Source organism: Gastrolobium bilobum, unplaced genomic scaffold (genome assembly GCF_033153095.1).
Source record: "Gastrolobium bilobum isolate Gb01-03AN ecotype WA unplaced genomic scaffold, APGP_CSIRO_Gbil_v1 utg33132, whole genome shotgun sequence".
NCBI classification, from domain to species: domain Eukaryota; kingdom Viridiplantae; phylum Streptophyta; class Magnoliopsida; order Fabales; family Fabaceae; genus Gastrolobium; species Gastrolobium bilobum.
In genome coordinates, this window is record NW_026897088.1 from 222,085 (window position 1) to 288,310 (window position 66,226).

Here is a 66,226-nt window from a genome sequence, read left to right on the forward strand (position 1 = left end):
TTTAAAGGTACCACTTCATCCTTGATTCATTAATCTCACATTCTCACAACTTTTTATTTTATTTTATTTTATCAAAGCACAAAGAAAGAAGTGAAAGAACAAAGGAACAAAGGAACAAAATCAGATGGAAGTCGAGTATAGTTTGCAGTTTGCACACCCCCATTTATAATATTTTTAATCCAAGTCAACTTAATCCAATTCGAACATGATCTTATTTCATTTTCAGGATTCGAATTGAGACGTCTAATTTAAAGAAAACAAGTTTATCATCCCTTGAATTAACAATTATTAATTCCTTTCTTTTTAAGATAAGCACCAAATGAATCACTCTTTCCCAATAAAATTCTCAAACCAATGAGGGTTAGCATACAGCTAGAATCTTCCGCCCTATATTATTTGGTTTTGCTTTTTGATTGGTGATATATATTATATAATTTTACTATGGACCCTCACTGAGATTGATGGTTTTTTCATGGAGTGGGTATACAGCTTCTCTAATCTAAACTTTTTTTTTTTTTTTGTAAATATCTAAACTTTTTTATTACCAAAGCAAAAGCGAAAAAGCTCTCGATTTCCAGGATTATGAACCCATATTTACGATCATTAGTCATCTTGCGTTTCAACACACAAATTGCTTCACTACATTGCACTAAGTTCAGCAAGCAAATTTGTCTCATGTCTAATGCACCCTAAGAACCTAATGATCCGAACACCATTAGTAACATCCCTACACCAATTAGACGTATCATGGTTACCGAAAAAGTGTATCATTAATGTGCTTTTTTTTTTTACAAAGACTTGATGAGGAGAGAACACACTCATGATCTTGACCAAAACCCAGTCTTTCCCAATGCAAAAATGCTTTCGTTGGAATTGTTGCAAGATACATCTTGAATGACAAAAATATCTTGGATACTACGAGAGTAATAAAGACTCAATGCATCTTTTATTAATTATGAAAAAAAATAATTATTTTTCTCATTTTATCCATTCTTATATGGTTTTTTTTTTTAAATCTTCACACTTTTCTATTTTTAGTAAAGAAGAACACACTCCTGAAGCATCAGTCTAATTATTTTTTCTGGATTTTGTAATTCAAATAACGTTACTTCTATGTGTCATTTTCTAGATCCATATTATATATGGAGATAGGGGTGTTCGCGGTTTGGATTGGATCGATTTTGAAAGCAAAAATCATCCGATCCAATTCTTTCGGTTTGATCTTGTAAGCTAGATATCAACAAAGCAGGCTCTGAACCTGAACTTCCTCTCAATTTACAAGCAATATCCCTATTGTCGTTTAAGCTATCAATCTACAGACTTCTCACCCAAAATTAATACCATCAGTGTAAACTCATTTACCTCTTTACAAACATATACTTTAGTTTACATTAGATTTTAATTTGAGCCATGTGCTTCCTCCCTTTTAAGTGAGAGGCCATGTCAAGCTCACTAGTGCAATTGACATTACAAACTTCACATCTTAATTTGGAATGATTCATCCTTACAGGTTCACCCACATTCTTTTGCTGTTCTTGCACCTTCCAATGATGCATGACTACTTTCCCTTTAAAACCGTTGTTAACTATTATAGCATAGTACTAAGAGATCCACTATTAAGAATAAAACAATTATAATCACAGTAGAATAAATTAAAAGAATGAAAAGTAGAAGAAAGAACAAAAGAGCACACAACTACTTCGAGTCTGGTCCACTATTAGAGATTGGAGTCTCTTTCCCAAGAGAAACATCTCCCTTAATGGCACAATTGATAAGCTCAAACGGTGTGGAGCAGCATCTGGAATCGTCGGCAAGCAGAGATGCCTTGCATTGGCAGCCACGGTTTATTGCATTTGGCTTGCTAGGAACAATGTACTTTTTGATCATGGGACTTATGTTGTAAATGATGTTATTAACAAGATTCAATTCCTTGTTTATAGGCAGTCACACCTTTCCCATTTGTATTAGGCACATGCACCTAGTGGTTTAGCTCTTGCTTAGCTTTTGTATAGCTTTAGCACTAGGGTCATTTGTTTGACATTATATTTTTTGATCATGCGGGGTATGCCCCAGCTATATTGTATCTCTTGGGTTTAATATATATTTACATTTTTCCCAAAAAAAAAAAGAAATACTCTCAAATCAATGGCCACACTGGTTTTTTACTATGTAATGAGTGTCAATCATAGCAAGAGGTGGCAAGCTGTCATTTAAATATAAAGAGACCATGACAATATTTCTTTTAGAGGAAAATACATAAATACCTCTAATAAAAATAAAAAGTAATAATGAAATTTGTCTCCACCAACAACAACAATCACAACAAATATGATGCCAAGATTCTGAATCATGACCACATCTACACAATTCTATGTACTTATAAGCTAAGCCTTTCACAATTGTACTTATTTATAAGCTACACCTTGCTTGCCTGTAGGAATTTCCTTTTTCTCAATCACCTCCAAATCTTTTATGTCTTTGTGCTCTGTTTGGAGCCTTTTCCCATTTGTCTACACAAGATGCTATTTCAATAAGCACTCCAAATGTCACAAGGAGATTTGAATAGATAGAACTAAATCATACTAGAACTTATGGCAAAATTTGTATTAATGTCACAACTGCACTAGAAACATCAAAGCTTTACCTGTTGCATTTCTTTCATATCAGTAGCTCTAATTACATTTGTTTCCTCCACATCCATTTTATTCGTTGTGTTATCTTTGATGTCTTTGTGCTCTGTTTGGAGCCTTTTCCCATTTGTCTGCACAAGATGCTCTTTTAATAAGTACTCTAAATGTCACAAGGAGACTTGGATAGATTTAACTAACTCAAATAATAACCTATAAAAGGAATAATATTAATTTCATAACTATGTAAAATCATGGGTTCGAATTTGGCAAATAGTTTCTTCTCCATCCGGTTAATACATTGTGTTCTTCAATAGAAGAAGAGGAGAATGAGCTAAAATTTTCAACTCCCAATGCCAGACATTTTCTTATAGACATACGCAAACTTGCTTCCATAAATTAATTTTCTTGAATTATAACAATAGAGGACTTTTGCAATAAAACTGCTTTTTTATAACCGGAAAATCATGAATTTGAGTTTTAAAAACAGCTTCTTTGTAAAAAAGTAAAAATAAACTTGTGTACAACCAAGCTTCACCCCTACCCGGTAAAGTCGAGGACACTTGTGCGCTGGGGATAGCATTAGGAGACTTTTAGCCTTTGTAGGAGCATATTTTGAAGGGAATTACTTTTCTCATGTTACATAAACAAAATATTATCTCTTACACTCACATTTCTCAAATGGGTCTTACAAATTTTTTTTCTCTCACCTTTAACTTTTTTCTCTCTCCTACTTTTTGTTTGAGCATGAGATAGTACTTCTCTTATACAACATAAGAGAAGTATTACCCTGTCTTGAATAATACTAGAATAGGTACACATTCACTAAAAGTAGGAAAAGTTTGGGCTCAAGTGCTATTAACCAAAATGAAGTGGGTAGAATAATAGGTAGGTTAATTTTTATCAACTTCAGAAAATGATGTGACAGGTCTTCAGTTACGAGAGGTACTGAATGAAGAGGGTTTGTACTTCAACCCATTTATACAACATACTGTCACGTAGCTGTTTACCTTGTCAGCAATGAGTTTCTCTAAAGTAGTGTTTGGTAGAAGAGGACGGTGACCAAAATGTCACGTTTTGACAAAAAATTATCAGAATGCCACGCGAATAGAAAAATTTTACAAACTGCCACGCGGTATAATTCGTTACACAGTGTAGCGAATTATGCATGCAATTAATTCGCTACACAGTGTAGCGAATTTCAACAATTTTGATATATGGCACTTTTAGGGTAGCGAATTTCAACAATTTTGACACATGACACTTTTTGGTTCTGACGTGGCATATTTCGCTACACTGTGTAGCGAATTAATTGCATGCATAATTCGCTACACTATGTAGAGAATTATACCGTGTGGCAGTTTGGCAAAATTTACTGTTGGCGTGGCAGTCTGGTAATTTTTTTGTCCAAACGTGACAAAATGGTCACTGTTCCTAGTAGAAGCTTTATTTTGAGATTGATGGGAAAATGTAAGTGAATATTGAAAAATAATACGTTTGGTTCAGGTTTTTTAAAAAAATACTAAGCAAATAGGATAGATGGGGAAATGACTTTTGTGTTGATTTTTGGATGAAATTCACTGTTACAGAATACCACTTGAGATGTGGTATTTTGAGATAACTGGGGAAGTGAAAAAATAGGTGCGAAGTTTCTCCTGAACATAAATTTTGCAAATTTAAATAAATTTCCCTGGTTCGGTCAACCAAACAACTTTTTTTACATTTTCCTACCAAACTCACTTTCTAATCATTTTCTTAATAATTACATTTCCCTAATATTCAAAAAAATTCTCCTCGACCAAACGCTCTGTGCGTGTTGTAAAAAGTTTTCTTTCTAGACAAAAAACTTCCTCCACATATTTAACCTGCATATGAATGCTTGTGGTTTCATGGAGATACATGAGCGAATAAGGTTATTATAGACATAAGAAGCTCGTCCAAAGTCAGGTATGTTGAGCCAGAAGATGATCATTAGCTTAAGGTAAGGCCAGAACTGGAACCTGATGTAGAACATGGGATAAAGAAGTTAATCAAATCCACATATTGATTAAAATGAAAATGAAAAAGAGCAATCATTTGCTACAACTAACTTTAGTTAATAATAATCACATTTAATAAATTTTAAACTTTAAGGAGCCAATAAATAATACAAGAAGTAAAAATTTGGTTAAGAAACTTAAGTGAAATAATTATATCTACATGCTAATTTTGTTTCTGTTACTAGGTTTATTTCAAAAGTCAAAGGACATAAATCACTTTCCCAGGCAAAGAAAATGAAGTTATAGAATTCTTATTATTGTAATAACAATGCTATTTTTACAGGGTAAATGATTTACCATTGAAGAAGCCTCCCAAAAGCATACTCGAATAGAAATATTAATGAGAGAAGTATCCAATATGAGATCATCCATGGTTTCTGTTGGGCAAGTGATTTCTTACACAGGACACTTACGGAACATCTAGAGGGCGGGTGAATAGGTGTTCTAAACTTTTTTCAAAAACTTTTTGAATTCAGTAAACAATTACACAATTTTTTTTCAGTCTCTATATGCCCAAAATAATTTTTCACAATGCTATGAACAATGTAATAACAGAAAGCGTACCTTAGCAATTTATAAAGTATAAACGCAGCAATGTAATTTTCTTAAACAAAACAAAAAAAATATTAATTACCAAATACAAAAAAAAAAACAGTTCAAGTGCTACAACAATTATATCAGAACCTATAAGGTGCTACAGCACTTTCAAACCAGAATCAGTGTAATTATTAGTCTCTAAACAAAATATTCAGAAATTAAATCAGAGAGACACGATATATCATGGTTCACACCCACTAAGCCTAAGTAGGGTGCTACTTCCAGACTGAAGTCGTTGCAGATATTTTATTTATCACAAGTGTACCTGTTTTACAAACACGCATCACACAAGCAATCAAACAAGATATCAAAAATCTTCCTACTGCTTACACTGCTCCAAGCTCTGAGAATACTCTCAAGTCGAACCTACGGAGTTCACCAACTCCTTTCACACAAGACCTCCACTCTTCCTAGTGGATTCTTGAGGCTTCAGGCCTTGAGACACACTCTCAAGCCAAGCACAAGGTCGTCAACCCACACGGTTGCACCCACACACCTAGGACAGATTTACAGCACACAACTACTCCACTTTAACAACCAATACAGAATTTTTCAGAACTCTAACAAGTGAAATAACCCAAAAATACAGTGTCCTATCACTACCTATCTAATCACCATTGGATCAACATTTTCTCTTTTTTCAAAAACTTTTTAGCATTCTCTCTCTTTGATTCAATGGTGATTAGATACGTAGTAAGTTGGTAGTAAAAAATTTTGGTAGTAAGAATATCCCTCCTCTATATTAAAACCCAAAGTTCCATATATATATATATATATATATATATATATATATATATATATATATATCAACCAACATATAAGAACCGAGACTTAGTTTCTTTATATTACTTTTACTTTTTATTTTTTATTAAAACAAATTTTTAAAATGAAATTAAATGCATGAAATGCAATGATATGCATTGGAGCTTAGGTAGATACTATATGATATAATATTGTGTGAAACAAAATATCTAAAAATACCTAATCACTTGTATCTTCAAACTCTATCTTCAATTTGAGACTTTTTGTAAACTCTTTGTCATCATCAAAATATATACTCCATGATGCATAGGAGGTCTTCAGTTTCTGCATAGGAATCAGTTTCGATTGCTTGTACAGAAGAAGATCTGCCACAATTGTCTAATACACAATTTCCATTTGAGCTCTCTAACTACATCAATCACACAATTTAGCTCTAGGTTTTCAAAATTTAGATTCATGAATCAAGCCATAAAAAGTGTTGAAATATACTCACAAGCTTGGCCTATGACCCCTCCAAGTGATCCCCAAGCAATGGCTTGAACAAACAACTTCAAAAACCTCCAATTTCCTCCAATTTTCGTGGCTGGTTTTGGCCTTTTTCTCTCAAATGAGAGGGTTTCAAGGAAAAATAATCGGTGGGATGTGTTCAGATGATGATTTCCAACAACTCTGCTCACAAATTTTTCTTGATTTGAGGTTGTATGGAGGGAGTTATAAGAGAAAGAAGATTTTGAATCAAATCTTCCCCTTCCATGTAAGCAACTCAGTTTTGGTGAGGGAGGAGGAGAGAGAAGGAGCTGATTTTGCGGTGTTGTCCAAGTGGCAAGGTCCACTTAAGTGAGTGGGCCCACCGCCACCTCAGGCGATTTCAAACTAATTCAAATCTCCTGCCTATTTCGCTAAACGTCCATAATTTCATAAACTATTTAGAAACTCTAATTTTTAACATTAACCATTTTCCTTTAATTTCCCTTGATCAGATAAATCCGGAGTTTTTCGGTTATTGGGAGAAATTGCAATTTTAAGCTGTTATACGCGCTGTGGGCACGCTTCCCCAAACTCGCTAATTTCCGTCAATTTTCATCAAAAATCATCTCTCCTAGTCCTATATACCATTTATAACTTATATCCAAACCTAGAGCTCAAAATTCAATTGGAACGCTTTATGGTGCAACTGTACCGCGGTATTTTTACTCGGTAAAAACACTATTCACAATTTACAAAAAAAAAAAAAAACACTATTTACCAAATTTTCCGAAACTGGCCTAACCACTCAATTTTTCGTTCTGAACCTATTTCCAGGATTAGTTTTCCCATTTGAGACCTCCTACTCAATTTTACCTTCCTAGGGTTACGTGTTTGGCTAATTACCGTTTTACCCTTCCTTTTTATTTTGACTCTAATTTTAGGATTTTCACTAATTCTACCCTTTAATCCACATTTAATATATTAATATATGTTTTAGAAATGTGAGGTGTTATACAAATGATAAACACTCTCATCATCAAGCATTTCAAAAGTTTCATATTCTCTAGTTAGAGATTTTATTTAGACCTCTTGACTTCATTAGTACCCTTATGTGTGAGTTCTAAGACTTTCCACATCTCTTTAGCGATTTTACAAAATAAAATCCTAAAGTACTCATCTCTACCTGTAGCATTAGTTATGAGATTTTTGGCTTTAGCATTCCATTGGGCTTCCTTAAGTTCTTGCTCACTAAAGTCTTTAATCTTTTTAGGAACCTTATTACCATCATCAACCAAATTAGTAGGAAAATCATAGCCTTCCTCAACATTTGTCCAAACCCTAAGATCAACCAACTCTAAAAAGATTTGCACTATTGATTTCCGATAAGGATAATCGATTCCATTGAAATAAGGTGACCTATTGGTTGAACTACCCTCTTGAGGCAAATCATTATTAAAACTAGCCATTATTTATGGATCTTTATCTCTAGGTGGTTAAACCTAAAATATATAACCTAAGCTCTGAGGCCAATTGTAAAAAAAAAGAATAGCTAAATAACAACACAAGAGGGGGTGAATTGTGTTTTCAACTTTTTCGCAAATAACAAAGAAAATCAAAAATTCCTTTTTCAAGAAAGCATGCATGTAATACCCTATATTTTTATTAATAACATAATAATAATAATAATAATAATAATAATAATAATAATAAACTATAAATTAGTAGTAATAATATATATATATATATATATATATATATATAAATTTTATGGTGATAGATAACAAAGTATAATATTAATTTTACCTTTGATAAAATTATTTTGTGCAATATATGTGCGATATGAGTGCTATTGGAAAAATAATTTTGATACTTTGTAATACTCTAGGTTATTAATAATAAAATAATATTAATATATATATATATGTATATATACATATATATTAGATGATAAATTATGATTAATTGATTTATTAATTGATTGATGATTTATGTATTAATGTTTGATTAGTAATTTGATTAGATATGATGAGTCAATCATGAGTCAGCGTTAAGTTAGGAAATAAGTTAGCTGTATTCTGAGTCATAAAGAAATTAAGAACAAAAGAGTGTATAAAGCCAAAATCTGAGCCAGATACATCAATGAAGAATAAGGAAATAAATGCACGAAACCCATATCTGAGCCCAAAACTTCAACTATAAATAGAGGCCTAGCCTAACCAAACCAATTCACTCTTCAATATTTCTCTACTAATCTCTTTTCTCACTCAAAAAGTTTATTTTAATTATTTTCAATTTTTGTATTTTCTGATTATCAACCGGTTCTCTGCTCCAAATTATTCTCTTCTAGAAGTTAGCGAAAAGGGAGACCAGGTAATCTTAATCCCTAGATGTTCTTAGTATTTTTGTATGAATATTTTTTATATATATAGATATTTTTTAAAAAAATTTAAATTACTATATGTGATAATTAGAATATTTTTGAAAAATTTTATTATTTTAGAAATTATAATTATGTGCAATATATGATATAAAATTCATGTTGAATATATGGATCTTATTGAATAATTATGAAATTATAATACTCTTTAAGAAAAACTTTCTAAATATGTGTTTTATGATTGAATTTGAATATTTATTATTAATAACTATGATAATTGGTATGATGAGTGGATTTGGACTTTCTGTGATAGATGTTGGATTTTCAGTTATGTTATTGTTGAATAAATTGGAAAAACTGTGATGAAGGATAATTGATATGATAGATTTTGGAAAATTATGATGATGTATCATTGATATGATTTGGACCTTAATTTTGATAGATGTTGGAAAATTATAGATATTTGAAAAATTATGATGCTCTTGAGCAACAATGAGAATACTTAAAGAATAAATATTCCAAATATGGTAATTTAGACAAGATTGAATTTTTCCTGATTGTGTGTGATTGTAATAAATTAATGGTGGGAGGATAGCTTTGGGATGGTACCTTCCAAAGTGATGAACACAACTTTTGGGCTTTATGCCTCCGATGTAAAATTGATGTGAAAAAGATTGTATCCGTTCTTCCCAAAGTGGTATCTGGCAACAATGGTTATTTTCCGGGGTACTAGTAGCAACTTTGGAAAGAGGTGTGCACACTAGGAAGATGTGAATTGATTATGGCCAATGTGATTTGTTTGTGACTGGCAGGGTTTCCCGGGTCACAGGGTAGACTGGCAGGGTTCCCCGGGTCTACCATGGTTCTCTTCTACTAATTTTTTTAATAAAGATAATTTATAATAATAGATTTAATTCTATATATATGATGATTATTGAATTGTTATTTGAGTCTGTTGTGATTTGATTTTATATTTTATATTAAGTTATATATTTGTTTTTGATTAAGATTACTAGCTCCGCTGACTTTTGTATTTGTTTGACTGCAATGATCCTTCACGGGGGAGCAAACTTTCAGTGAAACAAGTTCTAAAGGATTGGGCTAGCAGTGGGCAGTGAGGATCCCGACTCGGATATTTCTAGCTAGTTTTTAAGTTTAGAAATTTTATGAGATTTAAATAAATGCATAAGACATATTTCCTTTATTTAAACTTTAGTCTTTGGTTTATTTTAATGTAATAAATTTAGCCTTGCACCTGTCCATAGTACAAGTGCGGCTGTAACACTTCCCAAATTTGATTATTTTGAACTTATAAAATTATTGAATTTAATTATGTTATTATAAATTGTTAGAATTTGAGGTGTAACAATGCAAGAGAGATTTTAAACTATTAATAAAAATTTCCAAACCCTAAAAACAAATTCATATCATCAAGAATACTGAATCAAAGAAAGTTAAATGCAGCGAAAAGTAAAAAGGTAAGGAAAGAAAAGATAACACCGAGATTTATCCTGTTTCACTCTCTACCACTTGAGAGCAACATCTAGACTGCCATCGATTGTTCCACTATCATCAAGCTTTCAGCCGGTGCTTGAAGAAACCGTTTTATAAGAGAAATTTTACAAGACAGTGATCAACCCATTGATCACCCTTAACCTAAACTGTAGGATTACTCCACTTGTACCATAAACTTAATCACAATTGGAATTTTATAAGAATGTAACCAACTTTTTGATCACTTTTAACCTAAACCCTATAATCACTCCAATTGAATACAAACCAACCACTCAATCTGTACTAGAACCTGTAGAGTACCTCTCTACGTCTAGACTTACACAGAAAATCAAAAGAAGAAAAATAGAAGAAGAAGATTAATGAGCATTCTTTCTCTAGAAATCAAATTTAAGCATAATCCTTGATATTGGGTAATTCTGAATCTAATGCATGTAATAATACGCTATCTTATGCTTTTGAACCCTAAAGCATGATTTTATAACAACCCAAGTCGGTTTAGAAAAAATATAAAAAGATTTGATTTTGATTTAAAAAATAATTAAGTAATTTTCGACAAATATCCAGATATGTGTGTCTCCGTATCCGGATATTCTGGGTTTTGATATTCGGATATTCCATATCCGCATACACAAAATTCATATCCGGATATTTGATGACAACAACCCAAAAAAAATCTGAATTTGATCCAAATTATTTCTAATTGATTCTCTCACGCTTTTCACACATGAATGCATGTTTCTAGCATCAATATAATAGTGTTCCATGTGTGTGAGACTTGTATGTAAGAGTTTATGCTTATAAATGCAATCTAGAGAGATAAAGACTCAATAAACTCAACTTCATACAACCTAAGACTCTAAAAGTACATGACACATAATCAAAATACAAGTTTTCAATTATCTTCAAGTGTCTTCATCCTTTGAGTCTTCTAGGTTCTTTCTTATCTTGAAACTTTGACTTTGGTGTTGACTTTGCACATTTGGATTACTTCTTCACTTTTGCATGTTGCCTTGGTCTTCTAGTGCCAATGGAAACTTGCTGCACTGCCTTCTAACTTATACATCTATATTGAGCTTGTTGGTGCTTTGTAATCATCAAAACTTCAAATATGTAAGCTTGGGAACTTATGGTTCAACAGGAAGATCAAGTTGCGAGTATAGGCTAGTAGTATTTCAAATTTATTTTCAAGGAAAGCTTTTGGTCAGGTAAGCTTTTAGTAGTTTTCTCAGTCTTTGTTGTTCCACCACGGTCCATTAGATTATGGTTTTGATATATATAATCTATGATGAATGTGAGAACTTAATATAGTTGCATTCATTTAGGACAAGTACATGTTGTGATTTGATGTGTTTATTTCAAGTATACAAGTACATGTTGTGATGTGATGTGTTTTATTCAAGTAGACAAGTATACAAAATGTTTTGATGTGAATTGTCTGTTTCAAGTTACATGATTGGTTTGTTTCAAGGTTCATGGCCATAGAAAAATCACAAGTTGGTATTTTATAGAAGGGATCAAGCTTCGAAAGTATCCAAGTTACAAGTTTAGAAGTTGCATGCCAAGTTACAAGTTTACAACATTACAAGTTAGTGTAATGGTTACAAGATTACAAGTTGTGTGATGAGTTGCAGGAATACATGTTGTTATCTATATTTTTGTATCTGACTTTCATGCAAGAAGTGAACTCATGGGTGAAGACTGCTCCATAAACCCATAGTTTATTGAGATTCATTCTCACCCCGCGTTATGGGGATATATTTCAGGTACTCTAGTAGCAGGGAAATCCTCTCAGGGTAAGAGGCATGTGTAGGGTGGTTAGAGGATCCAGTTGGAGCATTTATTTAGTTTAGTATTTTGAGAATAACTATATATCGTATTTTGTGAGCATGAGATGTTATGATTATGCATATTTACCGTCATTATCTATTTTGAGAGGCATGTGTTTGCCTATGTTTATTTGTATATTTTAGAGACATGAAATCTGCATTTATGTATTGTACATGTCATATGTTATTTGAAGGGTATAGAGCCATACTTTAGTTTAGGTATATTAAATATGATTTTTTATATATCAAGTATCAAGTTTAATTATGGGATTTTACCCCTAGTTGTCCAGATTACAACTGTTATGCTATCAGTGAGACTCTATATGGAGTGGTGCTAGTTATCACATTCGGATAGTCATTGACCATTAGTACTAGAAAAAACTTGTATAGCGAGGGAATTGCTATGAAAATTCCGTCGCTAATTCCATCCTCGTTACTACTTTTCATCACAAATTCACTCGCAAAATCATTTGCGAGGGAATTTGCGACGGAAAGTAGTAGCGATAAAGAAATTAGCGACAGAATTTTCATAACAATTCCCTCGCTATACATGTTTTTTCTAGTAGTGTTATGGTCACATGGATTCAAGTAAGATTTCTGTACATGTATGAGACTGTATAATTTATAAAATTTGATAAAATAAGTTAAGTTATCTTGTTACGTGGCGTAATAGTGATACTTTATTTAAGTTTTCCGCTATTTTATTTAAGTATGGAGTACTTTATATATCATTTAGAATGTTTATTGTTAACAAACCAATTTTAAATTGGGGCGTTATAGGTGCCATTACATGATAAAGTTTCTTTTTTCACAGTTAAATGCTTCTCTTTGCTAGTGTAGAAAAAAAAAAATGCTTCACCTACTTGTCGTGGGAATAGGACTATATAGTTATGATCGTTTGTTGGACATTGAATATATTTTATTGTTTTCTCAAGAATATACCTGGCTTGCAAGGTAACATGTCCCTCTCTATGTACGATGCAAGTCAATTAGAGGGGCCACATTACGTGAGGAAGTTTATTTCTCCACTGTTAACTGCTGCACCTACTTGTCATACGAATATTAGTTCGACATTGAATATTGATTTTTTTATTTTTTTATGGGAAAAGATATATATATTTTTTTTTTTGGTAAGCGAAAAAAATATATTTATGATTAAAAAAGTTTATAACATTTACAATTAACTTAATTATCATTGATTTCTGTCAATCTAATGGTTATAATTTATTGAAAATTATTAGGTCGTATTTATTAATTAATTATTATTTTTAATAAATTATAACCGTTATATTAAAAGAAATCAACGATAATTAAGTTGATTATTTTTTTGGTGATAAGTATATCATGTTTTTTTTTTTTTTTTTTTTTAAGTTTCGTGGCTTACGATGTAACATGGCCCTTTCGGCACCGTATAAATCAAATTCAATTATAGGAGCCACAGATGCTATCGTATATTGCTATGGTCTAAGTTGCACTAATATTTTAAAATATCTGATGTGTTGTTTTTGATATTATGATATTTTCTCACACTTTAACATGCGTTGTAGAAATTTAAAAAATAATTTGAAGATTACGTTGTGTTGTATTTTTAGTTTCAACTACTAAATTCGTTAGATTACGATTACCATTCTATTAAGTTTAATATAAATATACGATATATCTTATGTTTATTTACAAAATTAATGAATATTATAAGTTTAGCTTCATTTTTTTTGTTAAATTATTAAATATTAAATATTATATATACCACATAAATTAAAAATATTATATAATATCAAAACGTATTTTAACATGTCAAAATCTAATATATTTTTAATATTAACGTGTCAAAGTATCATATCATATGTACATGGTGACTATCACTGCAACATAAATTATGGTACTTAGTTTAAATGAGTGCAAGATATATGATGTAATATTTACTTATGCGACCCATATATCTAATTTTACACAATTAGTAATAGGAAAAAATATGTATCATTTTAAAGAATGGAAAGATGTGTCATTTTAAGTGAGAGAAAGAGATAGATAAATGAGGAAAGAGAGTAGACAAAAAAAAATGTGAATCTCACCTCTTTGTGAGAGTGAAATGACATAATTAATTATGTCATTTAAAAGAACAAATATTTTTCCCTTGAAAAATTTAAAGTCCCAATTAATCAAAAATAGAAAGTATTATCTAAAGCTTATACCATGATTGGTTGGTTGAGATATACATGTAAACAATAGAAAGTATTACGAAACACTTGCATTAGAATCAAAAATATTTTTCTTCGATTACGCCGTATACAAGAAGGAAAATATTTTTCTTATGTTGATGTAGATAAGTTACTTTATATTAATGAAACAAAGTAATAAGAGGGACCCACAAATGATTGGAAAGAGAAAAAAAAAATGAGACCCACATTTGTTATGTGTGTGTAGGAAAATGAGTTATCTCATATTAAATGAGATAAATATAACCCATACAAGAATTGCCCAACCTGTCATAATAAAATTATTGAGTCAAAGCAGTGATATAATCGAATGTGGATGACAAGTTTTTTATTCTATGGTACTGTTTCTAAAAGAAATAATTATTTATAATTTTGTATTTAGGAAGAGTTTTTGGGGAGAATATATATATATAACAAAACTTATTTTTATATCAATTTAATTCTTAAAAAAAAGAGCAAAAAAAAAAAATTCTTAATCATATCAATGTAATTTCACAGACAACTAATTTATTATCTGAAACAGAAAAATAAATCGCTCTTATCAAATGATCTTTTGGACTATTTTCCTCAAACAAAAAAAATTCTATAAACATTGTTATGCACATCCAATAATTCTCCGGTATACTTACACCTTGAATAACTATATAGAAAATGCAAATTTAGCCAATTTAAAAAATAAACATAAAAAAGAAGAAGAAAAAAAATACTACAAGTTTTTCTCTCTTTCTTTTTTGGATAATGAATACGGCAAGTTTTTAATACATGGAAATATCCGCCTGTTACCCAGTGGATATTATTATAGACAAAATTTCAAAAACGAGTGTATGGTAAAGTTTGGAAAACAGCCATAGACAATAAAACGAAAAATAAAACAAAAAAGAGAGAATACAAAATGGAATGTAGTCTTTGCAATTGATAATAGGAATTGCCATCTTTCAGGCTAAATTACGGGTACCTTAAACATGAGATATTACATTACTGACTAATGCAATTAAACGTCTAAGTCAAATTTTCATTTACTTGGAAAATGTAATGCAACTCAAATTTTACGAGGCTAGTTAGTACTAACCACATCCTTAAGATTCCGAAATTACTTCCAACAAAGTCTTGAAATCCTGTGCTGCTTGCTCTTCTGGCCTTGCTGCATCTTGCACAATGCTCTTCACCTTAACCGCATTGTCTCTAATCTTCTTCCCCTCATCCTGCACCAGAATCAGATTCAAGCTTTTAAGCAATCCACTTTTGCTGAAGACCCTACCTTCTATTATGACCCCAATCTCCCAAACATCCTCTATCATTCTTGCACTTGTCCCTTGATCTCCAAAGAATGGCCTGCAAATCATAGGCACCCCATTGCAAATACTCTCAGTCACAGAATTACACCCACAATGAGTCACAAAAACTCCTACCGATTCATGAGCTAAAACTTGAGTTTGAGGAGCCCAAGACACTATTTTCCCACGCATGCTGGTCCTCTCAAGGAACCCATTTGGCAAAAGACCCATTTGATTTTCCTTGAGAGACCACAGAAATGAAAAGCCACTTTCTTCCAATGCCTCTGCCACTGCCACAAGCTCATGTGGAGTTGGTGCCACCACTGTTCCAAAGCAAACATATGCCACGGATCTAGCATTCTGCTTGTCCAACCATGACAAGCATCCATTTGCATCTGTGTCGGATGGTGGCAATAGTTGGGAAGGAAGTGGAACAACATAAAGCATAGAATTCAACTTGGATTTCATGTCCTTAACGAACAAGGGTGGGTCTAATTCCATAAAGAAATTGATAACTACTGCCTTAGCTTGAGGTAACACTTTACCAAGTGAAGCTAGTGTCCTTGAAAATAGTGTCACCTCCTCACCAACGTAGAGTATATCCAGTGGCATATCTTCAGCACGCATCTTAGACAAACCAGGAAGGAAATCAAAGGTTCTATCTCCAGCACTATTTGCACACTGCTCGCGTAACAAGTCAATGTAAAAATAGAGAGAAAGTGAGCATGACATGGGAAGCCAAACTGGAACCCAAGGAACATTTAGGGTCTGAGCAACAACGAGAGAAGAGGTTACAAAAGCATCAGAAATAATACAAGTGACTCTCTGCTTTGTCTCTGCAACTGCCAATTCAATACCCTTGTGCAAGTTCTCAGGACCAGTCTTAAGAAAAAGGTTCAACTTTTCTGTGGGACGACTACCCAGCACGTGGCCATCTGGGATTCCATCACTTACACTATAGGCCTTGATGTTGTTTGGGATGTAAGGTTTTGGGAAAAGGATTGCATTGGATTTTCCAGTGCCAATGAAAGAGAATGAACAGTTAGGAGCAGCACGAGCGAGTTTGAGGACAAGGTTTAAGAGAGGCATAAGGTGACTGCCAAAGGGGAAAGCAATGATTGCAACATGTTTGTTTTCCGATGAGTTTGACATAGTTGGCAAGCCGAGAATGAGACTGGAGAAAGAACAACGAAAGCAGTGGACGGGAAGCAAATGTGGGTTGGGGTGGTGTTGGGAATGGCCGAACGAATGACCTTATAATTTGGTACTTTTTCTTTTTCTTTTTCACATGTCACTAATTAATTGTGAGAGTACATATCTAGCTGCAGTTTTAATGTGTCTCATTATTAATCTCCAAGGATTAGGAGGATAGGGTAGTCCTTTATCAAAAGCAGAAAAAACGGTGGAATTTAGGAGATATTTAGTAGAGAAAAAAATCTTTTTATGTCTGAAAATTATGATTAATAGGAATATTTTGGAAAAATAATTTTTTTGATAATAATAATTAAAACTATTTAATAAGCTAAAATATAATCAAAAATACTATTAAAAAAGTAATATAAATTTTTTCTATATTATGAAAATCCAAAAATATTACCTTGGATAACATTTTGATTCATAAAGCTTCAAAACATATTTTCGTGAGAATCTGATTTTTCTGAAAAATATTTGTAACAATTCTTTTATTAAATATAAATAAATAGAATTATCAATGTCAGTTTCGCGAATCAAATTTTTCCAAACGCCCCATGAAGGTACAAGAGTAGGTAGAGCTGGATGATGCTCTCTATCTTGAGTAGCATCTCACTTGTCCGGACGGTACGATTGTTTGTGGCACGAGGAATATTGCTGCTTTATTTTATTTTATTTTTCAGGAAGATACGAGGCTTACAAAGCATAAACCTGGCCTTCTGTGTACCACATATCAAATTCAATCACACGAGCCACAGATGTAAACGGAACAGTGATTACAGTGTCACTGGTTGACAAATTTTTTACCAAAATATCATACAAATAATACTTTTTATCAGACTACCACGTGATGTAATTCGTTACGACTGATAACGAATTATATTCACCAATTATTTCACGACACGTGGTCATATTGCATACCAAATTCGCTACCACTAGTAGCGAATTACGTCCAGTCATATTTTTCTACAAAAATATGTCACATGTCACCAAATTATTGGCGAACGTAATTCGCTACCAGTCTTAGCGAATTACATCACGTGACAGTCTGGTTAAAAATACTGTTCATGTGGCATTTAGATAAAAAAATTTGCTAAAAAGTGGCACTTTAGTCGATGTTCTTCTGATGTAAACTTATAATGCAGTGGTAATTAATTTAGGGGAAAAGTGTTTTTCTTTTTAAATGATATAATTTGTATTATTTTGTTCTTACAAAAAGATGTGATCCATATTGGTTGTAATTTTCACCTAACTTAGCAATTTATTTTATGTTGTAATTGAGCTGAATAGATTAAAATGCAAGTAAAAAGGCTCAAAAAATGTGTAAAATAGATCTACTACGAAATTTGGGCTGACAATGGCAATTTTGTAAATAATTTGATAAATTCTTTTGCCATTTAATCACAAGATAACGGGATTGTGAGAGAGGAGTTGATGTGGCGAGTTGTGAATTGTTGGATGGAATTCAGAATTGGATGGACAACAAGCTAGAAAGGATTTTGTGTGTTCAACGTGTTAAATAGGAATTTTTGGCTAAAGTCATAAGAGTTAGTTTTAGTTTTAATTGTTCCAGTTTTACAAGTTTATTTTTTTACAAGTTTCCAATTCTCTAGTTTCTCCAAGCTCTAGTTTTGGTATTAAGCACATGCAAGAACTCGATTCTTGGAGGAGTCCAACAGCAAGCCGATTTCAAGCTTTGTGTAACTCTGAGTAGATTTTCATTATTTGCACTTTGTAGATCAACTTAATGGTATGTAAATCTTCACTTTTACCTTATGTTTTCTGATTTTAGAGAGCAATGAACATGTTTCTTTTAATTATGATTTTCTTTTAACATGCATTGCTAATTTTCTTTCTAGAATTCTGAAGAAAATGATAAGTACCCATTAAATAATGGGTTTGTGTTTTCTAAAGTTACTTTAGATAACTATATCTAATGTTCACCGAAACGACGTCGTTTCATGGTATTTTTGTAATTTTAGTTTATTTCAGGGTTATAATAGTCTTTATCATTCTAATTTTTAAATTTTTCAACCATAAAACGACGTCGTTTTGATGAACATTAGATAAAGTTATCTAAAGTAACATTAGATACTTTTTTCCCTTAAATAATTTGACTGGTTGTGCATATTCTTAATGCTTGATTAATAAAACTTTCTGGTTTGAGTTCCATGGGAATGGACTTTAACATTTCTTGCATGAACTTGAATTGGAAAATTTGAGTTTATGAATTTTATTAATTAATCACTCGAAGATTAGGGATAATCTGGGGTAGAAATTGATTACACATCATCAATGAACTGATTCAAGATTAAGGGATTAATTTGAATTATTTTCAAAACTAGGTTTGGAAAAATTAAGTGAAGTTCCACAAAAATCAAGTTCTATCAAGATAATTGCTATAACAGTTAAAACGCAGACATGCAACTTTTAAGGAAAAGTCATTGAAATCAAAATTCTAGAGTTTTAATCTTGATTCTAAACTGTTTGAATACTTTGTACTTGTTGATTTCATATTCTGATTATTATTTTTTAATCTCAATTTAAGCTAAGTGTATTTTGTTTTACTGATTTAATTACTTGTTCAAGAAATTAGAAATAGAATAAATAAAGAATCTAAACAAACCGTTCATTGAAAAAGATCTTGATCTTCGGATCTACACTACCAACAATCCACATCTTTATTTTTTTTTATTTACTCTCACTCTCGTTATTTATTTATTTTTTCACTTAAAATGATACAATTTTAGATATTTTTTCTTTAGTTTAGATGTCTGTAAGTAAGATATATCATATAATATTATTTACGACTATAAATTGCAAAGAGGGAGAAAATTTAATATGATCCAAACCATTGAATACTTGAGTGTTTCTTCTCACAAGCACAAATTTTTTTTCCAGTTTTATCCACACACACAAAAAAAAAAAAAAAATTCTCTTCTTTTTTCCCTCCCTATTTCTAAGAAGAAACAGCAAAAAGATGATGACACAAATGAATCAAAAATAATCTTGTAAAGAGGGTTGATCCGATCCGACTCTATGCTAACCCGCCAAAATACGGAGTCGCAGGTTGGTCTATATTTAAATAGGGTAATAATTTTCTTATGTAATTGGAGATAAATATTATTTCTTACTAAATCATTTATGTAGATAGGGTCTATTTTCAGGAGAAGAGAGAAAGAAAATAAAGTCAAATTTATTTTGGTTTCATATATATGGGGATTGATTTTCTCATGTTAAATGAGAATTCAATTCTCATGTTGTAGAGATAAAAAACATGTGGGACCCAGGTGTTAGAAAAAATTATATGTAGGACCCATGTCAGTACGGAAATCGAAGGGTGTATACGAAAATTTGAATTCTCATGTTAAATGAGAATTATAAAACCCTATATATATATATAGGGAAAAAGAATTCTTATGTTGTAGGAGAGCTCTCTTCTCATGTTAGTAAGAGTTCGTTTTGCATGCAATAATTTTTTTTGTTTTCTTTATTTTTTATGTGTGGGCCCACCATAAATTTGAGTGTGTAGGAGATTTCCTCCTCTCCAATAGCATGAGAAAAACATTGCTCATATATATATATATATATATATATATATATATATCAAGAAATATTTTGACTTTACAAGTCTTGCTCTATATTTTAATCTTATTTAATAGTTATAATTTAGGAAGTCATACTAATTAATTATATTATAAATGATAATCATTGATTTTCATCCATCAACGGATGGGATGAGAAATAAAACTTGTATAAATATTATATATATAATATTTACCATAAATAAAATATTTTCTTTTTTATCTTTATAGAATAATATTAATATAAAATTTTAAATATCATAAAAGCTTAACATAACAAATAAAATACCACTAGATACTTAAAAAACTTGACCTGATGGGTCAAACCCCCACCCCCACGGCGAGTTCAAGCTTGGGAATTTCAACTCAACCTCCGTTCACGGCGGGTTAAATGGATTTGCCTATCAAGTTTTCCATTTCGTCATCTCTAGTTAGAACTCTTATATCTAATTTTACAAAGATTAACAGATAGTAATGATGATGGAAGAAATTTTATCATCTTAATTATAAATAATAAGTGAGGCCTTCTCTGAAGCTCAAAGCATGTTTGATTGAGATATATGTAAACGAAAGAAAGTATCACGAGACACTTACTTCTGAATCAAAAATATTTTTCTTCGATTACGCTGTTTGACAAAATTGCTCTATGTGCGAAAATAAAATAATTAAGAGCAAAAGCTGTGAAACAATAATTCTCCTATATTCTTAGTTTCTTACAATTCTCCTATATTCTTCCACCCAAGAATAATTTTATACAAAATAAAAATTTAACCAATAACCCAACAACAGCAAAGGATGAAAAACACAGGAAACAACATACCAAAACCAAATCATTCCCCGTTAAAGTCGACTAGCGAGCATGGGGTGGAGAAAATTCTTGTACGCAGTCTTATCGCATAATTGCAAAGACATTATTTTCTAAATTCGAACAACCTTTCACTCATGAAAGAACAATTTTACCACATAAACAACATACAATAGTTAAAATTATACTATGCGCTGATAATAGTAAATAGACTTGCAAAAAACCTCACCAGTTTCGTAAGATCACTTGGTGCGTTTGATTTTTTGCAGCTGAACCTGCGTTTCCATGAAGATCTGCATCCTATGGTACTCCAAATCCTTAGCAAACGGCATCCCCTGTTTGTCCAACTCCACCATTTGCCTAAGTCGTACAATATCTTTGAGATTGATATAGCTTATTAGTCCTGCAAGTTAAATTATAGATTTGACCAAAAAATAATAATAAACCTCCTACCGCTAAACCTACATAATCTATTAAGCTAAAAACACAGAAAATAGATTATCCAATACTCAAACCAAATCACCTTGATGTATGCAAATTTCTAGATTATGTGAAATAAGAGTAGAACTGTTGATATAATTATTTTACATGAATCATATAATAATTTATTATTTTATCTAAATTATATGATATAATTGTAAATAAAGAAGGTTAGGTACCTGACTTTTAAATAAATTCACTTTTAAATTTAAGCGATGAGTGATGACAAGTTACAGTTACACCAAGCCAAATCTAAGGCATGTCAGGCACTAACCGCATCATAGACCGGCTAGCCTATTTAAACTTCTAATAATTTAGTAATAACAATATATGAAAGCTACTCAATTTTATAATTTATTGGGTGAATGTAACAAACTCAAATTACTGAGGCTAGCTATTGCTAACTTCCCCCATCCTTAAGATTCAGAAATTACATCCACCAAAGTCATGAAATCCTGTGCTGCTTGCCCTTCTGGCCTTGCTGCATCTTGCAATGTCTTCTTCACCTTAAGGGCATTGTCTCTAATTTTCTTCCCCTCTTCCTGCACCTGGATCAGATTCAAGCTTTTAATCAATCCACTTTTGTTGAACTTCCTACCTTCTATTATCACCCCAAACTCCCAAACATCCTGGATCATTCTCGCAGCTGTCCCTTGATCTCCAAAGAATGGCCTGCAAATCATAGGCACCCCATTGCAAATACTCTCAGTCACAGAATTACACCCACAATGAGTCACAAAAACTCCTACCGATTCATGAGCTAAAACTTGAGATTGAGGAGCCCAAGACACTATTTTCCCACGCATGTTAGTCCTCTCAAGAAATCCATTTGGCAAAAGACCCATTTGATGTTCCTTGAGAGACCACAGAAATGAAAAGCCACTATCTTCCAATGCCTCTGCCACTGCATTAATCTCATGTGGAGGTGGTGTCACCACTGTCCCAAAGCAAACATATGCCACTGATCTAACCTTCTGCTTGTCCAACCATGACAAGCATCCATTTGTATCTGTGTCGGATGATGGCAATAGCGGGGAAGGAAGTGGAACAACATAAAGCATAGATTGTAACTTGGACCTCATGTCCTGAACAAACTCGGGTGGTTCTAATTCCAAAAAGAAATTGATAACTACTGCCTTAGCTTGAGGTAGCACTCTACCCAGCGAAACTAGTGTCCTTGAAAATACTGTCTCCTCCTCACCAACGTAGAGTATATCCAGTGGCATATCTTCAGCACGCATCTTAGACAAACCAGGAAGGAAATTAAAGTTTCTATTTCCAGCACTATTTGCACACTGCTCGCGTATCAAGTCAATGTAAAAATAGAGAGAAAGCGAGCATGACATGGGAAACCAAACTGGAACCCAAGGAACATTTAGGGTCTGAGCCACAATGAGAGAAGAGGTTACAAAAGCATCGGAAATGATGCAAGTGACTCTCCGCTTTGTCTCTGCAAGTGCCAAATCTATACCCTTGTGCAAGTTCTCATGACCAGTCTTAAGAAAAAGACACACTTGTTCTACTGGATGGCCACCCAATACGTGGCCCTCTGGGATTCCATCATTTATGCTATAGGCCTTGATGTTATTTGGGATGTAAGGTTTTGGGAAAAGGGTTGCATTGGATTTCTCAGTGCTAATGAAAGAGAATGAACATTTAGGAGCAGCATGAGCGAGTTTGAGGACAAGGTTTAAGAGAGGCATAGGGTGACTGCCAAATGGGAAAGCAATGACTACGACATGTTTGTTTTCCAATGAGTTTGACATAGTTGGCAAGCTGACACTGATAGTGCAGAAAGAACAATGAAAGCAGTGGAAGCCAAATGAGAAGAATATTGTACATTAGATGTTGCTCTGATATCATTCATTCCCCCTCGTGGCAATTGGAGAATCTACTTGTGCTAGTTTGTTACGGAAGTATTTGCTGTTTGTGTTACCATTCAAACTTGGACCATATCTTGGGTACAGTTTTTGTAGGGAGGACTGAGTTCTAACCTATTTTTTTTCGGCCTTATCCTTTGTACTCGTTCAGGGAATGAATTAACCTTTGATACCAAAGTTTACTAGTGGCCCTCATGGCTCATGGGGGGAATCAAATAAATAATAATAATAATAATAATAAAATATTACTATTCGACCATTATATCTAATTTAAATTAGCTTGTATTCTGGCTTTTCATGTCGAAGAGCCACATATGTAACTGTAATTAGTTTAGATGTGTGTAAATAAGATATATCATACAATGTTACTTATACGACCCTTATATCTAACTAGTAACTCTATAATTAAGGGATTAATTAAGCCGGGCCATAAAAGAAAAGGATGAAAAACACAAGAAACAACATGCAGCAGTTAAATTATACTATGCACTGATAATAAGAATAAACTTGCAGAAAAACCTCGCCAGTTCCGGAAGATCGGTTTGTGCGTTTGATTTTCTGAAGCTGAACCTACGTTTCAAATTTTCCGCGAAGAGGTGCATCGTGTGGTACTCCAAATCCTTAGCAAACTGCATCCTCTGTTTCTCCAACTCCACCATTTGCCTCTGCTTCGATGCCTCCACTCTCTCCAAACCTTTCCTTCTCGCTCTTCCCAATTGACCTCCGATGCACCGGTGGTAGCGAGGGCTGAGTTGAGGAATAACGGTGTTTTTGTCAATTACAATTTAAAAAAAAAAAACTAGTAAATTCAAAAAAAAAAAAAAACCATATTTACTAGTACTAAATACTGTCCACAAACCATTCCCACTTTCGGTCAGAATTTCTTTGAATATGTCCTCCTTGAATTCATTCGAGATGTGAGCAAAACTCAGATTGGCGAAGAATATGGTCCGTGGGTTCCATTTATTGGAACAATGTTTCTATTTATTTTTGTTTCTAATTGGTCAGGGGCTCTTTTGCCTTGGATTATCTAACCGTTAGGGGCCGCTTGGTATGCGGTATTTTGTAGGATTTCCGGGAAACTGAATTTTTTTAAATTTTAAATTTTCGGATATTATCGTAAACTGAATGTAAAAATTATATTTTTGAAATTTGAGATTCCCGGACAAATAAAAATTTCTCCTGTACCAAACGCCCTCTTAGAGTATGTCTGTTAATCAATTATTTTACATAAACCACATAATTTTAAATAAAATGAGTATGTTGCTTGATTTTTAAATACATTTATTTTTTAAAAAATATGACTTGTTTTATTAAATAAACAGGTTAGACCGAGCCAAGTCTAAAACATGTGGGCACTAACCACCTCACAGAGTGGCTAACCTATTTAAACTTCAAATAATTTAGTAAAGACAATGGGCTAAATTATAATTTACCACCTTGTACTTAAACACTTTTTTAAAAAACCACCTTCTACTTCTAATTCAAACAATTAACCTAATTAAATAATATTATTTAAATAATTAGGCATATCTGTTAAGAGTGGCATCCAATTCCATTACTCTCATGTGATGCCTTCAATACTTATGTTGTTTTCTTTTTTCCTAAAAAATTGCAAAACCTAAATAAAAAAAGATAAAAATAAAAATCGTAAAACCCATTCCTGCGCCACTCTTAAAAGAGTTGTTAATGTTCTTCTAAAAAAATTCTCATTCTCTTGTCATTGTTACTGTGTCGTTGATCACCTCTCCCTCACTTTCACTTAACATCAATCTTCTTTTTTTTAAAATTGTTATTCTTATTCTCAAATAGATTTTCATTCTCTTTTTTCCCGTTTTGACTTCGAAGATACACACAGTCGAAGAGCGTGGATGCTTCTACTAGAGTGTGTGGCAATGGGAGGCACATCAAGAGCGTGGTGTCTTGTGCTAACTTGTGTTTTAAATCGCTTGAATATTCTATCATCGTAACCCTCCTAGTCTCTCTCAAACAAGTTTCTGCACAATGATATATATGTTTTGAATAAGTTTTGAGTACAAATATGGGGTATATAATACAAGTCCCAAGTAACAGTTCAATTTAATTTGATATTCCCAAAAGTGACAGATGGAACAATGATCCAAAAAAAATAAACTAAACTCCTGAAATCTGCAACATTGTCCTTGTAATAGTTCTCATTAGGTTGTTTTTCCCCAAGTTACCTTCAAAATATACTACTCTTGCAACCACTTGCATGTAATATGGATGAAAGCTGTCATAAAAAGAAGCAAACATGACATTTGACAAACTTCAAAACTACACATGGTATCAAATGCTGGCAAAAAAAATCAATTGTCCTACAAGACCACTAATAATAACAGGATCAGTCAAATGAATATGGTTACTATTGGAAATACAAATGGCCAAAGATGACACCTTATTGAAGCTTGTATCATCCTTAAATATTTATGTCTCGTATCTGTCAAAGACTTAATATAATGACACGATATTTTGATACCTTGATACAAACAAAACAATCACTTGTGCTTTTTTTTATTCCCCCAAGCAAAATTTTGTCAAAATTGGCTCTTTTACTATTGACATTATCATAAGAAGATTTTAACTCATATTTATCCAATAAAATCCTCTCATACAACTTTCACTTTCAATCCTTACTCTTCTAATATACAAACATAAAATATTAAGAAAACAAAATAAAACAAACTATACTAGCTACTAGTGCAGATCTGCAAGTTGTGTCCAACCTGCATATGCATTATACAAGGACGATCAACCTGTAACAACGAAAAGGCTTGAATAGGGGGGTCTTGAGAGACACAAGGTTGTGGTGCGTGCAATTAAGACCTTGTTTCACCATTAAATCTGCTCCCTGGTTTGCTTCTCGACAGACATATACCAACTTGACTTCCCACCGCTGCGGAGACAATCATGAATCCTTCTAATCAAATAGGAATTTCCTCCCTCTGCATAATAGCATTCCATAGAGGAGATTGCTTCCATGGAACCACTCTCAACAATCAAATTTGTGAAATTCATGTTTCACGCGAAGAATAAACCTTGCAGGATGGCCCAAGGCTAAGCTTCAATAACAGAGTAACTACCAATATGACGCATAAATCTACCCATCCAATCTCCCAAACGATTACGGGCTATACCACCACATGCTCCTTTAGAATTGCTTTGAGAAGCAGTTCCATCGACATTCACCTTAGTCCAACCATAATTTTGTGCTTCCCAAGTGGTGCGCAAATACCCAACATACATACTGGATGATGTTATTCCTTTCCCATGGGCGACCAGACTAATGTTAGACACAAGTTCAAGGATGCACGCAAGAACATGTTTCGATTTACGACATGAGTTTTTGTAAGTCACGTTAGACATTTAACGGAGTTAGAAGTCTTCTTTACAGATATGTTTAATTGTTTAAGTTAAATAATTTAATTAGGTTAATTGTTTAAATTAGAAGTTAAGGGGGGGTTTTTTGAACAAAGTTTAAGTATAGGGTGGTAAATTGTAATTTAGCCAAGACAATATATTAATGAAAATTATTTATGCTTTTACAGTACAAACATTTTATCTGTTACATTCACGTGAAAATAAGGCTAGCTCTATTAAAAAAAATTCTCCTTTCTCTTCACAATAGAACCCATTTTATATAAGTATGCCAGAACAAAATATTTCTCCCAAAGAAAAGTTAAACCCATGTATGAAAGCAACTCGCTTTTTTTTTATTTTTTTGGTTGAAAATGTGATGAAACTCAAATTACTGAGGCTAGCTATTGCTAACTTTCCCCATCCTTAAGATTCAGAAATTACTTCCGCCAAAGTCTTGAAATCCTGTGCTGCTTGCCCTTCTGGTCTTGCTGCATCTTGCACAGTGCTCTTCACCTTAAACGCATTGTCTCTAATCTTCTTCCCCTCATCCTGCACAAGAATCAGATTCAAGCTTTTAAGCAATCCTCTTTTGCTGAAGACCCTACCTTCTATTATGACCCCAATCTCCCAAACATCCTCTATCATTCTTGCACTTGTCCCCTGATCTCCAAAGAATGGCCTGCAAATCATAGGCACCCCACTGCAAATACTCTCAGTCACAGAATTACACCCACAATGAGTCACAAAAACTCCTACCGATTCATGAGCTAAAACTTGAGTTTGAGGAGCCCAAGACACTATTTTCCCACGCATGCTGGTCCTCTCAAGGAATCCATTTGGCAAAAGACCCATTTGATTTTCCTTGAGAGACCACACAAATGGAAAGCCACTTTCTTCCAATGCCTCTGCCACTGCCACAAGCTCATGTGGAGGTGGTGTCACCACTGTTCCAAAGCAAACATATACCACTGATCCAGCGTTCTGCTTGTCCAACCATGACAAGCATCCATTTGTATCTGTGTCAGATGGTGGCAATAGCGGGGAAGGAAGTGGAACAACATAAAGCATAGACTTTAACTTGGATTTCATGTCCTTAACGAACAAGGGTGGGTCTAATTCCATAAAGAAATTCATAACTACTGCCTCAGCTTGAGGTAACACTTTACCAAGTGAAGCTAGTGTCCTTGAAAATAGTGTCTCCTCCTCACCAAAGTTGACTATATCATCTGGCAAATCTTCGAAACGTATCTTAGACAAACCAGGAAGGAAATCCAAGGTTCTATTTGCATCACTAATTGCACACTGCTCTCGTATTAAGTCAGTGTAATAATGGAGAGAAAGTGTGCACGACATTGGAAACCAAACTGGAATCCAAGGAACGTTAAGGGTCTGAGCCACATCAAGAGAAGAGGTTACAAAAGCATCGGCAATAATGCAAGTGACTCTCTGCTTTGTCTCTGCAACTGCCAATTCAATACCCTTGTGCAAGTTCTCAGGACCAGTCTTAAGAAAAAGGTTCAATTTTTCTACTGGATGGTTACCCATTACGTGGCCCTCTGGGATTCCATCATTTATACTATAGGCCTTGATGTTATTTGGGATGTAAGGTTTTGGGAAAAGGATTGCATTGGATTTCTCAGTGCCAATGAAAGAGAATGAACAGTTAGGCGCAGCATGAGCTAGTTTGAGGACAAGGTTCAAGAGAGGCATAAGGTGACTGCCAAAGGGGAAAGCAATGACAGCGACATGTTTGTTTTCCAATGAGTTTGGCATAATTGGAAAGATGAGACTTAAGAGTGGGAAAAGAACAACGAAAGAAATGGAAGGCAAATGTAGGTTGGGGTGTTGGGAATGGCCGAACGAGTGATCTTATACATTTGGTCTTGCAATGAGTCACTTCACAACTAGCACAAATGGCAAGTGAAAAATGGTAAATGACAAGTGGAAAATAGCAATGGATACTTACTTCTACACTCCCAATTCCAAACCATCCACCATTCTCACAGAATCACGTGATACCCATCATACTTCTAAGACTAAATTCCAGCTCCAACCCATAAAATCAGCATTTGACTACAACCTACTTTTGTAGGCATGTAAATAATAAATCAAAGTATATAAAATTTTATGCAATTGGTGTTGTGATTAATCACTTTATAACTATAATTAGGACAAAAATAAAATCCAAAACATGTAGGGACATGGAGCAGTTAATGGCAAATTGTGGCAAGTGGCAATGCAAACCACCTTTCAGTGAATCGCGTTGGATACCGACCGCTAGTGTCATGGTACCTTTAAATTCCAAATCCAAACAAACCAACCTTGGGCACTCTCCAGTCAACAACCACCATTCTCGCATGATCACCTTGGGCACTCACCGTTAGTCCCATGATACTTTTAATTATTAACTTGAAATCAGAAAGGCAAGTAGAAGAGAAGTGTATACCGTGCAATAGCGTTACCTCATGCTCAAAGTCTTCACCTCAAAATGGCATGGGGAAATTTGATAGAAACATCATTAGTTTGGCATAATTGAGAAGCATAAACTAAATAATGAATAACATAATTAACACATTAAACATTGAGGAGGGACACTGGTTGAACCCAAGTGTCTACGAGATTGTCAAATCTTACATATTTTGTCTTTGATGAACAAATAGTGATCATTAGTTCATGGCCTTGGGTGGCCTTATTGGGAGGAGCAGTGGATTTTGGAAGATATCCAATAATATTTCGGTGGCAAGTTTTAGATGACCCCTCTTTTTACAGAATTGACAAAAAAAAAAAAGAGGTGCTAGAATAAAACCATTCTTTAAACCATGAGATTGGAAAGGTTAAAAAAAAAAAAATTGTTGCACTTTGTTACTTAACATTTTTTATTTTTCAACCTTGCTTTGTTCTCCCTCTAATCCTGGCTGGTTTTCATGCATTTATGATAATTTTCATACAAAAATTTTATAAAAACTTTTCTAATCTAATAACAAGCCTGGGCCTGTTTCAATTTGATGGTCAAACTACAAGGAGGCAGATTCTACCGTTGTTCGTAATTTACGAAAACTCGAAATCAAAGCCCAAAATCACATGCATTGTGCAATTTGCTTTTCAGATGGAAACGGTAATGGGAATGACCCACTTATCCTCAAAACGAGTTATGCCGCGGCCAAGCAAGTGAGCTCCTTAAGCTTGGGCTTTTATAGCGATTCATGCAAAAAACTAAAGCCCGTTAAATTGTGGCATAAAACCATGATCCAAGCGAAGATTCAACTCGTTTTTGTATCAAGAAAATAAAATAAAAGAAAGAAAGAAACATGGGAATAAGAATAACGACCAAGGTTGAAAGAGTATAACAGTTGTCAATATATTTCTGTTATCAGTTTTACATTTCTAGTTATAGTCAGTTATAACTAACTCCTAGCTACTGAGTTGTTAGTTGTAACTAGCCTGTATATATACACTGCTATGCTGTAATAGTGAGTAATGATGAATTGCTTTGTCTAATAGAAAGATCACATTCAGTTTTCTTCTCTTCTCTTTCTTTCTTCCCTTTCTTGCATTCTGGTATGATACCTTACATGGTATCACAGCTTGAATCTTGATCCATGGAAAACCACGCTTCAACACAACTAGCTTCAACAACACAACCCACACTACATACCTTTTTGAATCCAGTCTCGATTAAACTGGATGAGGAGAATTTCCTCCCTTGGAAACAGCAAGCATCAGCAACAATCAAAGGTTTCAAATTACAGAAGTTCATCTCCGGAGATGCAGAATCAGCAAGAAACGAATATGGAGCAGATCTTTGGGAACAACAAGATCAATTGCTGGTTTCTTGGTTATTGGCTTCCATGTCCGAATCTCTTCTTACAAGAGCAGTTGGATGCAACACTTCACGTGAAATTTGGCAGAGACTTGAAGAGTTCTTTGCTTCTCAAACTCGAGCAAAAATTAAACAATTGAAGGTTCAACTCAAAAGCACAAAGAAAGGAGACTCCATTTCGAAGTATCTGCTGTAGCTAAAGAAGATTGTAGATTCGCTTGCAGCTACAGGAGCTCCCATATCCACTGAAGATCATATCGATGCCATACTCGACGGTTTAGGTGGGGATTATGATCCTTTCATTATATCAGTTACTTCAAGAACTGATGCCTATTCTGTGAATGAAATCAAGTCTTTACTAATGGCACAAGAAGAACGTATAGAAAAGCACAGAAAGACAGAAATCAACTCTCTACAAGCAAACGTGGCCCAAATGCAGTTCTCAAGAGGTGGAAGATTTAACTCTACAAGAGGAACCTTCCTTAATAGAGGAAGAGGTCAGAACTATAGGAGGCAGAAACTTCTATAGAGGTGGAAGATTTAATCAAAAATTTTACAATTCTCATAATTTTCAGAATTCTAACAGACCACAGTGCCAAGTCTGTGGACGGTTTGGTCACATTGCTTGGGAGTGCCATCACCGTTTTACTGAGGGACTTCCAAATCCCTATAATCAGCATCATATAAATGGCTCATCTCAGAAACCTCAAGCTCATGTTGCTGTGGCTGAATCCAGTAGTTCTTCTCAGTGTGAAGATGTATCTGATCACTGCTCAGTCTTTGATCCTACTTGGTATCCTAATTCAGGAGCAACCAACCACTTTACTCCAGATCAGTCAAACCTGATTACAAAGTCGAACTACAGAGGCAATGATTCTGTCAAGATAGGTAATGGAACAGGTATGAGAATACAGCATATTGGTCACTCAATTCTCCATTCTCCTTATAATTCATCTTCTTTTGTCTTATCTAACCTCTTACATGTCCCTGATTTGTCCAAAAACTTGCTGAGTGTTTCTCAATTTGCTAAAGAACACAATGTTTTCTTTGAGTTCCATTCTAACACATGCTTTGTTAAATCTCAGGTCACCAAGGAGATTCTTCTCCAAGGGACACTTAAGAATGGATTATATGCATTCCAAGGTGTTAAAGTGCTCAAGAAATCTCTTCTTGCTGCACTTCATACAGAAACTTCCACTTGTAATAATTCTGTTGATTCTTCTCGAAATTCTTCTTGTAATTCTGTCATAGACCTATGGCATAGTCGACTAGGACATGCTTCATTCAAAACTGTAAAAGCTGTCCTCTCACATTGTAATATTCCATTTCATAATAAAGTTGACATTACACCATGTTGTGCTTGTTGTATGGGAAAAATGCACCAACTACCTTTTAATTTGTCTTCTACTGTCTATTCTCAACCCCTTGAATTAGTTTTCTCTAATATATGGGGTCCAGCCCCTATGGACAGTATATATGGTTCAAGGTATTACATGTGCTTTGTTGATGCCTTTAGTCGATTCACTCGGGTTTATCCATTAAAAACCAGATCCCAAACTCTCTCCATCTTTATTCAATTCAAGAACATGGCTGAACTGTAATTGAATTCCAAAATTAAAGTTGTCCAAACAGATAATGGTAAAGAATACCTCACAATCACTCCCTTTTTACAGAACCATGGTATCCTACACAGATTGACCTGCCCTTATGTCCATTAACAGAATGGTACACCTGAAAGGAAGCATAGACACATTGTTGATACTGGTCTCACCATTCTGGCAGCTTCTGCTCTTCCATTAAAATATTGGGAAGATGCATTCATGTCTGCTACTTTTGTGATTAACAGGTTGCCTTCACCTACCTTAGAAAATAAATCCTTTTTCCAAATTCTCTTCAATAAACTCCCAAACTACTCTTTTTTCAAAAAAATTGGTTATGCATGCTATCCTTATCTTAGACCATATAACAAAAATAAATTCAATTATAGGTCAGAACCTTGTACCTTTCTTGGTTATGCTGTGAATAACAAAGGTTACAAGTGCCTTACTGCATCAGGTCGAATTATCACTACTGTTCATGTTATCTTTGATGAAACACTTTTCCCTTGTAAAACTCCTAAGCTTTCCCCACTTCCATCATCACCTGCACCATCAGTTGTTCAAGTTGCACCTCATATACCTACTGTATCTCATCCATTGAGTGATCCAACATCTGTAAATTCTCTTGTTTCTAATAACAATGTACCTACTGTTTTGCCTGTTACTAGCACTAATCCTTGCAGATTGCCTATTACTGGTATTCAAACTGCTTCTTCAAATGTTGCTGCTCCTTCAATCAGCTCTATTCCATCTCAATTAAGTCATCCTGCTGCTCCTCAGAATGATCATAGAATGACAACTCGAGCCAAGGTTGGAATCTTCAAACCTAAGGCCTTCTCTGCTTCCTTGGAACCTACCACTGTGAATCAAGCTATGTCACAACCACATTGGTTACAAGCTATGAAAGATGAATACCAAGCCCTTCTTCGAAACAATACTTGGCAACTTGTTTCTCTTCCACCAGGCAGGTCCCCTATTGGCTGTAAATGGGTTTTTAAAACCAAATACAGTCCTGATGGCAGCATATCTAAGTATAAGGCTCACTTGGTTGCTAAAGGCTTCCACCAGCAAGAGGGCTTCGACTATGCAGAGACATTTAGTCCAGTGGTTAAGCCTACCACCATAAGAGTTGTTCTTACTCTAGCTCTCTCTCGAAACTGGCCTATCCATCAACTAGATGTGAACAATGCTTTCTTAAATGGAGATTTAACTGAAGAAGTATACATGGTCCAACCTCCTGGATTCACTACTGATGACAAAGGTGTAGTATGTCGTCTCACTAAAGCCTTATATGGCCTCAAACAAGCACCCCGTGCTTGGTTTGAGAAATTAAGTTCTACTCTACTTAGACTTGGTTTTACATCCACTAAGTGTGACAGCTCTCTGTTTGTGTCATTCACTGCCACTGCCACAACTTATGTACTTGTATATGTAGATGATATTTTGATCACAAGTTCTAACTCTACTGCCATTTCTTCCCTCATTACAACATTGAATTCAGCCTTTGCACTTAAAGACCTAGGCAAATTACATTACTTTCTGGGAATTGAAGCTCACTCCTTGCAGACTGGTGGTCTGCACTTGACACAGTCCAAATACGTTTCTGATCTCTTGAAGAAAGCAAACATGGCAGATGCAAAGCCTATGCCCTCTCCTATGATCTCGGGACAAAAACTGTCTTCTAAAGATGGTTCTCCTTTCCATGATCTTGTTTTATATCGATCCATTGTGGGAGCACTTCAGTATGCTACTATTACGCGTCCTGACATCTCCTTCTCAGTTAACAAGGTCTGCCAATTCATGCACAATCCCCTTGATACACATTAGAAGACAGTCAAAAGGATCCTTCGATACTTAAGTGGCACATCATCCTTTGGTCTTCACATTAAACCATCTTCTAACTTTCATCTATCAGCTTTCTGTGATTCTACTTGGGGATCAGATCCCAATGATCGCAGATCCACGTCTGGCCTTTGTGTTTTTCTTGGAGGCAACCTCATTTCCTGGTCATCCAAGAAACAACCGGTTGTTAGTCGCTCTAGTACAGAGGCAGAATACAGATGCCTTTCTTCCACCATCACTGAACTCATGTGGCTGCGTTCCTTGCTCAGTGAACTTCGAGTATCTCTGCTGCAAGTCCCAACTGTCTACTGTGATAATCTGAGTGTTGTCTTGCTTACAGCTAATCCATTATTTCATTCTAGAACCAAGCACTTTGAACTTGACCTCCATTTCGTTCGAGAGAAAGTAGTTTCTGTCACCCATATTCCTGCAACTTCCCAGATTGCAGATGGTCTCACTAAGGCTATATCCAACGCTTCCTTTTCAGAATTCCGAACCAAGCTTCGTGTCTCTGATTCATCGACCACTGTGCTTGAGGGGGGATGAAAGAGTATAACAGTTGTCAATATATTTCTGTTATCAGTTTTACATTTCTAGTTATAGTCAGTTATAACTAACTCCTAGCTACTGAGTTGTTAGTTGTAACTAGCCTGTATATATACACTGCTATGTTGTAATAGTGAGTAATGATGAATTGCTTTGTCTAATAGAAAGATCACATTCAGTTTTCTTCTCTTCTCTTTCTTTCTTCCCTTTCTTGCATTCTGGTCTGATACCTTACAAAGGTAATCAGAATCGACCAAGTCATGTTCCCGGCTGAAATATTAAGTAATTGGTTGAATCAGTGAGTCAGTAGTTAAATTGTATGATCCAAATAAATACATCAAAATTTGTATTTTATAGATAAAATTCACAAAAATACTCAAATACATGTAAGATTTGATACCTGTTCAAAATTTTCATATCTGAAAAATAATAAATCACATATAATTATTCAACAAACGAGCATGTAATACTTGTTCTTCTTTTAAACATTTAACATCTACTACAAGTGGGAGTAGATTTTCTTATGTGAAAGAGTGATTATGTGATCATGTTATTTGATCACAACTACTCATTTAAAAATTATATATTTCTCTCTTTCTTATTTCATCATCAATAAATATTATAATCAAATAACATAATCACATAATTACTTTTTGATCAAATAACATAATCACTCCCATTACAAATCTGTAAGATTAACTTTTGACACTATCAAGACAAAACAATCTAATCAAAATCTAGCATAAAAACATAAAAAAAATTTGATAAAAAATACTAATAAAAAAAAATACTGGTCACTAGCGGTCCTTGTATGAAGGAAGGGTAGCTTTCACAGGAAGCAATCGTCCAAGGAAGGACGCGTCAGCTTTTTTTTTTTATTACTCAAACGAAGGAAGGGCAGCTTTTTCAATTTGTGGGTAATGAAATAGGTACAATAAATGAAACAGAAAAGTCGAAAGTAAGAAATGACGTAAATTTTTTAAATTTTTTTTTTCATGATTCCCGATTTATTTGCAAACCGATCCGATCATCGATTTTGATAAAAATCAATTGAGTCAAACCGATTTTAATCATGTCAGATACATGTTTGGTCTATTGCTGAACATGGATAAATTATATCACTAATTTATCGGATTTTTTATCGACCCGACCAATTTAATCCGATTTTGAGGAGATGAATGCAAGTTTCACTGATTCTTGAATAAACTATCATTAAAACAACAAATAGTTACCCAATAAATATAGTTCAGGCTAGTTAAGTAGAGATAAAATTTAAATTTGACTCACTTCATATATCTTTGACGAGAAGCAAAAAGATTTAACTCTAATTAAACTCCGACTCCAAATTAGTCATATAGAGATTTGAACTTATTGCTTCAATCACTTTTATACAACAAAAATGTTATAAAATCCCCAAATTATTTGTTTTAATTTCAGTAAAATCGAAAGGTTCAATGTCACCGAAAAGTTGCATAAAAAATATTCTAGATTCAAGCATTATACACAATCAAAACAAATTGGATCCTAAATCATATATTATAGCTCTGACATTACATGTAAGATTTAATTCGATAGTTGTATATGATAATAAATCGCAAAACATATCTAAATAATTTGCATAACATAATTCTCAAGTAGTACAGCCCTTAAAGTTATGAGTTAAGAGAGGACCTAGCTTGTAGAGGTAGCGCAAAACAAGCTAGATTAACACTTTTTTTTTTTTTTTTTTTTGATAACAAAGAATTTAAGTGAAACTTAACATTAAATTTTATTTAGAAACTTAACTATGATTATTTAGCCACGTTAAAAATATGACTAACTTTTAAAAACAAGTTGAGATCAAAGCCTTCCACACACAATCTGACTCCACCACTGCATCTAATGCAATTGCAGAGGTCTTTTAATCACTTAACTCAAGCTTACTTTACACTTGAACTGCAACTAATCAATATGTAAAAATTTGTGAGTTGATAATGATACAAAAAAATGTCGCTCAATTCCATAAAAGTAGACCCATAACATTAACATTAATTATAGAGTTGGAATGATAATGACATGTGACTGTGCTCATGGCCGAATACTTGATCCAATCAAAATTTGAAATTGAGACCAATCTTTTGAACCTTGTCCTACGATAATATTTGCCAAGTTAGAATTAGACTCATTTAAGATTTACATAAAATATATAAATTTAATTTAGACATCTTGTATATAAAATGAAATCATGATATTCATGAAATATTAACTTAAACAAATAAATTATAATCTATTCTTAATTTATAAAAATTATAAATTTAAAATATTATGGGCGAAATTATAGGATTGGATTGACATAAGCCACGATGATGTTTTTTAAAACAACTTTCCGTAGCTTTGTTTTCTTCAATCATCGTCGGTTCACATTTTTGTTATCGAAAGTTGGAGAAAAAGAAGGGATCCAATTTTGTGATGCATAATAGCACCCTAAGGTGCTTACTATTGGTTTTTCATCCATTTCAAAATCCCACAAACTTAAAGTGTTCTTTTGAGTTAGGTATATTATCCCCATATAAGAGAGTCATATTGTTCTTTTCTTGTAATTACAGAGGTTATAATTTCTTTCATCGGGTGAAAATCTTCTTTGATATTGTTTGTGATTTTTTCTAATTGAGTTTTTCACGTAAATCTTGTACATCACTTTAATGGGCGTATTTGTTGATCTCTTAACCGGTGGAATTAAGATAAAGCTAATTACACCGTTAATGTCTAGGAAAGTGATGGAAAGACATAGCCTTAAATTTAGTGATTATTTAATTAGTCATTGTTGCAATTGCACGAAGAGACTCTCACTTACACTTACTTGTCCAATTAGTGAGATTAACAGTATCTTGAAATTCTTGTTTCTCTCAACTTTATTTTAGCTGCATGATACTCTGTTACCTAACGATGGTACAAAGCTCAGTGGTTATTAGTTACTATTCATGTTGTGATGCTACTCATAATACTACTATTGGTGAAATAGTGTAACTCGGTACAGTTAATAAACAGAGTATTGTCAACAACATGGTAGCAAAATTTGAGATTGAGGAACTCAATGGGAGCAATTTCTCCCTATGAAAGTTGAAAATGAAGGCAATCCTGAGGAAAGGCAATTGCTTAGCTGCAATTGAAGGCAGACCCGCAAAAGTAATAGAAGAAAAGTGGAAAGAAATGGATAACAACGTTGTTGTCAATCTACACCTAGCAATGGCAGATACAATCTTGTCAAGTGTGGTTGAAAAAATACGGGAAAGGAAATTTAAAATGTGCTAACCAAACTGTATGAGGTCAAATCTCTTCATAATAAGATATTCTTGAAGGGGAGACTCTATACTCTTCGAATGAATGAGTCCACAACGATAATAGATCACATCAACAATTTGAATACGTTGTTTTCTCAACTTACAGAATTGGATTACAACATAGCAGAAAGTGAACATATTGAGCTTCTACTACAAAGTCTACCTGATTCATATATGGGGTAGGTTATTCTGCCTACTCCTATTTTGCCTACCCCTTTCAATATCGTTTGATTACAATCTCATTCAACGGTCAATATTTACGATATAAAATAAACCATTTCTTTCTCCTCACTTCCTCCCACACCTTTTCTCTCTCCTCCCCTTTCTCTCTTCCTCTGCGATCCAGACTGAAAAAAAATGAGAAAATTGAACGAAAAACACATTCCACCATCAATTAAAAAACTTCATTTATTTTGCCTATCCCTAAACAAAATATCTTCAAACATATATGATCAGGGAGATGAAGTGGAGAATATTCTTTATGGTTATGTGGGAATTAATGCAGATGACTTGGACAAACTAGATTTCAATAGCAAGAAATGGAGTATGGTAAAGAGCAGGAAGGAAATTGAGGACCTTGATAATGCTCCTGTTAAAACCGATGAGAGACAATAAATACAGTATGTTCGAAGAACTTCTCAGGAATTTCATGGTCCCCTCATGCTAATAAGAATCGAGCGTGTTATTGAAATCAATAGCGATATATTGATCAATGAGTATGTGTTTTTAATAAGAAACCTCAAACTTATTATTTTCTGTATTTGAAGAGAAATATAGAAAATAATCGAACGATTAATCTTGCATTTTTGAATCGAACGATATATTGCATTTTTTACAATGGTTCCGAGAGGAAGAGAGGAGACTTGCGTTAGACTATTAGATCTGGATGAAATAGAATTATATGGATTATTTTTAGTTACTCTTTCTCTGGTCACCTTTAATTTTGAAGATATTTTATTTAGGGATAAGAAAAATAAGTGAGGTTTTTTAATTGATGGTCGTATGGGTTTTTCTTTCGATTTTCTCGTTATTTTCGATCTTGATCGCAGAGGAAGAGAGAAAGGGGGTATGGGAGGAAGTGAGGAGAAAGAAAGAGAAAAAAAGATTTGTTTTATATCGCAAATATTGACCGTTGATGAGATTGTAATCGTACGATATTAAAAGGGGTAGGCAAAGGTAGACAAAATAAGAGTAGGCAGAATAACATATCCCTTCATATATATGATAAACTCATCACCAACATAACAAATAAAGGGTTATCAAACAACCCATCGTTCAATGATATCACTGCTGTTATTCTTGAAGAATAATCTAGACTGATGAATAAGGAGAACATACTGGAAAATTCAAAGCAAGCAGAGGCTCTATCGATGACGAGTGGAAGATCAATGAAACATGGCTCGAATGGGAGTCAAAATCAGAGTATATCAAAGTCAAGGAAAAGGAAGAATGTAAAATGCTGCCAATGTGAAAATAAAGGGCACCTCAAGAAAGATTGTTGGAATAATAAGAAGAATACAAAGAAGTCTCATCAAGCAAATAATTCTCAAGAATATGTTGCTAGTACCTTTAGTGAAGGAGAAATCTCATACAATGAAGGCACAATTAGTTCTAAAGGCGAAAAGTAGCTCACTGATGTTTGGATAGTGGATTCAAGAGCAACATGACACATGACTCCACGACGATACTTGTTTTGCACTTATGAACTGTCTGAGAAGGTTCTATATTCATGGGAAATGACCATGCCTTACAGATTGCTTAAATTGATACTATCAAGATAAAAATTATATCAATCTATTTTTTAAAAATTTGTGACACATTAATAATTGTGTCCAATGGGCCAATAAGGGTAGAACACACCACATTCATTAAATAAACAACTAAAATAAGTGTGTACTTATGTAAAATTAGTTAAATTAATAAAAAAGTTTAAAAGATAGACGTTTAGACAAAAGTTTTAATAAGTGTTTAGGTAGGAAAAAATTCAATCTAGCAAAAAAAAATTGTTAAAAATAATTACTACTAAAACTGTTTATGAGAAAGTAAAAAACAATCAATGTTGTGAAGACATACTATATGCAATGAGTAAGACGTGGAGTGCACTTGGTAGAAAAATTTAAATATTATAAATTAAATAAGAAAATATAAAAAACTAATATTTTCAAATTTATTTATTAATATATAGCAATTAATTGCGTCCAAATTAGGGTGCCATCGGTCGCGCCTAAAAGAGGGTGTGATATAGGGCTGGGTCGCTTCCCATTTTGGACGCGACTTACCTGGTGATGACACGTGATACAAAAATTTTAACAGTTTTAATATAAGCTTCAGAAGACAATAACTTTTGATTCAGATGTTCGAATCAGATAAAAAAATTTATTTAATGTAACTTTTCAAGATCTATGTGCTGACACATTTTATCTCTGTGGATGTGAATAATGTTATTTAAGTTGAAGTTTTGTCTCGCACAAACACAATTTAAAATTGCAACAATGGTACCACAACCACAAGAGCATTTAAACACAGAAGCCCCCGAGTTCTCTTCAAAAAGTTACGTGAAATAGAAAAAATCACCTGATTCGGACACCCGAGTCAAAAGTTATGGTCTTCTAAAGTCTTAAGCTAAAACTGCTACAAAATTTGTGCCATGTCATCACCGGATAAGTCGCAAAATGTACCTAACCCCCTATCACATCCTCTTTTAGGCACGACCAGTCGCACTCTAATTTGGACGCGACTGATTGTTATATATTCTTAAATAAGTTCCAAAATACTACTTTTTTCTTATTTTCTTGCAAGGTTGTTGAATCACATTACGTATCGAGTATCGTTTGACCGATTTTTTGTATTGTGTATCGTGCATCATATCGAATCGTACGATAAAAAAATATAATAAAAAGTAATTTAAAAACATATAATATAATTAATAACATATAAATTCAAATTTTAAAAAAAAATCCAATATGTAAAATACATAAGTAACTAAAATGCAAACCACTTATTCTCCTACTTATCAATAATTAATACTAATATTATCACTACTATCACTATCGAGGACCTAAAAAATAAAAGTATACATAAAAATATATATAATTACCATGTAAATAAATTAGATTAGGCATTTGATTAATAGAAACTTTCTTCCTTAGATATTAAATGTATTTAGAATATTTATTTAATTATTTTCTTTATTAATACGATTTTTTCATATTAATTTTTTTGTTTAAATCATATCTTTATTTTCTTTTACCTATTATAATAATTTTTTAGATTTTTTTAATTATTAAATCACAAATCAATTCTTTATTTTTTTATATTAAAAGTTACAAATTTTGATTGAATTTTCGTATCGTATGACACACATATCATATCATATCATATCGTAAGATACAGTACGTTATCATTCGATACAAACTCTTTTCTAATAGAGTCCACGATATGTATCGTTGGATTTGTAAATCGTATCTATCATATGAATTGAATCGTATATCATAAGATCCTGATAATTATATTTTCTTGTTTAATTTGTGATATTTAAATTTTTTTTTGTCATTGCTACGCTGTGCACGTGACTGCTACCAGATGATAGAATATCACGTGATTCGTTCCTCGTAACTACCTAACGTTACAACTGCTATGTTTGCTGTTTGCAGAGGCCCCGCAGCCTCGAACAGACACACTCCCCGAAAACGATAACACTTTTTGAGCAATTCTTTGGCATGAATCCTGCACCCCTGTCTGGATCTTATTACGATTTTACCCTTCCTTAACAACTCTACGGAATTGCTGAATAACACGAAACCATTTCGTGAAAAAAGTTACCACTAGAGTGGTGTTGGCGTCATTAGGTTTGAGCTTTTGTTTTGTTTTTTTAAATAATTTATTTGTTATAATTTGGCTGAGAAACAATAATATCGTGTGTGTCACGTGTTTTCGTGCAGCTACTTGGTTTAAAAGGTTTTTTTTTTAATATTTAAAAAAAAAAGGTTTTTAAAAGTATATGACATTGCTCATAACGTAATTAGAATGACAATCTAATGCCTCATTCTTCCGCGACTCAGTTTTATTATATGGTTTGCTTGAAAAAATAAAGAATAAAATAATTTTTGTTTGCAATTTTCTTCATTAGTTCCTCTTTCTCATTTTTCTCTAAGCATTTTTCCCTTTTCCCATTTATTTACTACTACGCCTACTCGTGGTGACAATGGTAGAAATTCTTTTGTAGTAAATAATAGTACTGCTGAAATAAAAATTATAAAACAAAAGATGACAATTTCTTTCCTTTTTTTGCATTACATTGCTGATTTACCTTCAACATTTCGCATAAATTCTGAATTACGTATATATTTCATTTAAAAAATTTAATTAGACCTTTCATTTCATGGTTTATTCTAAGAAGAAAATATTTAAATGGTGCATTTTTTTCATATAATAATAATAGGATTTGCATCTATCATGTCACATGACACAAAAAAATTTCTTACACACACAATATTTTGTGGGGCCCGCATTTTTTAAAGCAAAAAAAAAAAAACTAAAGCACGCAAAACGAATCTCTATAACATTACACAATCACTTTTCCTACAACATAACTCTTATAAAACCCAAAAATAATACCGTGTTATAAAAGCATACATGAAATCAAGGAAAAATAAAACTAAAAGGTTGTAGACGGACATTTAATTCGTAATTAACCAGACACACAGTTATAACTTATAAGGTTCATTTATACTTATTATTTTGAATTGATTTACAATAAATATTATTATAAATCTGTTAATCGTACTATTGATGGCTTATTTTACAAATTGATTCAATCTTAGGGCATTTAGGGCTTCTTTGGTGTGACGTATAAAGCATGATAGTATAAGCTTATACTATACGTTATGACATTTTCAGTTGTTTGGTGTGATGATCGTATAGTATAAGTTTATACAGCATAATCTCTTAATACATCAAAATGATGTATAACTTAATCCGGCCTAAGGGTGAGGGATATATAAGCACTACAAGAAAGAAGTTTATTTGTGACGAAATTTTTTCGTCACAAATATTGTCACAAATGATAATTTTCGACACAAATAATCGAATTTCGTCACAAATATATTTGCGACACAGGAATTTGTGACGAAATTTACTTGTGACGTAGGAATTAGTGACAAAATTTCATAAAATTTTGTCACTAATAAGATTTTTTCTTGTAGTGAAGGTCTGATAAGAGATTGATGTATTAACATCGTTGACTTATGTAATTCTCAAAAATTAATATATTATTTTAATATTAATCTATTAAAATAAAAATTAATTTTTCAATATATTAATTTTTAAAATATTGAATATTTTTATTTTTATAAAAATTAATTTATATTTTGGACACACTGATCAATAAATTTTTATAAAAATTAATATCATATGATATTTTTTGAAGAATTATATAAATTCTTTATTAAAGGATATTTTTATTAAAAATATATATTTTTATCATATATAGTATTATACAGTACATTACCAAATACTAGATGATATTATTTTATACAATATATTATTTTATACAATACCGTGCCAAACGCTGGATAGTATTAAAATTCAATCAGGTCTTATACTATCAGTCTTTATCCTATACTATGCACCAAACATGCCCTTAAGGTACATAATATAGGATAAGGCCTGATAGTATAAGACCTGATAGTATAAGGCATGATTAAATTTTAATATTATTCAGCATTTGACATGATATTGTATAAGATAATATATTGTATAAGATAATATCATCCAATGTTTGGTAATACATTGTATAATACTAGATAAGTTAAAAATAAATATTTTTGTCAAAAATATCTTTTTTAATAAGAAAATCTCCAATATTTTAAAAAATTATGTATTGAAAAATTATTTTTTATTTTAATATACTAATATTAAATAATATATTAATTCTTGATAATTGCATTGGTTAATACATCAACCCCTTATCAAGCCTAATCCTACCCTTCTAGGCCTAATTAAGTTATACATCCTTTTGATTGTATAAAAGAATTCTGTTGTATAAGCTTATACTATACGATGGCCACACTAAACAACTAAAAATGCCGTAACGTATAGTATAAGCTTATATTATCAAGTCTTATACATCACACGAAACATGCCCTTAAATCGTAAATCTAAAGTAAATGTTTACCAATTAAATTTATCTTGATTAAAATATATATGAATTGACTTTATGTATTTTTTTCTTAAATCCATATTTTCTTAAATTTAATCAATATTTTCTAATATTATCTTTATTTAAATTTACTATGTTAATTCCCTTAAAATATTTGTTTTCTTAAATCTAAACTATTCTTCTTTCCTCAATATATTTAACGCGGGATGAGATATAAAAATATATCTCAGTAATCCAAAGGTTCTGGAGGATCACTCCGTCCAATGGCTTACTCAGATGTAAAATCACAATAATGAACTATTAACATATCATACAAATCATCTAGCTCAATGGCCTACGGCATACGACATAGGGCTCTCATCCAAGAATGTGTTCCCATAACATCATTCAAGGCGCCCCCAACCATAACTCATGAGACATTCCTAGAGTGCTCCTCAACGGATAATAACTCTACGGCCCCAGGCCAACTGGAACTCCCTATAGAGGTCTCTCCAGTGGAAGTCCCCTACGGCATACGACAACTATCTACTGGCCAGAGACACGATACAACTCTATATACCCAAACAACAACACATGCAGGATCATGTTATAATTATACTATTGAACCAAACAACTTCCAACCACTACCTCAATGGGCATAGTGGAGCACACAAGAGGATTAACCTCTGTACCAAGAGATTACCTTTTTGAAGCTCCCGAGCTAGGTAGCTTCAAACACAAGTTATCCCGTAACTTTCTTCAACCAAGAAATGCCTACACAAAAGGTCATTTACACAACATTTAGTATCAAAATGACAACCCAATTGGTCATCCAATCAATCATGCATCAAGTGACTCAATCACTTACCAATATTCTTTTGGTCAAAGACCAAAGGCAATCCACAAACTCCAAGCTTCAATCTTCAAGAATCACATCTGTGAGAGGCAACCTTCAATGATCACAACATAGGATCATCAATCCACTTGTCATACAAGTCATTTTTCAAGACAATGCATTTTCCCCCACAAACATACAATTCAGCCATCATGGCCTTTTTACTTAATTAATGTTGTTAATTTCATTTCATTATTCCTATGTCTCCTTAACCAACCACAACACTATAACCATCCAAGAATTTCATTAAACCATAACTTACTAATTTTTCATTAAAATCCTCATTATGGCCGAATTGTAGGCAACCATGTAGCTAGGGATTTTTTTTGTTTTGTCAAGGTTCAAGGTTCATTTCTAGGCCAACACTAGTCCATCCAATTGCTCAACAACTCCATTTATCATGTCAAATACTCAATTGCACAATTTCACCCTAATTCCCTTAATATGGCCGAATCTATACCATCTAAGGATCAAGTGGTTTTTCTCACAAACTCCAAGCATCATACACTCATACAATCTACTTAAATTTGGTTCAAATCATCACAAGATCAATCACATAATTTTTGCATCATCTTTTACTAATTTCACATACTTGGCCGAATTTATGCATAGGCATAACCAAGGATTCTCAATTCATTTTTCACACATCCAATGCACAACACATCATGTAATTAACTACTACAACTATTCCACGACTCAATTTCACAAACATACCACAATCCAATTTTGCAAAGTCGTGCTCATCCAATCCAAAAATCCACTAAGTTATCAACTTTTCTCAATAATTCTTATGAGCTCAATAATCATAAATCATCATTCTAAGACACATTTATATAATGCACAAATTTAATTTAAGGTCCCCAAATACATCAATCAAGATACACCTAGCTTAGGTCTTGAAAATTGATCTCACAATTTACTCAACAATAGGTGGTGAAACTTACCAAGAATCAAAGCCTAAAACTCCTAAGAACAATACCCAAGCAATGGCTTAAGCAACAAGCTCCAATGGTGGCCAAGAATCCAAATTTAAGTGGGAATGGGTAGGGTTTTTCTCAAAATCTAGGGATCTTCAAGAGCAATGGAGGTGTAGGTTGAATTCGTTAGGTCATTTAATTGAGGTTTCATGTAGGATAAGTGTAGTTTTGGTGAAGATTTGATGGAGAAATCAAGGAAGCAAAATTTGCTCCCTTTGGTGGATGAAGCTCGGGTTTTAGAGAGGAAGAAGGAGGAAGAAGGTGCTTGAATAGTGCCAAGCACATGTGGCTTTAGTTGCATAAGTTAGTTGGGTCCCACTTGACATATCACCTAATTCAAATTATTTCAAATCTCCCACTTAAACCACTAATCTCCAATTAATTCATAATCTATTTATAAAATCCAAAATTTTACATTCATCAAAGTCCTTTAATTTCTCTTGAACAGATGAATACGGAGTTTACCGTTCATTTGGTGAAATCACTGTTTTAGCCTAATATGTGCACCAATAGCACGTTTCTCCAAAAATCTTAAATTTCATAAACAATTATATTTCTTAATCCTAAGTACCTTTTCCAACTTATATTCAAGCCTAGAGCATAAATTTCACTCTGCACGCTTTTCGGTGCAACTGTACCACTGTATTTTTATCCGATAATAACACTATTCATCAAATTTCCAGAAACTTTCCTAACCACTCAATTTGTCGTTCTGAATCCATTTCTAGGGTTATTTTTTCCATTTGAGACATTCTACTAACATTTAACTGTTTAGAGTTACGTGTTTGCTAAATTACCGTTTTACATTTTTTACGTATTTTGACCCACAACTCAGGATTTTCACTAATCCTACCCCTTAATCCTCTTTTTAAGTATAATTATATATAATTTTAATATTCTATCATAATTAATCATACATAATATAATAAAAGTTCTTATGGGATAAGATTTATCATCTTATATATAACCAATTACATTTAATGCCATATACTTTAATATGATCTAAACTAAAGGCTCTTGATATATAATTTAAATAAGGGTTATATTTATCTTATGTCAAATGAAAATTATTATCTCATGTTGAAGAAATAAAATCACAAGTGGGACCCACATGTAAGAGGAGAGAGAAAAAATAAATAGGACCCACCTCCACTTTATGTGTGTAGGAAGCTTGTTTATCTTATGCAGCATAAGATAAGTATAGCCCTTTAAATAATACAATTTAACGGTTATAGGTAATATCTCATATTAGTATTTTCTAATTAATTAAATCAATATTCATTAATTAGAATATTAATTCCTTAATTTTATTATAACATCTATTTTTTTCATAAATATATTATATACTTTTACAATATTATTTTCTTAATCCCTTTAAAATATATTTTTTCTTGGCAAATGTTAAACCTCATTTCTCCACAGGTACAAAAAAAAAAAAAATTGACACGATCCATAAATTATGGATTTCAAATACCACTTCTAAAAGTAATGGTGTAAATAAGTTAGACGGTTTGTCAAGGAATTATAGTCTGGCCTAACTTGACTTGACCCATTTTAAAATTAGTACAAGTTTGAGCTCATTTTTTTTGGTAATCTAGTTTGAGCTCATTAAAAGACTAAATCAGGTCACAAGCCTATTTTAGAATGTTTGCCTCTATGCCTCTAGGCTCGAATAGTTTTTTTAATTATAAAATAATATCTTAATATTTTTTAATAAAATAATATTTTATGATTTTCTAATTTTCACAATTTTCCCTTCTCACTTGACAAATACATATTTGCTTAACCTTAAATTTCCTTGTCGTTACTACTCTTCCCTCCTCCACCAAATGGTGCACTTCTGCCCTCTTCTTAACTTCTTGTCACTTCCAAACCATCCATCGCTCACCATCGTCTCTCAAGATTTTTCATTATCTTGTATAATAACTAAATGACAATCCAAAATGTTGACAATTTAACTACGTTATTGCAAATAAAAAATAATCAATTGAATTGAATTGAATTGAATTGTATTGGTTTATTATAAAATTAAATTTTGATTTAATTAAAAGTAAATTAAAATTTATACATGCATGTTGACGCGCACACACGCAGAAAAAAAATTAACAAAGAGATTTTCATAATGTCGACATTTATTTAAATTTTTTATTATACTTACAAAATTTTATTTTATTTTCACTCTTACATTAAATATATATTATACAATTGACACTTAATTTACATTGATTTTAATAAGTCAAATTTATATTGAAGTGTTTTTTTTATGAAATTATTTGGATTTACATTAATTATATTTTATTAAAAGTTTGGTAGGTGAGACCATGCATTGTATTTTTTAAAAACAAGTCAAATCATACTTATAATTTGACTTATATCAAGTTAACAAATCAAGATAGGCTTAAAATAATTTACATAACCCTAACCTATTTAGACTAAAGGTTGACTTGACGTAACTCATCTATACTCCTAAGTCATATCTATAAGATTAAAAACTAATTTCATATTTTGTTTTTATTTGTATAAGCTGAGAAATGAAATCAAATAATTCTAAATTATTGTTATTAATAAATATGAGATTCTCTCATTTTATAGAATGAAGACAAAGTAGAATCATCAATACTATTTGGGAGAGATTCTTGTTTTGATTTTGTATAAGATTTTTCGTAGCATCATATTAATGACTGTATCATTTAAGAATCATTAAATTTTTAGAAGAAAAAAAAAAGCTTTTGCATTCATACTTTACAAACTTTCTCTATTCTAGCATTAAGGACTAATATAAACCTTAAACAATAATCCCTCAAATTTAGCCTAAGATACGTTACGCGAGTTGATAAACCACTTCCGATATTATAATAAGAGATTATAGGTTTGAAAGCAAAAACCCAAAGGTTTGAAGCTCTTGAAAGTTGAAACAGATGGTTCTAGTTAACCACATTCCACTGTACCATGAAATGAAATATCATCTAATTAATTCAGATCACTTTCAAGAACAGATTCATAGGGACTATACCCCGTAGCCCGTAATTCCGGTCACATTCATATTACCACTTAATCAAAAGGACATTCATTTTCATCTATTTTGGGCAACACCAACTTAATTTTGAAAAGCAAAATAAGATAATGCCGTTTGTAAATTGGAAAAATGTATGTCATTTTAAATGTAAAGTTGTATCATTTCAAGAGAGAGAGAAAAAGATAAATAAAAGAAGAGAGATAGTTGACAAAAAAATAAAGTTGTGATCCCACTTCTTTGTGAGAGTAAAAATATATAAATTATGTCATTTAAAAAGATAAACACTTCTCGTTTTTTCTAAATACACTTTTTTGGTCAAAACCAGGAGGGGTATAACGTATAAGTTGTTTTCCCCACGCAAACTAAGGTTCGTTTTCGATGGAATTGAACCGAGGACAACATCGTAATAAACAGAACAAAATGTGACCATAGTCATAACCTGCACCCTTTAAAAACACAAGGTAGCCATATTCCCACAAAATCACTACACCTGTTTCGTTCGAAGCTCTGATCTCTCTCTCTCTCTCTCTCTCTCTCTCTCTCAAACCCAACAGAGCAGAAACTAGAGTGAGATCAGAATGGAGAAGAAGATGGTTGGGAAGAGGTTTGGTGTGTTGCTGTGTGCAGAGGATTCAGAGTATGTGAGGAAGATGTACGGAGGGTATTTTGGGGTGTTCGTGAGAATGCTTGCAGAGGAAGGGGACACTTGGGATGAGTTCAAGGTGACGTGTGGAGTGTTCCCTGAGGATGAAGATTTGGAATTCTATGATGGCTTCGTGGTCACTGGTAGTTGCAGTGACGCTTATGGAAACGACAAATGGGTCCGTGACCTTCTCACCTTGATTAACAAATTGGACTCCATGAACAAAAAAATCCTCGGCATTTGCTTCGGCCACCAGGTAAATAATCCAATAATACTTCACATCAAACATCAAACATCAACAATTTTTCAGTTACATTTGTTTATTTAAAATCTCTGTGCCTTCTTTTGGTTAGTTCTCTTGGTCCTAGTTCATTGCTTCCAATTTTAATTAAAACTCATATTTTTAATATTTTAATGTAAGAGAAAGGTTTATTATTTATCATCCTTGATAGGAAGAAATGGATGAATATTTTTTATTGTGAGTTGAGGGTGATTTGGGAGAGACAAGGAAGAGAGAATCGTTGAGTGGGACATTGAGCTAAAGCTACAAGTGGTCCAATAATCTCAAATATATTTAGGGGAATGCTTTTCTCATGCTATCTCATGTAGAGACATAATTGGATGGGTCCCACAGTTTAAAAAAAAAAAAAATGCTGGCTCGAATTGTGATGTGTCTGTAACATGAGATAAAAAAATTTATGTAGCTTAGAAGAACATTTCTCGTATATAAAAGGACAAGTTGAAACATTGGGCGAACATTTATAAGAGTGCTATGTCTCACTCAGATAAGGAGGCATTTGAGCAAGGATAATTACGTACGGGAGATTTCTTTTGCTTTTTGGAAAACCTGTCTTTGTTTGCACCCTGTGGTTTTCGCGATTGCGTTGGACAGCACTATATTTCCACGTTATCAAAAATCATAGGCGCGGTTTTAGCTTTATTAATTCCTAAGTTCAGCTTCTATACACGTTATAAAAAATCATGGGCGTGGTTTTAGCTTTATTTTAATTCCTAAGTTTAGCTTTTATATATAAGGGAGTTATTAATCTTATCTCACTTAAGATAAGTCTCAATCTTATACGGATGAAATAAAGTTGTGGGACCAATAATTTTTTAAGAAGAAAAAAAAAATGGGCACAAGATTTCATGAATATGCATCAGACAATTATCTTATGTGATAAAAGATAACTATATATATATATATATATATATATATATATATATATATATATATAAAAGTTATTCTACCTATCATTTTTTTTGTTTACTTTTTTCTACCATCATCCAACACCGTTAGATCAGAATCTTAACTGACATTAATCTTTCTTTCTCTTCTTGAGATTCTGATCTAACGGTGTCGGAGGGTGGTAGGCAAAGATAGGCAGAAAAAATAGTAGGTAGAATAACTTATCCCATATATATATATATATATATATATATATATATATATATATATATAGGATTTATTGTCTCTCATGTTTTAGATGATAACACTGTTAGAATCTTAACTGACATTAATCTTTCTTTCTCTTCTTGAGATTATGATCTAACGGTGTTGCAGGATGGTAGGCAAAGTTAGGCAAAAAAAAATGGTAGGTAAAATAACTTATTCCACATATATATATATATATAGGATTTATTGTCTCTCATGTTTTAGATGATAAATTTTATCTTTTATATATACATAAAAGTGTGCAGAGTCCATTTTTTTTTTCTTTTCATATGACTTCACTTGGGTCACACACAATTTTTTATATGTGTAAATATAAAAACATTAAATCCATATATATATGTATATATATATATATATATATAAAAGCTTAATTTTTTTCTTTTGCTGTAGAAAAAACTTTTCTTCTATACTAATATAAAAGTGAGTTCATTCTATTAATTTTTTTTTTATGATAGGATCCACTTATTTTTATATTAGTGCATGAGAGAGAAATTTTTTTTACAAAAAATAAAAATAAAAATATTTTTCATATATATATATATATATATATATATATATATATAACAACAAATAAAAGCCTTCACCGAGTGACTTAAATGATTTGGTGCTCTGGTCCTTTCACAAAAACAAATTTTCTTTTTCAATTTTATCCAATTTCTTTTCTCCTTATTCCTTTTTGCCCTTCTATTTGTGAGAAGGGATATCTCCAGGTGCACCAAAAATCATTTCTGCGATACATGAGTGATGTCATATTTGTTTCATTTCACTAGCTGACTTGGTACTATGTGTATAGGATTTGTATCGTATTTGAATTTGATAGGAGTTTAGAGGCTTAATCCCATAATCGTGAATCGAACTAATTACAAAACTATGAAATATTTGAAAAAAAAAATATTTACTTGTCCAAAATAAGAAAGAGATTGACTTAAATAATAACAAAGACGCCGCGTTACTGTAGTTCTCTGCTGGCATCTATTCATCTCAATTCTTATTAATTAGTATTTGCCCACAACTTGAAAATATGGGTTATATTATTATTTTTCTCTTGAAGAATGTTTTTACCACCGTTCCCGACATCGAAACCTCTGTAAAGTGTCTCACTTGGCTGTTGTCTGTGGACCACTACTATGATGTAATTTTCAAATGCATCATTTAAGGTTATGAAATGATACGGCGTCACATAATTGATTAGTTCCTTGTAAATATATATATATATTTTATGAAGTTCGCTTTATGGGTATGGTTTGTGACCTATCAGATAATGTTGGCCAATGTAAAGCTAACTTTCTGTTTACAAAAGATTATATTTTATTGCTTTTTCCTTAGTTGTAACTTGTAAGGTTTACGAAAATAATATTGTTTGATCAGATACTTGGCCGTGCATTGGGAGGGAAGGTGACTCGTTCTCCCACTGGTTGGGACATTGGTGCCAGAACCATAACATTGTCATCATCGTTGTCTTTGGCTTTGTCTTCTATCAATCTTCCATCTAGGATTTCCATTATCGAATGCCACAGGGATGAGGTGTGTATATTTCTAAAATGTTAAACTTATCCTTAAATTTTTTTATATCATGACATAATAATTAATCAATGATTTTTCCATTTTACGCAATTAGATACAAGAGCTACCTGCCAAGGCAGAGGTGCTAGCTTGGTCAGATAAGACTGGAATTGAGATGTTCAGATATGGAGATCACATTATGGGAATCCAAGGCCACCCTGAATACTCCAAAGACATTCTTTTGCACCTTATAGACCGTCTTATTCAGCGAGATTTCATCATGGTATTTCCATCTTCTTGTCTTGCTTAATTTTATTTTACAAGTTATATACAAATTTAAATTTTATGTCACGTGGGCATGTTTGATATATTGGATACGTTAATAATATAATCCAATATTATGTACACATGAAATCTCAACAAGTGAAAACATGGTTATTTGAGTTTATATGAGATGGAGCCCAATAACTTGTATTATCTCTAGAGTTTCTAATACTGCATGTTGAGCATTGCAAATTTGATGTCTCTTGGTGTAATATATTTCGGGCAGCAACACTGCCTCCAAACTCTTCTCTCTCAAACTCATAACCTCCAACATGATAATCTCTTTGTCTAGGTGCAATACTTGGAATATGTTGAATTATTGTACTCAAAGTGCATGTTTTGAATTTCAGGAAGCTTTTGCTCTGGAATCAAGGGAGAAGGCTGCACTATGGGAGCCAGATAAAGAGGCATGGAAGAGACTCTGCATCAGCTTTCTCAAGGGTCAATTGTGACAAAAAATAAATGGAAGGGAGAAGTTTTGTAAAGAAGTGATACTTTGAAGTAGTGACCATTGTAAAAGGGCTTATAGAAAGATCAATAGGGCAATGAAATCTACTTCCACTAATTTGGGAGCAATGCACACAGCTCTGCATTGGTAGCAAGTCAGCTGTATTAGGTTGGCAGCCATTAGTTATAATAGTGCTGTCTATTCTACCAAAATTAAGAATTAATTATCAATGGTCAAATCACAACAATAAAAAGCATCAGTTTTCTTCCTTTGAATCTGAATTTTTAAATCTAAAAACGCGTGGTAGTTATATAAACTCGTCCATATTATTTGGCAGGTCAGAGCAGAAAACCATTATTCGTAAATTGTAATTATAACATGAAAGAATTATTCAGAATTTAGATAATATATGTGTATCTGAATTTATCGATAGTTTATAATTAAAATAAAATGATAAGAATTACTCTCCATATGTGTACAAACATGCCATTTTTTTGTGTACAATTCGACATACCAATTCATTCGATCAAAAATTCTTTTGGGCATTTAATAGAGGAGATATTTTTTTTATTAGAAAAAAAAAGATTTTTAAAAATATGGTGGAAATTTTTTTTTCTCGGCTAAGTTACAAAAAGATATTTAATAGGTCCAAAATTTTTCTTGAAATGTTAGGTTAATTCTACTGATGCTATGAAAAAATAAAAATATCATATATTGATATTTTCGTTTGGGAATATGACGTGTAAACTGGAATGATGAGAAAAAAAAATTCATGATATTATTTTCAGTTTCTTTATACCAAATATTGGAAACAAATTTGCACCACCCTACTTTCCCAAGGATTTATAGGAAAATCCCCGTTTCCAGGATTTTAGTATCTAATATTTTCAATTGTGCATAATCGTTATTGTTAATTATTATACTTTCAAATTTGTAGTTTAATTTTACAAACAACGGTAACGTAACGTTTTGTCTTCTTTATTTTTTTGGAAAAAAAGTGAAAACTTTTAGGGGCTGTTTATGTCGTTTTAACCTTTTTTTTTTTCATAAAAAGAAAGCAATCTTTGTAATACTGTGTTTTGTTTAAAAAAAGAGAGGCTATTTTAGGCCATTTTTGTCCTTTTAATCTTTTGTTAGGTTAATTGATGTCAATGTATAATTTTGAGCATAAGATCAGGAAATCTTTAGGAGCGTTTGATAGAGAGGAAAAAGTTTGATGAAAAAGTTTAAAAAAAAAATATTTTGTTGACCAAAATATTATCGGGAAAATTTATTTAATTTGCAAAGTCTATGTTCGGGAGGAACTTCGCACATGTTTTTTCACTTCTTCAGTTATCTCAAAATACCACATCTCAAATGGTATTTTGCAACAGTGAATTTCATCCAAAAATCAACATCAAATTTGTTCACCAGCCATCTTATTTGCGTAGTATTTTTTAAAAAAAAACTTGAACCAAATATGGTATTTTTCAATATCCACCCACACTTCCCCATCAAACCCAAAATGAAACTTCTACCAAACATATAGTTGAAGTTTGAACATATAGAATGTTAGGGGTGTTCGCAGTCTGGATTGGATCGATTTTGGAAGCAAAAATCATCCAATCCAATCTCTTTGGTTTGATAATGTAATCATCCATTCGGTTTGGATTTTTTTTCAAATCCGATCCGATCCAATCCAATTTTTTTCGGTTTGGATTGGATCGGTTTTCGATTTTTTGAAAATCTTAAAATTTGTTTCATGATTATTGTGAAAATAATATCTTTTGTATATATTGGCTTTGTAAAAAAACAAAATTTGAAATACAAAAACATCGGTAAATGATAATATAGTTTATTTTTGGACAATAAGATATGAAGTTCTACACAAATAAAATTTTGTTGATGAGATGTGACTAGATTTTTTCTTGGGTTTAGTTGATGGGTTAATGAGTCTTGGGTTTAGAAATTTTTGGACTATAATTAAGGAAATGCTCAAATACATAGAGGAAAATTAATATATTGGATCAGTTTGGATTGGATTGATTTTCATCAACTAATTCGAAAATTGATCCAATCCAATTAAAATTTGTGATTTTTTTTCAGTTTTTGATTTTTCGGTTTTCGATTTATTCGGTTATCAGTTTATCGGTTCGGTTACCGCAGTTTGAATCGGTTTGGATCGGTTGATAAACACCCCAATATAATGCAAGCCATTTTCTTTATCATGTGTGATTTTTTTTTTTTTTTTGGCTTGAATTTTTTTTTATTTCTGAAAAAAAAAACAAAAAACAAATGGGATGCCCCTCACATGGTAGGGAAGAAACTATTATTATCTCGACGGTAAGATGGGGAAGAATGGGGCCCTTCTGCTAAAACCTATTTGATAATTAACTTTACTAGGTCCAATAGCCTAAAGTACACCAAAAAGAAATAGCTTTCGAGCATTTTATTGGTGTTTTTACTTGCAAATAATTAAAGAGGTCTGATCGCATGTCCATTCATACAAATTGTATTCAATATAAGACAGAATGCAAATTTTATAAAAGGGTGTTCGGTAGGAGATAAAAAAAAAAAAAAAACTCTTAAAAAATGGGTGAAAAAAATTATTTGTCCATGTTTGATTGGAAGTGAAGTAAAAATATGGCTGAAAAAATTACTTTTTCATTATTTGTTTTTCTTCATAAAATGGTTATGGAAGATTACCATTAATAGAGTGAGATTTTTTTTTCTCATTTTATGAAAAAATTAATACACAATATCAGTAAAATTAATCTAATATTTTGAGAAAAAAATTGATTTACTAGGCATCTTTTAGTAACTTACCAAAAAAAAATATTTCTTACCATATTCTTGAAAATTATTTTTTTTCGATAAAAAAAATTCTCCTTTATCAAATGTCCTTAACTGAAAAAAAAAAAAAAATTGTCGCAAATGTTTGGTTGAGTTTGAGCAATTGCATATTAACCTCAAATCTGTGTGGGGCCTGTGGACTATATATGAGCAGGAAAGGGTGCGTGTCACATGCATGTGCTATAGAATATAATCAATTATTTCAAACTATGATTATATAAATCTCTTTTATTTCCTTCTTATATAAATTTTAGAAATTTCTATGGGCTTCACCATGTTATTTTAAAATTAAGAAAGAATCTAGATAAATGACAGAAATCGAATGCATTGTTCGATTTCGATGTACCTTATCTACACAATTTGCCTCTTGACAATGATCATGAGATGTGCTCTATTTTGGAAAATAGTATTTATCTCCACAGCAGCGTGTCTGTCATTAGAAAATAAATCATTCCGTTATAAGAGAAATGTTTGTAATATGTATTCTAAGATGAACGAGGATATTCTCACTACTAAAAATTTTTACTACCAATTTATTACTTATTTAATCACCATTGGATCAAAGAGAGAGAATGCTAATTTTTTTTTGAAGAGAGCAAAAATGTTAATCTAATGGTGATTAGATAGGTAGTAAGTTGGTAATAGAAAATTTCGGTAGTGAGAATTAGGGGTGAAAGTGGGCTGAGTTGGGCCAAGCTTTGCACTGAAAAGCCCAAGCCTAGTACGAGTCTAACTGTTAGCCTGACTTGACCCGTTTATAAAAAAACAAATGGTCTGACCTGACCCGTTAGCCTGTTAATTTTTAACTTCCAAGCAGAATATGAAGTGTAAGAACCCGCACTGTTAATTAAGAAAGTTAATTAATTAATTGTGAGAAATTAGGTAATAATTCCATAATTGACCCTAATAATTATGATAAGGATTAATTAATTATTGTAAGTAATTAATAATGCTGAAAGTCGCTTTTCTGACGAAAAATGCAGATACCGGTTCTGCTACTCGGTATAAATGCGTACCGATGAAGTATCCCAAAAAATTATTAAAAGTGTGTATATGTCACTAGAATAATATATAGGACTTGTAAAACAAGTTTCAAGTTAAAATAATGAGAACTAGTGCCAGAACTGATACGGGCTATGGAAAAGCGCGTACCAGAAATGTGCTGCGAAAAATAAAATAAAAATAAGATAAATCCTAGAAAAATGAGTAGGTTCAGAATCTAAAGTTTGAGATTAAAATGCTAAGTGCAACTATTTTTGTTATTACTGTGTGTTTTAACTTAAGTGAGCCTATATAAGCTAGTGGCACAATGCCCTAGGTCAGAATGCAAACCTCCTACATGAGTTTTTGGACCCCCTTTGGCTGCTGGTCAGTTTCTTCCTATGCCACCTTCTTCCTCCATAGCAAAAGCTTCAAGAAACCATTTTTATTCCTTGTTTCTCTACCATATCACCTTGTGTGAGTGAGGGCTTGCCTTGGGTGTTAGTAGAGGACCTTTTTTCTGAGTTTGGTTTCAGAACTTGTGAGGAGTGTGGGGTTGTGTTTCTGATTTGTGTGAGTATAGCCATTTTCTTGGCATTTTGAGCTCTAAGTTGTGAGCTTTGTGGAGAAAGACACCACCTTGAGGTGTCAAATTCGTGGGCCTTAGAAGTCAGTGCTGTGTGACTGTGTTGGAAGCTCCAAGGAGGAGTCTTTTTTTGAGTTTGTGAAGCCTAAGGTATACCATGATCATAGCCTTGATGTTTTGATAAGTTTAACTTGTTTAATCATTTAAAAAGAGAAACTTTAACCATTTGAGTAAATAAATGTGTTTCTGAGTTCATAACATGATAATGAACATCTGTTTAGGGAGTCATTGGACTCCTAATTGCGTTTGGACCCTTAAAATTGGGATTATGCAGTTGTCTGTTCGAATTTCTGCATTCTGTTGGAGAAGTATTCGAATACTTGTCCTCTGGTAGTCGAATACTCCTTGTTGGAGTATTGGGATACTTTTCTGGGAAGAAAAGTATTCGGATACCTTTGAAGAAGTATTCGAATACTGGAGAGTATTCGAATACATGGAGTTTTAGTATTCGGATATTGTGGTATTCGGATACTTGGGGTGTTGGTATTCGAATACCTTGTGGTATTCAAATACTGGAGTGAAAGTAGTCGAATACTTTCTGAAGAGCTGGAGTATTCGAATACTAATCGTGTAGTATTCGAATACTAATCGTGTAGTATTCGAATACCTCCTGCAGAAACAGCATAAAATGAGTTTAAATGAGTAAGAAAGCCTTAATCACTTAATGTAACCTTGGTAAATGGTTGTTGATGTTTATTACTGTATAAACAGATTGTGATTGTGCTGTTTGTGGGCTTTGAGCTAGTGTGGACTCTTGGCTTGGATTGTTAGCTTGCAAGGTAAGCTTTCGTGCCCTCAGTTTAGCCATTGTGTGGTTTCACCATACCCCATGGGGGAATGGTTTATATGCATGATGTGCTTACATGCTTTAATAATTGAAAATGTTGTTGAGCTTTATGTGGAAGGGCTTTTAATATGTATGTGTTGTTCCACTTAGACAGTTAGCCTGAGTATGTGGCATCATACAAGATTGTGACATTGTGGGTGGGTGCAAGTGGCGTCTTGCATTAGTGTGGGTAATAGACGTATTCCTGCATTTCTCTGGCCAGTAGATTAGTTATAACACACATGACATGATTATTTGCTGCATTGCACTATTTTGGAACTTATACTGTTGAACTGTTTTTGGAACTTATATTGCACATGTAAGTGAGCTTGGGGTGGAAGATCCTTGAGGACCCCTTGTCTTACTGAGATTTCTGTTTAGAGATCTCACCTCACGTTTGAGGCGCTTATTTCAGGTTCAGGTAACCCAGGGGTTGAGACCTCTAGCGGCAGGAGGCCGGAGCTTAGTTGATTGTTGTTTATCTGCTTATGCTGGCTATGCTTGGATGCTGGTTTATGTCTATTGATATCATGCTTATAGCTTCATTTGATGTTATTGTTGAGATTCTGTTGGCTTTGTCGTCTATTTGGTGAGCATGGGGATTGTCCATGCCACGTTGACTTGACTCATGTTTTTAGCTTTGAGTTGTATTAATGTATCAGGATATTGTCCGGACTACGTGTGGTAGATCCGTGACTTAGACACTCACTTATTTATCTATTGAGGTATTTCACTTAGCTGTCTTTTGCAATTTACATACAAGCGGTGTTTTTATGAAATTGATTAAGTAATCAACTTGGCTAAGTTTAATGACGTCATAATTGAAAAGAAAAAGATATTTTGCATTTTAATTAAGCGTGGCTTAATACAATGACATGTTAACAAACCGAGTATACACGGGGTGTTACAATGAAGCAACTTTACAAAATACTCAAATTTTGATGCTAAACCAAAAATCGTAATTTCAACGTCCAAACAGAATCATGAATCACAACAAAACTCATACAATCTGTATTTAAATCACTTTCAAAAGCCAAATGCTCAAATTAAATAACATATATTTCATCAGATCCAACAAACAAATCCATACTATGTAAATTAAAATAACTACATGAATCCAACAAACACATCATGATGCTTGTAGTAAGTATAATCTCTCCCAAAAATTGTTTAATATATTAATATATACAATCTAACATGCTGAGATGTTGGTTTCTTCTACAAAAGAAATAAAGTCAGATTTCTATTAAAATATAATCAAATATAATTAAGTTAGAAATAATTGCAATTGGTTAAATTTATCTTTTATTTTTTCTTTCAAGACATACTTATTATATTTTATTTTATTTAAAATAAATAGTACAATATAGGCCAGCCTGTAGGCTTATAGGCCAGGCCTATTGAAAGTGAGCCTACGACCTTTTTATTAAACAAGTTTTTTCAAAGCTCAAGCCTGGCCTATTTTACGAAATATACTAGGTCAGGTCTGGCCTGACGTAGGCCGAGCCGTAGGCCTCTGTAGGCCGGCCCGACCCAGTTTCACCCCTAGTGAGAATATCCTTTCTCAAGATGATATACTCATTTTAACATACTCTTTTTTTTTCTTTTCTTTTTTGGATTTGATGTTTGTCCTTTTAAAGGACATAAGTTATGTCATTTTAGGAGAGAGATAGACACAAAAAATAAAAATCATAGGGAGAAAGTGAGTATTTTTTAATTTAAATTTTAAATAAAAAATATTATTTTGTGTCTATCTCTCTCTTAAAATGACATAATTTTATATCATTTGAAATGACAAACACTTTTCCCTTTTTTTTTACAAAAATATTTTATTATTAGGTGTGTTCTGGGTGACCTCCACATGCTTAATAGGTTGGGTCCAATGCTAAATGTCCAGGATAAGAACTTTCTAGATGACACTTCATGGTGAGTCATAAAGCCTCACCATAGAGAATTTATTTCTCTCTACACAACTTATCATCGTACACACATGATAAGAGTAGATGCCACACTGCAATAGTGGAGGCAAGGCTAACGGTTTGGGTCAACTTTTTTTTTCTCTCATCTTTAGAAAATATTCATCCCCATATATACACTCATCTTCTCCTATTAAAGAGACATTTGATTTCTTATATTTTTATGAGTTGTTATTAGTCGAAACACGTCTATCCCATTTTGTAGCTATTTTTGCATTGCATTCTGGTAACTCTCTTTGTGCCTTGGTTCATACCATTACAACTTTGAGCTTCTCTATATCCACATACTACATCATTTGGGGAAACAAACCAGGTTTTAAATCCACAATAGTTGGGGGCGAATTTATGATGTTCCACTAAATAGAGTGAGCATAAATTATTTTTGGGATCCACCTAAGATTCACCCAATAATAAAAAATATATTGAAAAAGTGTTAAAAAAATGTATTTCCATCCTTCCTCTTTATTATACTTCACAATCCTTTTTAGTTAAAGTCCTAGCGTTAGTTCAAGTGCAGTAGTTTTTTTTTTAAAAAAAAAAGATTATATGATTCTGATTTTGAATTGTTTATGTCATTTTGGCTCAACTAATCTTCATCCTCTTTAACTATCTTGAATCCCCACATAATCAAAACTTTTTCTTAGTTATTAATTTATTATTCTTTTGACAATAATGTAAGTTATTCATCAGCAATTCAATAATTCATGTTCAATATTCTACATGCAAGAACATGATACAGGATCTTTGGAGATCATGATTTTCACATAAGAGCGTACCTTTCTCCATTAGTGCGGAAGAACTTTGATGATGGAAGATTGTTTCTCAGAGTCTTTACCCTCTGCTTTCATTGTATCGTCTATAACAGGGATTTGATATAGCTTTTATGGACAAACCATGAAGGAGAGAATTCCGAGAAAGAATCATAATCAGAGACTCACCATTTTTCTCTTTATATAACTGAACCATGTCACCAGTTACGGAGTTTCAAATAACTCCATGTAACTTCCCATTAATGTGAAACGTCAAAACGTCAATTACCATTAATGCGAAACATCAATTACCATTAATGCAAAACGTTACCATAATGCAAAACGTCAAAACGTCAATTACCATTAATGTGAAACGTTAATTACCATAAAGCCTCTTTTATTATTAATTAAACCAATTGACACACATTACACATGAGACACAAATAGTTTTACATTCTCCCTCGGCTCATGTCATAAGGTGTCCCTTCATGATTTAATTAACATTCACTATAATGCGCATTTACTAGGCTAAAGGTTCCATACATTGACGTCATCATAATTCATTATTAGAAATAAAATCAACATGAGTCATGGCGGTTGTATGCTATCAAGTCGGCATAGTCCCTTCCATGTACCACTATATTGACTCTTCTTCCTAACATGATACTTTAATAGGAAGTACACATTATGTCCAACAATAATGTCTTCATAACGGACCACAAATATTTTCAATATCATCACATATACTTGCATGCATTCATAAATTGAAAATAAGACAATAACAGAAACATATATTTATCAATAAGCTCAGAGTGTCAACACTTAATACATAACAATAATTATCATCATTCATTAGCTGACATAATGCCCATTCTACATACATGACCAGTAAATGTCTTGGGCGGTAATATGCTCTATAGACACTCTATGTTTCTGAACCTCTTCTTTAACGGAAAAGTACTTTAATTCCATATGTTTAGCACTTTTGGAATACTTGTCGTTTTTAGAAAAGAAGACTGCTGCGGAATTATCACAATAAATTTTCAGCGGCTTTTCAATATTGTCGACCAATCCAAGCCCTGAAATAAAGTTCCGTAGCCATTTAGCCTGAATCGTAGCTTCAAAGCATGCCACAAATTCAGCTTCCACAGTGGACGCAGCTATTACAGTCTACTTCGCACTTTTCCATGATATAGCTCATTCAACTAAAAGATATAGGTAACCACATGTAGACTTACTTGTGTCTACGCATACTGCAAAATCTAAATTTGTGTATCCAATCACTTCAAGGTTGTTAGACCTTCTATAAGTAAGCATGTGACTTTTAGTTCCTTGCAAATATCTCAGAACTTTCTTTGCAGCTTTCCAATGATCCATACCGGGATTACTTTGGTATCTACCCAACATCCCAACTGCAAAGCTAATATCTGGTCCCGTACAAGTCTGAGCATACATTAAACTCCCAACTAATGATGCATACAGAATTGCTTCCATTTCTTTTCGTTCTAATTCACTTTTAGGACATTGCATGAGACTAAACTTATCTCCTTTCTGAATTGGAACTGGAGATGATGAGCAGTTTTTCATTCTGAATCTCTGTAGAACTTTATTAATATATGCTTTCTGAGACAAACCTAACAGTCCTTGTGATCTATCACGAAATATTTCTATTCCTATCACATAAGCTGCCTCACCCATATCTTTCATTTCAAAGTTACTAGAGAGAAACTTCTTAGTCTTAGTTAAAAGACCAAGATTGTTAGTTGCAAACAAAATATCATCAACATACAGAATCAATAAGATAAACTTACTCCCACTGATCTTCAGATATATACATCGATCACTGATGTTTTCTTTAAATCCAAAAGAGACAACAATATCATTAAACTTAAGATACCATTGCCATGAAGCTTGTTTAAGTCTGTATATTGACTTCTTAAGTTTGCACACCATGTGCTCTTTACCCTTTTCTGTGAACCCCATTGGTTGGTCCATGTACACATCTTCATCTAAATTCCCATTTAGAAAGACAGTTTTCACATCCATTTGGTGTAACTCTAGATCATAATGAGCCACCAATGCCATAATGATTCTTAAAGAATCCTTCTTTGAAACTGGTGAAAAAGTTTCTTTATATCCAATGCCATCTTTCTGAGTGAATCCCTTTGCAACTAGTCTGGCCTCGTAACATTCTAAGTTACCATGAGAGTCACGTTTGGTCTTAAAGACCCATTTACAACCAACCCTCTTGCACCCTTCTGGTAACTCAACAAGATCTCATACCTTATTCTGTTCCATAAATTTCAACTCATCTTTCATGGCATCTAACCACTTATCACCATTTTCTCCATTCATGGCTTGTGAAAACGTTACTGGATCATCCTGGACAGCCATGTCAAATTCAGACTCTTGTAGATATATCACATAATCATTAGAAATAGCAGGTCTCCTTTCTCTTTGAGATCTTCTTAATGCTATTTGTTGTGGTTCTTCTACTATGGGTTCATTCGGTTCATCAACAATGATTTCTTCATGAGTAGTGGGATCATAAACTCATCCTTCATTATTATTGATTGGTTCTATAGCATGAGGAACAATAACTTTACTAGAGCTACAAGGTAATGGAACTTGTACTCTCACTTCATGAATATCCACTTTACGTGGTGTTTCACTCCCACTAACTTCACCATTCTCAATGAACCTTGCATTTCCAGATTCAATAATCCTTGTAGTATGATAAGGACAGTAAAATCTATACACTTTTGATTTTTCTGGATAACCAATGAAATAACCACTGATTGTTCTTGCATCCAGTTTTTTTTCTTGCGGAATGTAGTTTCTAATCTCTGCCTCACAACCCCAAACATGCAGGTGTCTTATACTAGGTTTCCTTCCAGTCCAAAGTTCAAAAGGAGTCTTTGGAACTGACTTACTAGGAACCCTATTCAATACGTACATAGCAGTTTTTAGAGCATAAGTCCACAATGAAACGGGTAAAGAAGAATTACTTAACATACTCCTAACCATATCCAGTAAGGTCCTATTACGCCTTTCTGATACACCATTTTGTTGCTGCGTACCGGGCATTGTGTATTGAGCACAAATACCACGCTTTTCCAGAAATTTAGCAAATGGGCCCGAATGCTGTCCACTTTCATCATACCTTCCATAATATTCACCACCCCTATCAGACTTGACAATCTTCACCTTGCTGTCTAATTGCCTTTCAACTTCATTAATATAAATCTCCAAAGCATTTGCAGCTTGAGACTTATCATGTAGCAAATAGACATAACCATAACATGAATAATCATTAATGAAAGTGATAAAATATTTTTCTTTATTGAAGGCATTAACATCAAACGGACCACATACATCAGTGTGTATAATTTCAAGAAGCTGAGTGCTCCTTATGGCTCCTTTTTTTGTGTGTTTTGTTTGTTTTCCTTTAATACAATCCACACAAACATTTAAATCAGTAAAGTCTAAATCTGGGAGGATTTCATTCTTCACCAATCTTTGCATCCTTTCTTTGGAAATATGTCCCAAACGTTTGTTCCACAAGTAAGCGGAACATTAATTAATTAAGGTACGTTTAGTACCAACATTATGATGCAGAGTCATAAGTGTTTCAGCATAAAGATTATCAAGACACATAAAGTACCATTACCAACCAAATGATTGTGCTTGTACAAACTGAAACTACCACTACCAAATTTAAAAGAGTATCCAGCAACATCAAGTTTGAAAATTGAAACTAAATTCCTAGATATACTAGGGACATACAAAGTTCCACATAAGTCTAAATGATATCCACTGTCGAGAATTAAACGGTACGTCCCAACAGCTTCCACCAGAACTTTCACTCTATTGCCCATAAAGACAAACTTTTCATTTGGCCTTGTAGATTTTAGAAGAAGAGGCCTCATTCACTTTAAGGGGACCTCCTCCTCCTCCTTTCTTCTCATGCTTCTTACCTTTATACTTTTCAGCTTCTTGATGCTTTACATAATTGACAGAATGAGCTCCCTGATTCTTAATTCTGGTTTCTTCCTGAATTAACATATTGTGCAATTCATGCACATTCCATTTTTCTTTCATGGTATTATAGTTCATTTGGAAAGGACCATACTCAGACGGTAATGAGTTCAATACGAAGTGCACCAGGAAGTTCTCATCCACAGTCATTTCCAATGATTTTAATTTTGCCGCAATGCTTGTCATTTCAATAACATGCTCATGCATAGTACGCGAACCATCAAACTTCATGGTGGTCAGTGTACTCATAAGTGTCCCAGCAAGAGACTTATCAGCGATTTGGGAGCACTTTTCCACAAGTTTCATCATTTCGATGGCACTTTCAGTTTGTGAAAGAGATGACTTAATGTTGCTTGCTATGCTCATTTTCATGTACATCAAACTTAATCTGTTGGATCTTTCCCAGTTCTTAAAATGGTTCCTTTCATCCTCAGTGCTTTCAGGAGTAATAGCACTAGGTTCTCATCTCTTAGAGCCAAATTCATATCCATTACCCCAAGGTAAAAATTGATTTGCTCTTTCCATTCAGAGAAGTTCAACCCATTAAAAACTGTAACAGTTAAGAACATGGAATGTGTGGCAGCAGGTACTACAAGGAATAATATTTAAACATTAATGCTTTGAGTCATACATGT

At 32.9% G+C, this 66,226-nt stretch overlaps 4 protein-coding genes and 1 long non-coding RNA gene across 6 annotated transcripts; 1 reads left to right on the top strand and 4 right to left on the bottom strand.

Annotated features, from left to right (window-relative positions):
* Positions 1-14,563: 14,563 nt before the first annotated feature.
* LOC133304038 (anthocyanidin 3-O-glucosyltransferase 7-like) lies at positions 14,564-16,908 on the bottom strand. 2 transcript variants are annotated; one of them, XM_061504007.1, is made up of 2 exons: positions 15,497-16,908; positions 14,564-14,694 (listed from the first exon to the last, which is right to left on the bottom strand). In XM_061504007.1, the coding sequence occupies exon 1, from the start codon at positions 16,851-16,853 to the stop codon at positions 15,504-15,506; it is 1,350 nt and encodes a 449-aa protein (XP_061359991.1). In that variant the 5' UTR covers positions 16,854-16,908; the 3' UTR covers positions 14,564-14,694; positions 15,497-15,503. The 2 variants fall into 2 exon arrangements, with proteins under 2 accessions (XP_061359991.1, XP_061359992.1); XM_061504008.1 differs by lacking the exon at positions 14,564-14,694 and having other exon boundaries at positions 15,538-15,759; positions 15,837-16,908.
* Positions 16,909-21,162: 4,254 nt separating this feature from the next.
* Positions 21,163-24,628, bottom strand: LOC133304043 (uncharacterized). Its single transcript, XR_009750559.1, has 3 exons — positions 24,501-24,628; positions 24,161-24,388; positions 21,163-21,684 (listed from the first exon to the last, which is right to left on the bottom strand). It is a non-coding gene; the product is annotated as an uncharacterized LOC133304043 (long non-coding RNA).
* Positions 22,001-23,674, bottom strand: LOC133304040 (anthocyanidin 3-O-glucosyltransferase 7-like). Its single transcript, XM_061504010.1, has one exon. It carries the CDS (start codon positions 23,525-23,527, stop codon positions 22,178-22,180), a length of 1,350 nt encoding a protein of 449 aa, XP_061359994.1. The 5' UTR covers positions 23,528-23,674; the 3' UTR covers positions 22,001-22,177.
* Positions 24,629-27,332: 2,704 nt separating the features above from the next.
* LOC133304042 (anthocyanidin 3-O-glucosyltransferase 7-like) lies at positions 27,333-28,792 on the bottom strand. Its single transcript, XM_061504012.1, has one exon. It carries the CDS (start codon positions 28,790-28,792, stop codon positions 27,443-27,445), a length of 1,350 nt encoding a protein of 449 aa, XP_061359996.1. The 3' UTR covers positions 27,333-27,442.
* Positions 28,793-49,674: 20,882 nt separating this feature from the next.
* Positions 49,675-53,787, top strand: LOC133304039 (gamma-glutamyl peptidase 5-like). Its single transcript, XM_061504009.1, has 4 exons — positions 49,675-50,071; positions 52,637-52,792; positions 52,887-53,054; positions 53,446-53,787. The coding sequence occupies exons 1-4, from the start codon at positions 49,751-49,753 to the stop codon at positions 53,545-53,547; spliced, it is 747 nt and encodes a 248-aa protein (XP_061359993.1). The 5' UTR covers positions 49,675-49,750; the 3' UTR covers positions 53,548-53,787.
* Positions 53,788-66,226: the final 12,439 nt, after the last annotated feature.

Coding starts and splice junctions, on each gene's coding strand:
- LOC133304038 (XM_061504007.1), bottom strand. CDS start 16,853: ATGTCAAACTCATCGGAAAACAAACATGTTGCAATCATTGCTTTCCCC.
- LOC133304040 (XM_061504010.1), bottom strand. CDS start 23,527: ATGTCAAACTCATTGGAAAACAAACATGTCGTAGTCATTGCTTTCCCA.
- LOC133304042 (XM_061504012.1), bottom strand. CDS start 28,792: ATGCCAAACTCATTGGAAAACAAACATGTCGCTGTCATTGCTTTCCCC.
- LOC133304039 (XM_061504009.1), top strand. CDS start 49,751: ATGGAGAAGAAGATGGTTGGGAAGAGGTTTGGTGTGTTGCTGTGTGCA. Junction 50,072..52,636: donor GCATTTGCTTCGGCCACCAG/GTAAATAATCCA, acceptor TTGTTTGATCAG/ATACTTGGCCGTGCATTGGG. Junction 53,055..53,445: donor TTCAGCGAGATTTCATCATG/GTATTTCCATCT, acceptor TTTGAATTTCAG/GAAGCTTTTGCTCTGGAATC.